Below are 72,089 nucleotides of genomic sequence, written 5' to 3'. Positions count from 1 at the left end.
CCCTGCTAAACCGTTCCCAAGAACAAACTGCATTCCTGGATGTGACAGTCTGTCAAACTTTCCCGCTATAACTTCCCCAGTCTTGATTAGGCACTCCAACCTGATCTTACATTGGGAAATGCTAAATTTCTGTCCATCCTTCCCATAACTTAATGCATTCCCGGGTAACAGATCAGAAAGACTGCAAATTCATTCATCTCTTCCTATTATCGTCTGGTTAGATCATGTATCTCTCAAAATGGTAACTTCTTGCTCTTCTACCCCCGTTAGTTCTGAGTAAACTTTACTCACAGACGCAAATTCTTTATAGAGATCAGGTACCAACTCCATACCCAGCCCCTGCCTTGGCTGTGCACTTTCCTGCAGCTCTTCGGTCTTGTTGGGGTTTCCTTTAAATCTTTCACTAATGCCACTGGCTTAGCTTCTTTTACCACATCTTTTCCCACAGTCCTTTTCTTAACAATCAGCACTGTGACCATACATTAACCTCCTTATGTTGGTGAAAACACCTTTTCCCAATGCCCTTCGGAAACCACCGGCACTGTAATTTTCTGTGTTCCACTCCATTACAGTGAAAACACCTGAGGCCTTTCACCTCCTTTTCACTCTCTTGGGCAGCTTCTTTAACCTGTGGTAAACTCATATGTTCTACTCTTTCTTTTATAGTGTAGCATCTCCCCTTCTCCCAAACTCTATCCCTCACAGGACAAAATTCTGGCTGGAAGCTTGTCTTATGCAGCAGCATGTATTCATCTATTAATTCTCCTGCCCTTCTCAATTTCTGAACTTTCTTTTCCTCCACATGAATTATTATCATCTCTGGAAGTGAGGTTTTAAACTCCTCCAGCAGAATAATCTCCCTTAGAGCTTCATAGGTCTTATTTTTAGATTAGATTAGATTACTTACAGTGTGGAAACAGGCCCTTCGGCCCAACAAGTCCACACCGCCCCGCCGAAGCGCAACCCACCCATACCCCTACATTTACCCCTTATCTAACACTACGGGCAATTTAGCATGGCCAATTCACCTGACCTGCACATTTTTGGACTGTGGGAGGAAACCGGAGCACCCGGAGAAAACCCACGCAGACACGGGGAGAACGTGCAAACTCCACACAGTTAGTCGCCTGAGGCGGGAATTGAACCCGGATCTCAACATAAGGCTGATCTTGTTCCTTCTTTATGTTTCTGAATTGCTATCTGTATGCTTCCAGTACCAATTCGTAAGCACATAAAATACCTTGTTTCACGTCTTCATAATCTCTTGACCCCTCAACTGGCAGGGCAGCAAATACCTCACTAACTGTGCCGACCAGCTTAGCCTGAACTACCATTACCCATACATCCTCTCACCACTCTACCTGCCTAGCCATTTTTAAAAAAGAAATAAAGAAGGCTTCAACATCTTTCTCATCAAAATGTGGCAGAATTTTGACATAGTTGTATACATCACTAATGTCCCTTTTACTCTCCAGCCTGTTCACTTGACTTTGCTTACTAAATCACAACTTATCAAGTTTAAATTCACTCTCCCTTTGTTCAGCTGAGAACCTTCTCCTCTCTTTTTAATCCCCTATCTCAAAAGCTTCTGACCTCCATGCAGAAGACTAGACTGTCTTCTCAGAGATGGAAGATGCCTCCTTGAGACATGGCACAAATCATCCGCTGTGCCTCCTTACCATCAGCAAACCACGTTAATGCAACACGCATGAAACATTAGCAATGCAGCCAGAAGGCACAGCATGGAACAGTCTGTTTGTGCATTCTCTGCTTCATTGGTTTGTAAGGTTACAGCATCGATGATAACCTCCTATTTCCGTGTAACAGTTTGGAGGGGCTGAATGGCCTCTTCTGTTCGTGTGTCAGTGTCTCGGGTGGCTGAATGTCCTCTTCCTCGTTCCAGGGAAGAGGCTTATTATTGGGTGACCCGTGGTAGCTGCTTACCTGCGTGCTGTGCTGACTAGATTCCTTATATTCCGGTGTAACATTAGACAAACAGGAGGTTGGAAGAAACAGCAAGTCAGGTAGCATCAGGAGGTGAAGAAGTCAACAGTTCAAGTATACCCATTCTTCAGGATTGCAGGTGGGGGTAGGGGGAACTGCAGATAAAGAGGGAAAGGAGTGGTTGGGGTGTGGAGAGCAGAAGGATGGTGAGGTAGGGGATAGGTGGACACAAGTGGTGGGTGCAACGTGGTTGGTCGATGGGAGGGATGAATATAGTTGGGAACTAGAAGGTGGGGTCATTTGGTGGAATGGAAGGGAGGAGGCGGGGCTGGAATGGTTATTTAAAATAGGAGAACTCAATGTGGAGTCCTCCAGGCTGTAGGCTAACCATGCAGAAGGTAAGATGTTGTTCGTCCAATTTGCGGTCTGACTCACTGTGGCAACAGAGGAAGCCAAGGAGGTCATGTTGGAAAGGAATTGGGAAGGGGAATTGAAATGGGTGGTGACTGGGAGCTCAGGTCAGCCCCTTTGGACCGGGCTGTGATGCTCGGTGAAATATGCACTTAGTTTACGTTGCTCTCCCCGATGTAGACAAGATCACATCAGGAGAACCTACTGCAGTAAACTAGGTTGAAGGAGAGGCAGGTGAACCTCTGTTTCACCTGGAAGGACTGTTTGGGGCGCTGGATAGAGGTGAGGGAGGTGTGTGCCAGCAGGTGATGTATTTTATTTTTCATCTGCAAGTGTCAGTTGCCCATGGGGATCGACAGGTTTGGTGGGGAGTATGGCACGAAACAAAATTTGTGAAGGGATCAGTCCTTGTTGAGGATGTGCCAGGTAATGGGATCCAACCTAGTTTACTGTGTCTGCCATTCCTGATGTGGTCTTCTCTATATCGGGGAGACCAAATGCAAACTAAGGGGAATGGTTTGCTGAGCATCTCAGCTGGTCCTGTAAGGGCTGACCTGACCTTCCAGTCACTGCCTATTTCAATTACACCTACCAATCCCATTCCGGCATGACATCATTGACCTCATCCATTGCCACAAAGAACAAAAGCACAAATTGGAGGAACAACGCTTCATATTCCACCTGTGTAGCTTACAGCCCGGGGTCTCAACACTGAGTTCTCCAATTTCTAGTAACCTCCCTTCCAATCCCCAGATCTCCTGCTTAGCCCCTCCCCTTTCCATTCCTCTGATCAACCCATCTTCCAACTGTCAACTGGATTCATTCTTCCCATTGGCCAACCCGGTGGTACCCTTTACCTGTGTTCGCCACCACAACACGCCGTCTCCTCCTATTTCCCCACCTCGCCTCATTATCAGTACACACCCTTGCCCCCACCCCCAGACATGAAGGAAGGTTACACCCAAGATGTGGACTTTTTCTCCTGATGCTGCCTGGCTTGTTGTGGTCTTCCAGTTTCCTGAATTCCAACATTTGTAGTTTTTTTTAAAAAAATCTCTTCTTGTGTAATAGGTAAGAGAGAGTGAATGCGCTGTGCCTCTACTTATCCAATAGCTTCTATGGGCTGAATGTCATTCTCATATTTCTGTGAAACCAGCTTGAGATGCTGAATGAGCTCCTCATTTTTAGTCCTGTGGAAATGTTCAGGGTCCAGCAGTGCTGTTACATGAATGTTGCCTACACAGTAACAGCATGAGCTTGAATGTTGTCCATGTTTTGCTGTTTTATGCGATCTTTTCTGAGCATCCTCACTTCTGATTGAATGACGGAGGGTAAGACGTTGCTGAAGCAGCTGAAGATGTTTGTGCCGAGGAAGCTACCCTGAGGACCGCCAACAGAGATATCCAGGGACTGAGAGGATTGATCTCCATCAGCCACATGGTGCTCCAAATGGCCCAACCGCTTGGGAATTTACAACTGATTCCAATTAGGTGCAATTTTATTCAGCCTCCTTGACATCTTGTTCAGTCATGTCCATTCAGGGCCAGTCATTCTGACGCTGTGTTCATATCTTTTGATTTGGAGATGCGTGTTGGACTGGGGTGTACAAAATTAAATATCATGGTATTCAAACAGATGAAAGACTCAACAGACTATCAATTTTTCAGTGTTATAATTTCATTTACATCACACTAAAGTTTTGCTATAAATTCTGTGTGTTACGATTGAGCCCTCCACCATCAACTAATGAAGGAGCGATGCTCCGAAAGCTAGTGTGCTTCCAATTAAACCTGTTGGACTATAACCTGGTGTTGTGAGATTTTTAACTTCATAGCTTTTGTTCATGTCAAAGGCCAAGGTAAATGTGTGGGGACTGTTTCCTTCTCTCAGAGGGTAGTGACTGTTGGGACCTCTCTATCCCAGACAACTACAGCTCTGAATGTTTGAGGGAGCAGGGTGGTGTTAATGAATGTTGACACATCAGGGAGTTAAGGCTACAAAGACTTGGGCATGAAAGAGAAATTGCGGCCAAGAGAGATCAGCCCTGACCTTACTGAAGGAAGGACAGGCTTGACGGGCTATATAGCCTGGTATTATTACAATAAACCCTATAGCCCAGTCACTTTATTGCCTCTTCCATATCCTGTGGTACTTCAAGTAGCTGAATAGGTTGATATTGTTGCTGCATGATCTAAACTGGGTCTAGTTCTATAGATTGGAGGGGCTGATTGGTCTCTTCCTGTAAATGTATATCATGGTCCAGGGGCTGAGAAGCCACATCCTGTTCTGGTGGAACTGAAATCCATATACACCAGATCGACCACCCTTGGAGAATGTCATCACTGCAGATGCCGGTGATCAGAATTGAGAAGTGTGGCGCTGGAAAAGCTCAGCTGGTCAGCCAGCATCCAAGAAGCAGGAATATCGATGTCTTGGACATTCCTGATGATAGAGTTGTGCCCAAAACGTCGATTCTCTGGCCCCTCGAATGCTACCTGACCTGCTGTGCTTTTCCACCACCACACATTTAGATGTCTACTGGCCCGCCCTACTCAACCTTCCTGGTCACATCATCAAAGAACAGGCATGAACTTCCACTGACAAAGCCATTCTTACTATTACTAATGAAACCCTGTTTTCCCAATGCATATACATTTTATCCCTCAGAATCTTCTCAAGTAATTTACCTACCACAGATATAAAAGTTACTGGTCTGTATTTCCCAGACTTTATTTTTCAGTCCTTCTTGAATAAGGGCACGACACCTGCTTTCCTCCAGTCTTCTGGGATCTCACTTGTGGTAACTGATGATCAAAATTATCAGCAAGGCCCCCCGTAAGTTCTTCTCTAGCCCCTGCTCTGTTTTTGGATATATCTGGAAAGGACCGTGAGATTTATCCAACTTCAAACATTCTAGTAGATCCAATACCTCCTCTACTGTGATATGGACTGTCCCTAAGTAATCACCAATAATTTCCCCAATTTCCCAAGTACTCATGTCTTTCTCCACGGTAAACATAGAGGAGAAATATTTGTTGAGGACATCGCTCATCTCTTATGGTTCCCAACAAACATATCCATTGAGGGGTCCTATTCTCTCTCTCTAGCTACTGCTTTTCCTTTAATATACTTAAAGCATCTCTTTGGATTCACCCTGATCTTCTCAGGCAAAGTTATCTCATACGCCCTTTTCTCCCTTCTGATTTCCTTCTTCAGTAACCTCCTGTATCCCCTGTACACCTTCAGGGATTCGCTTGATCCCAGCTGCCTCTACCTGAGCCACGCCTCCACATATCTTTTGGTAAAAGCCTAAACATCTCTTGTAATTCAGGGTACCTCATTCCTGTAAACTTTCCATTCACACTCACAGGAACATATAGATCGTAAGCTCCCACTTGCTGGAGGTCCCTTTGCTTGCAAACAGACTACTCCAATCAACCCTGCAAACTCCTGCCTGAGTCCATCAAAATTAACCTTGCCCCGATTTAGAACTAGAATCTGTGGACCAATTTCTTCCCTCTCCATAACTATTTTAAAATTAATAGATATATGGTCACTGGTCCCAAAGTGCACATCCACTGTCACCTCACTCACCTGTCCTGACCTATTTCTTAAGAGTAGGAAAAATATTGCTCCTTCCCGATTAGGACCCTCTACATTCTACTTGGGGAAACTTTCCTGATGCACTTAATTGATTCCATCCCATCAAATCCCTTAATGCTCTGGCAGTGCAATTCTGTGTTATAAAAAATTTAAAGCCCCTATTATGACAACCAAAATGTTCCTGAAAGTCTCCGCAATCTCTCTACATATGTTTGTTCCTGCAATTTCTGTTTACAATTTGGGGGCCTACCGTACAACCCCAATAATGTCACCATCCCCTTCTTATTTCTTAGTTCCACCCACAAAGCCTCATTGGATGATCCATCAGTTATTTTATCTCTGATCACTGCTGCGATACACCCTTTATTCAGAAATGCAACTCCCCTCCTCTCGTTCCACAATCTCTGTTCCTTCTAAAGCATTTAACCCTGGTACATTAAGCTGTCAGTCCTATCCATCCCTCAGCCATGTTTCTGTAATAGCTAGACTATCGAGCGCTGATAACCTATCCACAGCCTGAATTCATCGGCCTTAACTGTCAGCCCTTTTGCTCTGAAATAGACACAATTTAATCAATCGGCATTTCTTGTTCCCTATCGTGGTCCAGCCTGATATGGCTCCTCAACGTACTATGTTTGATTACTGTATCTCCATCCAGCCTCTCACTTGCCTCCCTGCTGCTGAGGATTCCACCTCCTGCCAATCTCGTTTAAACACTCCCCTGTTGTACTAGCAAAACTGACTGCGAAGATATTGATTCCCCCTCAAGTGGATCTGTCACCAGTCCCTCCTGAACAGGTCAACTCTGTCACAGAAAAGCTCCCAATGGTCTAAAAATATGAATCCCTCCCACCAATTCTTTAGTCATATATTTATCTTGATATGCTCCTATTCTTACCTTCACTAGCTCATGACACTGGAAGTAATCTGGAAATTATCACTACCGAGGTCCTGGTTTTTAACTTTTCTCCTAGTTCTCAGTTAATCATTCGAAAGAAACACATTCCTATATCTAACCGTGTCATTTGTACCATCGTGCACAATGACTTCTGGCTGCTCACCCGCCCTCTTGAGAACATTCAGCAGCCACTCAGAAACATCCTGGATCCTGAAACCTGAGAGGCAACACACCATCCTAGTTTCTTGTTTGTGATCACAGAATCTCCGATCTGTGCCCCCCAACAATCAAATCTCCTATCTCTAAGACCCTGTTTACCTTTATCCTTTCCTGCTGCCCCCCAGATCCAGTGCATCCATCTTGGCTACTGCTGCTTTCCCCTGAACAGTCATTCCCTGACACTTATCGCCCATCTCCCAACATACACAAAACCAGTATCCAGAATGGTATACTTGGTTTCGAGAGGAATAGCCACAGGGGGTTCCTGCACTTTCTGCCTACTCCCTTAGCCATTCCTGGTGGTCGCCCAGATACTCTATGCTTGGAACACGACAGGAAGCAATGAAAGCCTGTTGGATTAAAAAGCTTTTAATTAAATGGAACTGGGCTGACAGGTAACGCAGATGAACCCAGGGCGTGGATCTTTACATGAGACTGGAATATTATAGTCCTTACAGAAACATGGCTAAGGGAGGGACTTGGGTGTGATCACCTCACTAAAGCTTTTATCTATGAAGTGTTCCATATCTCGGATGATCCAGAATGCTCCTGAACACGGTCTCCCAGGAGCTGCAGCAGGGTGCACTGCCCACACGTGTAGTCATCAGGGATAATGGAAATCTCCCTGAGCTCCCACAAACCGCAGGAGGAACAGACAACTGCCCTAACTGCCATCTCCACTGCTGTCGGACTAGCGTTAAAAAATAGTTTTTCTGAACTTACCTTAACTTTTGCTGAACTGCTGCTCACCGATTTCTCTGGAACCAAAGCATTACTACCTATTCTGCCACTCACAGTACGTTAATAGACCACTCCACATTTAGGTTTGGTTAGGGTAGGATGGAGACACTACAGTGATGTATTGTTTGGGCCTTAAGCACTCCTAAACACCAGGCCCATGCTTGGACATGGGGGGTGGGGGTGGGGTTGTCTTGCTGAGGTCTTCCTCCTAGTAGTGGTGACTGCGCTGATGCAAATATTCACCCTGACAGCCCATCCGCGTTGGCGCAGTCCTCTGGTTTTTTTGGTCTACTCGTACTGCATTTATGAATTCCTTGTAACTACGGATGCATTCGAAACTGTGTCTCACTCCGGAGTGAGAGATGTTGATATTCCAGTAAGTACAGTCTATTAAAAAAGGTTTGCCAATGGACATAAGAGCGACAGTATGTCCATCCGCTCTCTAACTCTGCGTTTACTTTCAATTAGGGTACATTTATTCTGATAACATTCCATTTCATTTTCCTGCGTTTTCCCTGTAACCCTTTTTAAAAAATCTGTGGATCTCAGCCTTGAAGATATTCAGTGATCATTTCTTAACAGCCTTCACAATTTTCTGCAATTGTTTCCCTCCCACTGATGTGAGACTTGGTGGTCTTTCATCCCATGGCTTTTTTTTCTAGCACTCTGTGTGAAAGTTGAACCTACATTAGATATTGTTCTGTTTGATCACATCACCTCTGTGGCCAGAGGCAAAACAAAATAAAGCGCAAAATGAAAGAGCCTGTAATCTCCTCCCTCATCTTTCACATCAGTCTAAGAGACAGTTCATCCGGATCTAGAGATTTGCCCACTTTTTATCCTGCATCAACTTCGAATTATTCCTCAGCTTCTGTCCAGGAACTGCTTCTCCAAAGTGAAGACCAATATGCAGTACGTGTTTGACATTCTCAGGTTCTATGCACAGTTTGCCTCCTCGGTCCCTAATACTCCCTATTCTTTCTCTTGTTACCCTCTTACCCTTAATAAACCGATAGAATGTCTTTAAATTCTTGATAATATTGCCCATTAATGTTTTTATCACCCCGCTTTTTGCTCTTCTACTTACTTTCTTGAATTTAGCCCAACACGTTCTCTACTCTTCTGGGACCTCCATTGACCTGCTCACTTTATGCGTGCTTTAAGCTTCTCTTTCATTTTTAATTCTGTTCTGAATATTTGTAGACATTCCATACTCTCTGGGCTTGTTTTCCTCATTTTTATCTTTATTGTAACATGTTGTGGTGACACCTTCATCAATTCCATTTTGAACATGTGATCCCCACCACACCCACGCTGTTCTGCTAAAGTTTCACCCAGAAGTAATTATACGGTGGCCAGATCCTGTCTTTCTTTTGATAAGATCTGCCTCTATCATCCAAATTATTTTTATTTTTCAAGCCTTTTATCTTTTGGTCTTTTCCTTAATAAGCTAAAAATGCTTGAGTCATGGTCACTGATCCTGAAATGCTCAGCCAATCCTGCCTGCAACACCTGACTGGCTTCATTCCACAGTGAGGCTCGGCATAGCCCCACCCATTGTTGTATCTGCTACATGTTTATATGAGGAGCTCTCTGGAATAAAAATCAAGACATTTTTGCCCTCTTAAAATAATTATCGCTGCCCTAATCAATGTTTGTAATTGAAATGCTTGAATATAATGATCCTATTATTGCATTGACACACCTCAGTGAATTGGTTATGTACCTGCCCCTGTATTTTATTTTATCTGGGGGCCTATAATATGTCCCCAGTAGTGTGTCTGTCATTGATTTGAACCTAATTCCAACCCACAAACTGTCATTTGAATGCCCTTCCAAGATATCATCCGTCCTTACTTCAGTCTTTGACTCCATAATTAATAAGGCAACACTACCTTATCTTTTGCCCCTCTCCTACGCTGCCCATAGTTCTTGTACCACAGAATATTGAGTTGTCAGCTCTGACCTCCCTCAAACGCATCTATGTGATGGCAAAAATATCCACTTCCCCATGTCACCTCGTTCCCTTATCAAATCTGAAGATCTGATAATATTCCCAGCATTATGGTAAAGGACATCCAGCCTGGAATATAGCACCTGGAATACTCCGTACCTCGGAGTTCTTCAGCCAATTACTTTTTGTTATCAAGCTGCCTTTCCATGAACTAAAACTGTAACTCTGGGACTGTATGAGTAATCGTTGAATTGTAATTTATTTTTAATTAATGTGTTAATCAAATGCAACGTTCCAGAACTGAACAGTCAGCTTCAAATACAATGAATTCCTGCTGATTAATTCCCTGCTCAGTGTGCAGCGGGATCAGCCCTCAGTAATGGAGAAAGTGAGGACTGCAGATGCTGGAGATCAGTGTCGAAAAGTGTGGTGCTGGTAAAGCTCAGCGAGTCAGGCAGCATCCGAGGAGCAGGAGAGTGAAAGCTTTGGGCATAAGCCCTTCATCAGGATGGTATTGATATGTTCAATTTTTTTCCATTCCATGATTCATAGAATATTTGGAATTTAACTTGCTCAGGAGGGGAGCACTGTATATAGCCCTGAAATGGAAAGCAGTCAATCAGTTGGTTGGACAGGGAGTAGACAAAGTGAGGTGAAGTACAGAATGAGTGAAGTCCAAACAGAAGGATAGATAAGTCCCCTGGACCATACAGGAAGCATTAGAGGTTGTCAGTGGAACTGAGGGAAGAGATTGCTGCGCCTTTGGCGATGATCTTTGTGTCCTCACTGTCTAGTGAAATACTGCGTGATGATTGGAGGTTGGCAAAAGTTATTCTCTTATTCAGGAAAGGCAATAGGGATAATCCTGCGAAATACAGGCCAGTCAGTCGTACTTCTGTATTTGGCAAAGTATTGGAAAGGATTCTGAGAGACAGAATTTATGATTACTTGGAAAATCATAGTTTGATTAGAGGTCGTCAGCATGGCTTTTTGAGGGACAAGTCATGCCTCACACAACTTATTGAATTCTTTCAGAATGGGATCAAGCACATTGAAGGTAGAGCAGTGGATGTGATGTACATGGATTTTAGCCAGGTGGTTGATAAGTTACCATAAGGTCGGCTCATTCAGAAAGTAAGGAGGCATGGGATGCTGGGAAACCGGGAAATCTGCCTGTACGGATACAAAATTGTCTGGCCTGTCGAAGACTGATGTGGTAGAACATGGAAAGTATTCAGCCTGGAGCTTGGTGACCAGTGGCGTTCTTCAGGAATCAGTTCTGGGACTGCTGTTCTTTGTGATTTTTACAAATGACTTGGATGATAAAGTGAAGTGTAATTTAGTAAGTTTTATGATGTAACAAAGATGTTGGAGTTATGAATAGTGCGGAGGGCTGTTGTAGGTTGCAATTGGACATTGACAGGATGCAGAACTGGGCTGGTAAATGACAGATGGAGTTCACCCCTGATAAGTGTGAAGTGATTCATTTTGGAAGGTTGAATGTGAATGCAGAATACAGGGTTAAAGGCAGGATTATTGGCAGTGTGGAGGACCATAGGGATCGTGTGTTCCTTATCATAGGACGCTCAAAGGTGTCACCAAGTTGATAAGATTATTAAGATATAATATGTTTTCATTAGTCTGGGATTAAGTTTAAGAGCCACAAGGTTATGTTACAGCGCCAAAAGGCTCTGGTGAGACTACACTTAGAATATTGTGTTCAGTTCTAGCTGCCTCATTACTGGAAAGACATTGAGGCTTAGGAGAGGGTGCTGGGGAGATTTACCTGGATGCTGCCTGGACTGGAGGGCATGTCTTACATAGAAAAGTTGAGGGAGCTAGCTTTTCACCTTGGAGCAATGAAGGATGGGAGGTGACTTGATAGAGGTGTATAAGATGATGAGAGGCATAGGTAGAATGGGTAGCCAGAGTCGTTCTCGCAGAGTGGAAATGGCTATCGCGAGCGGGCATAATTTTAAGGTGACTACAAGAAGGTTTCAGGAGATGTCAGAGGTAGGTTCTTTACACAGAGAGTGGTGGGTGCTTGGAATGCACTGCCAGCAGCGTTGGTAGAGTCAGCTGCATTATGGATATATAAGTGACTATTGGATAGGCACATGAAGGATATGTCAGTTAGTCTGACCTTCGAGTAGGATAAAGGTTCGGCAGGACGTCAAGGGTCTAAGGGTCTATATTGTGGTGTACTGTTCTCTGTTTTATGTTTCACGCAGCCTGTCGTCTCTTATCAATTGTTGAATGTGTGCGGGAGAGATGTGTATGAAATTAGGAAGTTGGGGAGGGGCGTTAGCCCAAAACATCCAGTTATGTTGTTCATTGTTACATTCACCTGAATGCCATTAGAGTATGTGCGGTGTTCTACATCACGCACGCTCCGCCAATTTCACTTATTAACGCGATTCTTGACTTGTCGTTTGCTGCTGCTTTCTTCAGATACAATCAGTTGGGTGACCCATGTATTAATCCGATGTTTACTATGTTTCGTGAATTAGGCAAAAATAAGATGCCAACTATGATTATTCGACTGAACTATAATCTCTGAAAAGCATTATGTTGATTCTATATTTATGGAACAAAAATATAAACTCCTGTCAAGATTTTCTAACACAGAAATAAAGAATGTACATTTGATTTTCTATCGAACAAACAACATGGATGTAACTCTTTTGGCGATCAGAATTACACACACAATGTCAGGATTCAAAACAATGCATTATCACTCCACCATTTTGAAAGTGGTTGGCTTCTGAATGATTGCATGTTCAGGGCGAGCGAACGATTGAACAATCAAATAGAATTAGCGTTCTTATATATGGATATATAAACAATCAGTTTAATTTCTCACCGACATGTACAAGCTTCAGTTATTTGCCAGCGAATTAGAAACAGCTATACTTCAACGTGGACTGCGAATATTCAACTAAAAAAATGATTTGTGCTATCAAATTTTAGTGAACAATAATTTGAAAACTTTGAATTTTTAGAAAGGATCTTGTTTAATATGAAATGTGGACAGTGAACAAAAACGATGCACATATTATGAACATATTATCGTGTGAGTGAAAAGTCAGACCTTTTCAAAGAGATTTGAGCCAAAGCAATGACAAATTTGTTTGAGTAATTGGAAAACAACATTTAAAATATTCATTTTCTGAGCAATAATTAGATTATATAATGAAGCTGGCCTTGCAATAGTTGCATTTTAAATGCTTATGCTGCACTAAATAATCAGATATTCGTGAGCATTTAGAATGGGAAATAATCGGATCCTGAATTTTATTCACATCAGACACATGATAGAGTACAAAACCTTAAAGAACAGGAGGAGGCCATGGGCCACTGTGTGTACATCAGCTCCAGGAATATCTCCCAAGTCCCTCCCATTTGCCAGCCCTACCTCTGCAGCCTGTTAAATTCATATTTGCAAATACATATCCCGTTCTATTTTTTAATGTTCATCCACAACTCTCCCAGGCAGTTCCATTCCAAATCCTAACAACTCACTCAATAAAGAAGTTTTTCCTTATCTCATTCCTGGCTCTTTTGCTGACCAGCTTGAAATTAGAACTCCTTGATGCTGCAATTCCAACTCACGGAAACAGATTATTCCTGTATTGCTCTCCAACTTTTTTTCAAAGGTTTGAGCACTGCAATTAGTTCACATATTTGTTTGTTATGCTCAAGTAAGAATAAGCCTTGCAAGAACTGTTACAAGCACTACATCGGAAAAACAGTCAGAAAACTAGCCACCTGGATACATGAACAACAACTGGCCAGAAAAAAAGACATGACCCACTATCACTAGTATCCTTACATACAGATGAGGAAGTACACGATTTAGACTGTGTCTGAATATCCATCTAGGACAAGCCAAACAGAGACACTCACGATAATTAATAGAAAAATAGCATTCCAACCTGAACTCTATCAACAAACACATCGATTTTGATCCCATCGAACACTCTCTGACAAAAAGAACTGGACATAAAATCACCAATACTGGAAATTACATCACTGACTCAAGGAAACCTAAACACATAAATAGCAAGTGGGACATAACACCAGCACTTCACCAGAGGCTCACTGATAATGTTCCCTAGTACAGTGATGAACCATCTGAAAATGAACTCTCCAGCTCAGCGAGCAAACTGACATCCAGAAGAAGCACAATTTCTCTCATCCTCCCTTTAACTAAATACTTCATTCCACTTATCATTCCGGTTATTTTAAGGTTATTTGTATTCTTCTGAAAAGTAATATAGTTTCTTTCTGCGTGTGTTTGAATGTGTGTGTGTGTGAGAGAGAGAGTGAGAGAGAATCTCTGGATTACTCCCCGTGCCATGTGGAAAAGAGGGAAGGATGAGGAAGACAGTAGAGCTTAACATGTTGTTAAAAATCTAGTTCAGGAATGAGAGTTCCAGATTGTTGTATCATTGGGATCTCTTCCAGGACAGGTTGGGACCTGTACAAAAAAGACAGATTGTATCTTAACTGGACGAGCACCAACATGCTCCTGGGGAGGTTTGCTAGTGCAAGTCAGATGGATTTGAATAAACCAGTATTGCAGTATTGAATAAACTGAATTGCAGACCACTCCCTTACAAACATCTAAGAACAAAACTGTGCACAACCTCGATACCGCTTTTTGCCCTGAACTGATTTATATCTCTTGTTCTCTATGTCACCAACCCTGTCCACTACCAGCTCACAATATCCCCAGTCTCCATCTCTGCGTCAGTGCTGTGGCTGAACAACCCATTGTCTGCACGTTGGTAAAATTCAGACCTTATATTTCAAACTCTCTTCTGGCCACTTTTCCAGTTACATGTATTTCAATCACAAAATTGTTCTTGTCCCTGACATTACTTCATGATTAGGACAATGTATTAGAGTAGGAATGTCGCTGGATGTAATTCAGGAGCAAAGCTTATTAAACGAAACACATGGTTTCAAGCGATTTGTTTCAAGTCCTACTACAGCTGATGGTAGAACTTAAATAAAAATGATAAGAATTGGAATAAAAGTGAATTTCACGAAAAACAACCATAAAACCCACATTTTGTCTGAAAACCTTGCTGTTTCACTGATGATCTTCGGTAAAGAAGTCCAATACTACTACCCAGTCTGGGTTAAGTGTGACTTCAGACCCATATCATTGAGCTTCACTTTATATTGGTTTGTGGAATGGCCTCACAGTCAGGACAATTAGTGATGATTAACAAATGCTGCCCTGGGCAGAGATGCCGACTTCCCATGGAATAACACATTTGAAAGTTAAACCAAATAAAGATAGATGCTGGAGATCTGAAATTGCATAAAAAATGCAAAGAAAAGATCAGAAAGTGCTGGGGAGTTTTTCTGAACTGAAAGCAGCTGGAAAATAGTGGGAATAGTGCTGGTAACAGGGAAGTCAGCTTTGAAGGGCAGGAGGAGTGAGTTGAATCGATAGAGAAAGAGAGAGACAGAAGACAAAGAGCAAACAAAGGGAATGATGATCAGCTGGGGTGGAAATAAAATGTGAGATCCACCTCATTTATTTTAACTTTTCCCATCTTCCTGAATATCTTGCCCATGTCGGTACATGTATACCCCGCTTTTCAAATATTCGCTTTTTGCCACTTCCCTTTCCGAAAATCCTCCATTAGGTCCTGTTTTCACTAATCAAAACAAATCCGAAGAGGATTTTCACTTTTAACAAGGAAGGTAAATTTTTCACCCGTAAATTAATGCTTCTTCGCTTTATGCTGTATCAGTTTATGAAAGGCTTTGTAGGAACACTCTACTTTCAGATACCGAGGGAAATCGCTGTCTATCTAAGATCATGTTTAAAGCGATTTGATCCCATATGTGTTCCCTGAGTGTCGTCATGTTCTTATATTTATTAATGGGATATAGGTATCGCTGGGTGGGCCAGCATTAGTTCACTTTGTTGATTGCCCTTGAGAAGACCTTGAGCCTCACAGGGCACTGAGACAGGGGGAGTGAGGCACACAAGGTGACAGCTGCACAGGAGGTGTGCAAAGCAAGATCGTCTTTCACAAGATTAATATTATTTGAAAAGTTAGAGACTTCAATTCGTCAGTCTAATTACAGTAGGGAAGAAGCTGTTCCTGAGCATGTAGGCCTATGTTCTCATGCCTCTGTATCTCCTCCCTTTTGGAAAAGGATGTAGGAGATAATTACAGGTTTTGGAGTGATATTTGATGTTGCCAGCCTTTCGCTGACAACGAGAAGTATAAATGGATGGAAGGTTGTCTTCCATGATAGTCTGGTCTGTGCACACAACCGTCTGTAATTTCTTATGGTCCTGGGAAGAGCAGTTACCGTCACACTATTATGCACATGAACAGAATGCTTTCAGTTGTCAGAATGCAGAGCACTGGGAGAAGACAGTTCCAAAATATTTAGATGCAACCATTGGTTGTTAAATGGATATCGATGTTCTGCTTGCTGTTTTGACAACAATTGAAATTTAACCAATAAATTTAAATTATGTCCAAGATACCAAAACACAATTGAGTTTATTGAATTGCCAACATCTAACCAAAGAGCCATCACATGCTTCAAAAGAATAGAGAAGCCATCACCATCACAACGAGGGAAAAAGAGACAGACACGTATAAGGAGAGAGAGAACACAGCGAGGGAAACAGAAGGACAGAGAGTTAAAGTGAGAAAGGAAACAAAACAAGAATCAAACAGTCATATGGACAGGGAGAAGGGGAGATAGTAAGTTCAGGGAAAGAAACAGAAGACAGAGAAAAAGAAAACACAGGGAAACAGACAGTGTGAGAGAAACAGTGAGAGACAAAGCACACAGGGAGCTGGGGATGGGGTCACAATGAGCTAGGGATGGGGAATGGGAGAAGCTGGGGGTGAGGACTGGAGAGACCTTGGAGCGAGCACTGGAGGGAGCTGGGGGAAGGGAGGTGAGAATTTACATTGGCATGTACCAACTTGTACAGGCAACTCATATTATGCAAGGATGTACAGAACAATGGCTGTAAAACATGTCTGAGAGGCATGCAGGTTACGCTGCACAGGGCGTGCGCGAGGCGAGATTAACACGAACAAGATCAGCGTTATCTGAGATTAGAGAGTACATTCATCAGTCTCATAACAGCCGGGAATAAGCTGTTGCTGAACCAGCTGCTCTGTGTTTTCAAGCTGCTGTATCTGTTAGCCTGATCGAAGAGGTGTGGGAGACCATTACAGGGGTGTGATGGTTCTTTGATAATGTTAGAACAAAACATTCCAGCACAGAAACAGGCCATTCGGTGGTCCAAGCCTGTGCCGATCTCCAGCCCTCCGGGACCTCAGCAGTGTTCAAGGATGCTACAAAGCTTTCTGTTAATGCCCCAGCTCTTTCCTCTCTCCCTTCCCTCAGTAATCTGGGGTAGATGCTGGCTGCCTTTCTGCGGCAACGAACCATGTAAATGGAATCGATGGTTTGGATGTTAGAGTCCGTGTTGGTCAGAGCTGTGCACCCAACCTTCTGTAGTTTCTCACGGTCCTGAGTCGAGCAATTGCCGTACCTGGCTGTTATGCACCGGGACAGTACGCCCTCAATGGTGCATCTGTAGAAGTAGCGCATGCTGAATTTCCTGAACCAACTGAGGAAGGAGAGGCATTGTTGAACCTTCCCGACTGTCGGACCTATGTGAGAAGTTCAGGACAGGTTGTCAGTTATCATCACTCCGAGGGACTTGATGCTCTGCACTCCCTCAAACGGTTGATGTAGATGGAGTGTGTTCCCTTCCTTTCTTCCTAAAGTCAATGATCACTCCTTTACGTTTACAGGATTAGAGAGAGGTCATTATCAATATACCATGCTACCAAGCCCTATATCTCCTTTCTACATTCTGACGCGTTGTTGTTTGATATCCGTACTGCTATAGTGATGTCGTCAGCGAACTTGTAGTTTGCGTTGTTTGGAATTTGGAAATTCAGCCGTGGGTGTACAGGGAGGACATTAGTGGGCTGAGGACACAACCTTGCGAGTACAGGGAAAACTGTAGGGGGCTGCAGAAACAACCGTGTGTGTGCATGGAGGACAGTGGGGGCTGAGGACACAACTGTGGGTGTTCAGGGAGTTCAGTAGTTGGCCTGGGCACAGCCTTGAGTGTATAGCGAGTACACTAAGGGGCTGAGGGCACAGCCGTGGGTGTACAGGGAGGACATTAGGGGGCTGAGGAAACAACCGTGGGTGTACAGGGAGTACAGTATGGGGCTGAGGACACAGCTGTGGGTGTACAGGGAGTACAGTATGGGGCTGAGGACACAGCTGTGGGTGTACAGGGAGTACAGTATGGGGCTGAGGACACAGCTGTGGGTGTACATGGAGGACATTGATGGGCTGAGGGCACAGCCGTGGATGTACAGGGAGTACAATAATGGGCTGAGGGCACATCTGTGGGTGTACAGGGAGGGAGTACGTTAAGTGGCTGAGGGCACTGCCATGGGTGTATAGGGAGTACAGTAGGGAGCTGAGGGTACTGCCGTGGGTTTACTGGGAGTATTGTCGGGTGTTGCGAACATATCCTTCAGCAGCTTTAGTGTTGAATGTTATTGTGGAGGAAGTGATTTTACCGATCTTCACGACTGTGGTCTGTGGGTCAGAAACCTGAGGATCCAGTTGCAGAGAGTCGAACCGAGACCAAAGTCGCGGAGTTTTGTGATTAGTCTGTCAGGGAAAATGATTTTGACGGTGGAGCTTTTGTCAATGAGCAGGAGCCTGGTGTAGGTGTCCTTGATGTCCAAATATTCCAGGGATGCGTGCAGGGCTCGGATGTAGTGTCCGTTGTGAACCCGTTACATCAGTCGGGCAGCAGGTCAGGCTGGGACACTGGAGTGGGTGGAGGCAAGAACCAGCCTCTCAAAGCACTTTATGATTATTGAGGTCAGAGCCACTGGGTGGCAGTCTTTCAGGGCACGGTCCATGTGTTTTCTCACTTACAAGGATAATGTTGACCTTCTTGAATCAGGTTGGGACTTCGACTTCAGAAGGAAGAGTTTTACTAGGTTTGCAGATGATACAATGATGATTGGATGGGCAGGTGATATTGTGGAAGTGGGGAGGCTGCAGAAAGGCTTGGACAGGTTAGGACACTGGGAAAACACATGGCTGATGGAACACAATATGGGAACATGTGAGATTATGCACTTCAGTAGGCGGAATACAGGCAGACACTATGTTCTAAAAGGCTTCATGAAATCGGAAGCACAAACAAAGTTTGGAGTCCTCGTCCTCTCTTACGGTTAATGTGCAGGTTCAGTTGGCAGTTCAGAAAACAAATATAATGTTAACATTCATTTCAAGAGAGTGAGAATACAAGAGTGGAGACATACTGCTGAGAATGTAATGGGCTATTATCAGACGGCTTTTGGATTATTGTGAGCTGTTCTGGGGAAGGATCTACGGGTGTTGGACATGATCTATCCTGGGAATGATGGCTTGTCATATGAGCGGCAGTTGAGGGCTCTGTGTCTGTACTCAATGGAAATTAGAAGAATGGGGGGGGGGGGGCACATCTGATTGAAACTGATCGATTACCGCAAAAATTGATACAGTTAAGAGTACAGAAGATTTTTCCACTAATCTTAGAGACTATGACAAAATGGCACAGTTTCAGAGTGAAAAGATAGGCATAATGGCCCAACAAATTGATATATCTCATGCCCTTATGGTCATACAGTATAGTATTCAGTGCAGAATTGTAAGTCTCTGACGTGCTCTTGTAACCCTTGTATCTGTACGTTGATTTGACTTCTGGTCAGTGGTAATCCCTGTAATATGGACGGTGGTAGGATACTGTGTTAACCAGTAGCGCAGTAATATGTTGAATATAAGCGGCTATCTGTGAGTCTCATCTACCGGGAGTACATTGTCTCTACGATTATTGTTATTTTCAGTCTGGCACTTTTGAAGGATCGATCCTGTTACGCTAATATTGTTGCATTTAACAGAACAGGTGCAATTTATCACAGCACTCAGCAACAATATGTCATTGAAGACTGAACACCTATCTAATAACAGAAAGGTCTAAAATGTTAGTATCAGAAACACTGCTTTCCTGTTCGTGTTCAAATCAGACAACCTGTCCCATCGAGTTGCCCCACTTGGAACTTTTTAAACTTATTTTTTGGTTATGAGAATCACTGGATGGGCCCATAATTTCTTGTCCGTCCCTAGTTGCCCCCTTGAGAAGGTGGTGTTGAGTTGCCTTCTTGTCCCGCTGCAGTCCATCTGCTGTGCGTTGAACCACAATGCTATGAGGTATGGAATTCCAGCGTTTTGACCCAGCAACAGTGAAAAAAATGGTGATATATTTTAAACTCAGGATGTTGACTGGTTTGGAGCGGAGCTTGAAGGTGGTGGCGTTCACAAAAGCCTGCTGCATTATCATTCTACATGGAAGTGCTCGTAGGAGTGGAAGGTGCTTTCTGAGAATCTTTGGAGAATTTGTGCAGCGCATCTTGTCGACAGTATACACTGCTCCGACTGACCGTTGCTGGTGAGTGGAGTGAAAGCTTGTGGAAGTGGTGCCAAGCAATTGGGCTGTTTTGTCCTTGATGGTGTCAAGCTTCTTCAGTGTCGTTGTGGCTTCACTAATTCAGGCAATTGGGGAGTATTCCTTCTCACTCCTGACTTGTGCCTTGCAAATGGTGAACATGCTTTGGGAAGACAGGAGGTGAGGTATGTGCGCAGTATTCCTAGCCTCTGATATGCTCTTATGTTTATGTGGCGATTCCAGCTAATTTTCTGGTCAATGGTAACCCCAAGTGTATTGATGGGGGGTGGGGGGGGCAGGAGTTTAATGACAAATATGCTGCTGAATACCAAGTGGTTATATTGCTTCTTACCGGTGATGGTAATTGTTAGGCATCTGTGTGGTGCGAGTGTTGCTTGTCACTTGTCAGCCCAAGCCTGGATATTGTCCAAGTCTTGTTGCATTTTGGCAAGGACTGCTTCCATACCTGAGCATTTGCGAATGGTGATGAACATTGTGCAGTCATTGTCGGATATTCCCACTTCTGACCTTATGATGGAGAGATGGCGATTCATGAAGAAGCAGAATATGTTTGGACCATCCGGAGGGCCACTGAAGATTTTAAATAATATGGTGAGGAAACGTCTGAAAATGAACATTCCAGTTCATGGAGCAAACCTACATTCGCATTATCCTGAGGGACTACTGCAGAGATATTCTGAAACTGAGATGACTGACCTCCAACAACAATGACCTTTTTCTTATCTGTCAGGTATGACTCCAATAATGAAGTACTTGCTCGCAATATCCTTTTTGCTTGGTTTCCTTGATGCGAAATTTAAAAGTATGCAGCCTTGATTTCAAGTGCTGGAATTCACTTCATTTTTCTATGTTTGAACAAAAGCTGTGCTGAGGTCAGGAGCTGAGTGGCCCCGGTGGAACCCAAAAGGGGCGTCACTGAGCAGGGTATTGCTGAGCAGGTGCTGCTAGATAGCACTGTTGATGAGTCCTTCCATCACTTTATTGATGATGGAGATTAGAATGATGAGGCGGTATTTCTGGGTTGAATTTGCCCTGTGTTTTATGTACAGAACATATTTGAGCAGTTTTTCTTCCCATTGGTGCACTCTCTTTTGCACTAGGGTTAATCCTCTGGCTTGATGGGATTTTTGAGTGGTTTATATGCTGGGCCATGACAATACAGATTTTGCTGGGGTATAGTTCTTCTGCTATTGATGATCACAGCATCTTATGGATGCTCAGTCTTGAGTTGCTAGATCTGTTGGAAGTCTGTGCCATTTAGCATGGGAATAGTGCCACACAACACAATAGAGTTTATTCTCAATGTGACCGTGAGACTTTGCCTGCTCAATAACAGTGCGGTGGTCAGTTTTACCAATGTTGTCATGGACAGATGCACCTGCAGTTGGTAGGTCAGGTATGTTTTTTCCCTCTCGTTCATTCCCTCACGAACTTCTGCAGGCCCAATCTAGTAGGACCCGACCAGCGTGATCAGTAGTACTGCTGCCAAACCATTCTTGGTGGTTGACTTTGAAATTCCTCAGCCAGAATACACTTTGTGCCCGTTTTCACAGTGAGTGCTTTCTCCAAGTTTTGTTCAACGTGGAAGAGTACTGATTCAACTGAGGAATGATAATCAGTAAGGCTGCTTTGCCCACGTTTAATTTAAAGTCATGGGGCTTCATTGGGTCCGGAGTTAATTTTGGGGACTCGCAGAGCAACTACCTCCAGAATGTATCGCACTGAGCTGCTCTTTCTGATGGATCAGTCTTGACCTTGGGCCAGAACATATCCAGTGATGGTGATGGTGGTGTCTGGGGTATTTCTGAAAGGTATAATTTCGTGAGCATGACTATGTCAGGCTGTTGCTTGACTAATCTGTAAGCCGGTTATCGCAATATTGGCACTAAGCCCTCAGATGTAAGGACATAGAACATAGAACTGTACAACACAGAACTGGCCCTTCAGCCCACGATGTTGTGCCGACCATTGATCCTCATGTGAGGTAAACCTAATGTACGAACCCTCAAATGTCTGTGACCATATGCATGTCCAGCAGTCTCTTAAATATCCCCAATGACCTCGCTTCCACAACTGCTGCTGGCAATGCATTCCATGCTCTCAAAACTCTCTGCGTAAAGAACCCGCCTCTGACATCCACTCTATAATTTCCGCCAAGCGGCTTTAAACTGTGACCCCTTGTCTTAGCCATTTCTGCCCTGGGAAAAAAGTCTCTGGCTATTGACTCTATCTATGCCTCTCATTATCTTGTTCACATCAATTAGGCCCCCTCTCTTCCTTCTTTTTTTCCAAAGAAAAATGTCCGAGCTCAGTCGACATCTCTTCATTAGATAAGCCATCCATTCCAGGCAGCATCCTAGTAAACCTCCACTGAACCCTCTCCAAAGCATCCACATTTTCCTATAATAGGGCGACCGGAACTGGATACAGTATTCAAAGTGTGGTCTCACCAAAGTTTTATAGAGCTGCAACAAGCTCTCACGGCTTTTAAACTCAATCCCCCTGTTAATGAAAGCTAAAACACCATATGCTTTCTTAACAACTCTGTCCACTTGGGCGGCAATTTTAAGGTATCTATGTACCTGCACACCAAGATCTCGCTGTTCATCCACACTACCAAGAATCCTGTCTTTAATCCTGTACTCAACTTTCATGTCCGACCTTCCAAAATGCATCACTTCGCATTCATCCAGGTTGAACTCCACCTGCCACCTCTCAGCCCATCTCTGCATCCTGTCAATGTCATGCTGCAGCCTACAACAGCCCCCTATACTGTCAACGACACCTCCAACCTTTGTGTCGTCTGCAAACTTGCTAAGCCATCCTTCAAGCCCCTCATACAAGTTATTATTAAAAATTACAAATGGTAGAGTCCCAAGAACAGAGCCCTGTGGAACACCACTCAACACTGACTTTCAGGAAGAATACTTTCTTGCCGCTACCATTCGCTGTCTTCTGTCGACCAGCTAATTCTGTATCCAGACAGCTAAATTCCCCTTTATCCCATTCCTCCTGACTTTCTGAACGAGCCTACCATGTGGAATCTTATCAAATGCCTTGCTGAAGTCCATATACACCAAATCCACCGCTCGAACCTCATCAACTTGTCTAGTAACATCCTCAAAGAACTCAAAAAGAATTGTGAGGCATGACCTGACCCTCACAAAGCCGTGCTGACTGCATTTAATCAAGCCATGCTCTTCCAGATGGTCATAAATCCTATCCCTCAGAATCCTTTCTAACACCTTGCAGACGACAGATGTGAGACTTACTGGACTGTAATTGCCGGGGATTTCCCTATTTCCTTTCTTGAAGAGAGGAATTACATTTGCCTCCCTCTAGTCCTCAGGTATGGATCCAGTGGAGAGCGAGGATGCAAAGATCTTTGCAAGCGGCGAAGCAATCACATTTCTCGCTTCCCAAAGCAGCCGGGGCCAAATCTTGTCTGGCCTTGGCGAATTGTCAATCTTAATGGTTGTCAAACTTTTCAGCACATCAGCTTCCTCAATCTCTATCCGTTCCAGCATGTTTACCTGCTCCTCAATGGTTTCATTCACTACAAGGTCCTTTTCTTTAGTTAAACAGAAGCAAACAACTCATTTATGGCTTCCCCTACCTCCTCAGACTCTATACACAAGTTCCCTATGATATCCCTGATCGGCCCTACTGTTTGTTTGATTATTCTCTAATTCCTCACATACGTGTAAAACGCTTTTAGATTCTCCCTAATCCTTCCTGCCAAGCCTTTTTCCTTCCCCCTCCTGGGTCTCCTCAGGCCATTCTTGAGCTCCTTCCTCGCCTGCCTGTAATCCCGTCGAGCTGAACAAGACCCTTGCTTCCTCCACTTTACGTGTTGAAGATGCACTGATGGTTATTCAAGCTGGTTACTATCCTATCCTTGCTATAGTTGGTGTTCCTCGTATGTCACTCAATCTGTCTAGTGAAACGGTCTGAACTGAATTGATGGTTATGATATGGAAATTTTGGAAAGATGCAAGTCAATGTTTTCAGTTCCAATCAAAGAGTCCATTCTTTACAAATTATAACTAGCAAATGTTTTTTTAAATATTATGCACCAATATGCGGGGATGAAACAGACTGTTCTCCATGATTCATTTTCTCCTGCACAAGTTTACATTTCCATATCCACCCACTCACCAATCCAGTTCAGTACCGCCACCATGACATCCCAGTCTCCTCCTCAGCCGGAGTACAACTCCTGAATAAACCATTGTTTGTGCCTTTGTTAATCTCCGTATGTAGCTGTTTCAAGTCCCTTCTTACCACGTGTCCATTGCAAAATAATTGCACTTGAGATGTTTACGTTGTTCCCTGCACAGAATTAGAAAGATGGAAAGACAGCGTATGGTGGTTACGTCACTGGCTCATAATCTAGAGCCACAAAATTATAATCTGTTGATATCGGTTTGCCTCATGCCCATTACAGAAGGCAATGGGTCATTCTTCTCTGGTCAGGTCTCTGTGTGACTGCAAACCCACAGCACTGTGTTTTACTTTTTACTGTCCTGTGGAACAGCTGAACCAGCCACTGAGTTCAAGGCTGGCATAACATGCTGGCCTGACCAGGGCTGCACACATCCCGTGAGGGAAGACCAAAATGAAAGATAACTCCCTTCCTCTGCCTGTATCCCACATTCCTGCAGGTGAATTCCATTCAGGTAGGTGGCCATTCACTATTTTATATGTATTCTTTGTGATTGGGTCTCTCCCCAAGAGTGATGTCCATCTCTATAGACATCTCTGGTGCTGGCTTTATTGATGTTGACCTACAGATGTAAGGATGTTTTAAATTCCAACTCAGTGACAGTGCATCTTAAATGAATGGCTTCCTGTGTCACATGAAGGAAATGGAGCCAGCTAAGTGAGGGACAGGAATTATTGTGTTCAACTCTGAGAGCGTTGTTGAGGCAGTGTTTGGGGTATTGTGGACAGATTTAATCTTCTTTATAAGGAGTGATCTCCTTATCACAGAAAGAATAAACAGGAGTTCCACCGGATTAATCCCTGGGATGATGGCACCATGAGGAGTGAGTGAAGGTTGATCTGTCACGCTGTGAGATAATAAGAGGTGATTGCAGTGAACCTTGAGCGGGATGGACAATCACTCCTTCTATTCTAAACAGACAATGGGAAGGTGATAAATTCCATCACTTTTGTTTCACTCAGGATGCATAAATCTGGATAGTTTAAGTGCCTCTGAGGACGTTACGCCTACCCAACCTAACCCCCAATCCCCACGGTGATTGAGAGATACAGAGAGGTCCATGTTTTGAATAAACTCTCCCCACATTAATACAGTACTGGTGGTGTGTGATCCTGCACTGAATGTCATATTATCCACCACCCCGACAGCAGCCACAATACTGTCATTCTAAAACAGTTCACTCTTCCCACCAGCTACTGACATTCATGAAGGACATGAATCCATATTCTCAGAGATGCAAGGTGCCTCCTTAACGTTTAGACCATAAGACTATAAGATATAGGAGCAGAAATTAGGCCAGTTTGCTAATCAAGTCTACGCCACCATTCAATCATCACTGCTAAGTTTCTCAAGCCCATTCTCCGACGTTCTCCCCATAATCCTTGATGCCCTGGATAATGAAAAATCTATCACCATCTCAAATATACTCAATGACATGGCCCCACAGCCTTCTCTGGCAATAAATTGCAACGATTCTCCATTCCCTGGTTAAAGAAGTCTCCTTATCAACGTTCTAGAAGGTATTCGTTTTAAACTAAGGCTGTGTCCTTGGTTCCTAGTCTCTCCTACCAATGGAAACATCGTATGAACATCCACACTGTTCAGGTCATTCAGTATTCTTTATGTTTCAATTACATTTCCCCTCTTCCTTCTAAACTATATCAAGTATAGACTCAAACATTCCTCACACAATAAACTTTTCACTCCTACGACTGTTCCCCTGAAAATCTTCTGAACACTCTCCAGGGACAATACATCCTTCCTGAGATATGGGGCTCAACAGTGCGCGCAACACTCCAAATGTAGTCTGACCAAAGATGTATACTGCCTGTTCTTATATTCAATTTCTCTCGTAATAAATGCCATCAATAATAACTGAAACTGCCCCCCAACTACTACCTCAACCTACAAGCTTACCTTAAGAGAACCCTGCACTAGAACTCCCAAGTCCCTTTGCACTTCAGATTTCTGAATCTTCTCCCCATTGAGGAAATAGACCATTTCCAACGTCACACTTTCCGACATTGGAATGCATCTGCCAACCCCTTTACCTGGCCAACTCCTTCTTCAGCCCCTCCGCCTCCACTCTCCGACCTGACTCTCGACTTATCTTTGTTTCGTCTGCAAACTTAGCCAGAGTGCCCTCAGTCCATCATCGAGACTGTTAATGAATAAGGTAAAACGTTATGGTCCCAACACTGTGCCTGGCAGACCACCACTTGTCACCTGCTGCCACCCTGAGAAGGACCATTTTATCCCCACTCTCTGCTTTCTGTCGGACAGACAAGCTTCTGTTCATGCCTCTACCTTGCCTCTAACACCACGGACCCTTATCATATTCAATCATCTCCTTTGTGACACCTTGTCAAAGGCCTTCTTGACGTCCAGGTGGATAACATCCATTGGCTGTACTTGATCGAGCCTGTTCATTTCTTCTTCAACGATTTCGAACAAATTTGATGGAAATCATGCTGACTTTCCCTTGATGCAATCATGCTGACTTTGCCCTATTTTACCAAACTCTTCCATGTATTCAGAAATCTCATTCTTCACAATGGATTCCAGGATCTTACCCATGACAAAAGTTAAGCGTTTTATTTTCTCTTTTCTTCCTTACTCCCTGGGTAAAAACAGATGTCACGTTAGTGGGTTTCCAATGCTCTGGGATCGTTCCTTTCTCGAGTGATTCCTGAAAAATCACCATCATCACGTCAACTAACTCTTCAGCTATCTCCCTTATAACACAGGGATTTAATCCCTCTGGTTCAGGTTATTTAACCAACTTTAGCCATTCAGCTTTTTTCTAGCATGTTCTCCATGGTGGTGGCTACCATACTAAGCTCTAGCCCCTCACTCTCCTGAATGTTTGAGATATTATTCGTGTCTTCCACCATGAAACTGATGCAAAGTAATTATTCAATTCCTCGGCCATTTTCTTGGCCCCCACTACTATCTCTCAAGTGTCATTTTCCATCAATCCAATGCCCTCTTTTGCCTTTCTTTTATATTTTATATATCCAAAGAATCTCTTACAGACTTCTTTTATCTTACTGACTAGCTTACCCCCATATTTAATAATCTCTCTCCATATTTTATTTTATTTGCCCTCTGTTTTGTCTTTGTAAGTTTCCCAACTTTCTGGTTTCCCACTGCACTTTGCCACATTATATCCTTTCTCTTTTGCTTTTATGCTATACATGACTTCCTTCGTCAGACATACTTACCTCATTCTCCATGTACCATGCCACTTTTTACTCAGGGTAAATCTCTGCTGCATCCTGAAAAAAACCAAAAATCTCCTGCCATTGCTGCTTCACTGTCTTTCCTGCTGGGCCCTTCTATCAGTCAATTCTACCCAGCTCCTCGTTCATGCCTCTATCATTGCCTTTATTCAGCTTTAATACCGTTACCTCTGATTCTAAATTCTCCATCTGAAACTGCAGAGTAAATTCAATCATATTATGATCACTGCCTCCTATGATTTCCTTCACCTTAAGCTCCCTCATCTAGTCTGCCTGCACAAGCTGCTCCAAAAAGCCATCTCATAGACATTCTACAAATTCCTTTTCTTCCAAACCACCATCAAGCTGAATTCCCAGCCCACCTCCGTAATGAAAACCCACATGATTACTGTAACTTTGTATTTCCTACACATCTTTCTAGCTCCTGTGTATCTTGCACCCCAGCTCCTGACTACTGTTTGGAGGCCTGAACAGAACTCTAACTACTTTTTTTTTAACCATTGTGATTTCTCAATTCTACCGACACAAACTCTATACCATTTGACCTTACTTCATTTCTTATTATTGATTTAATTTCATTTCTTAATAATAAGACAAACCCATCCCCTCTGTCCAATTCCCATCTTTTTAATAGGATGCATATCCTTGAATATTCAGCTCCCAGTCCTGATCTTCTTGCAGCGACGTCTCCGTAATGGCGACCTGCCAATTTGTGTATGAGTCACAAGTTTATTTACCTTATTCGTTATACTGTATGCTTTCTGATATAACAGTTCAACCCTGTATTAGCCTTTCCTCTTCTCATTGTTATTTGTTTTTCCTGTGGGTTTGAAGTTTGATTACTAACACTTTTCATGCTCTCTGCGTCTCTGTCGGAGATTTGAATAACTTAGAGTCATACAGTAATAGAGATTTACAGCATGGAAACAGACTCTTCGGTCCAACCCGTCCACGCCGACCATATATCTCAACTCAATCTATCCCACCTGCCAGCACCCGGCCCATATCCCTCCAAACCCTTCCTATTCATATACCCATCCTTATGTCTCTGAACTGTTGCAATTGTACCAGCCTCCACCGCTTCTTCTGGCAGCTCATTCCATACCCGTACCACCCCCTGTGTGAAAATGTTGCCCCTTAGGTCTCTTTTATTTCTTTCCCCTCTCACCCTAAAACTATGCCTTCTAGTTCTGGACTCCCCGACCCCAGGGAAAAGACTTTGTCTATTTCTCCTATCCATGCCCTCATAATTTTGTAAACCTCTATATGGTCACCCCTCAGCCTCTGATGCTCCAGGGAAAGCAGCCCCAGCCTGTTCAGCCTCTCCCTGTAGCTTAAATCCTCCAACCCTGGCAACATCCTTGTAAATCTTTTCTGAACCCTTTCATGTTTCACAACATCTTTCCGATAGGAAGTAGATCAGATTTGCATGCAATATTCCAACAGTGGTCTAACCAATGTCCTGTACAGCCGCAACATGACCTCCCAACTCCTGTACTCAATGCTCTGACCAATAAAGGAAAACATAAAAATCGCCTTCTTTTTGAGTTCTGCAGTCTTACCCCTCCTTTAATTCGGGTTTTCTAATTTTCCCTAAACTGACACCACCCCACCCCCATTTAGCTTAAAGTCCAGGCTGCAGCCCTAGTTATGCGATTTGCTAGGACTCTGGTCACAACACGGTTCAGATGAAGACCGTCGGATCGGAACAGTTTCCTCCTTCCCCAGTACCGGTGTCAATGTCCCATGATACAAATTCATTTCTCTCACATCAAACTTTGAGCCACGCAATTTCCTGCTGACCCTGTGCTAATTCACTGATGGCTCAGGCCGTAATCCAGAGATTATTTCCTTTGTGATTCAGTTTTCTAATTTAGCTCTGAACTCTTGTATTCCTTAGCAGAACGTCTGCCCTAGTTTTATCTCTTTCGTTGCTACCTACATAGACCACGACCAAAAGGATCTTTACCCTCCCACTCCAAGCTCCTCTGCAGCCCAGATGAGGTATCCCTTACCCAAACACCAGTAAGTAATGCAACTTTCAGGACTCTCAATCCCGATCACAGAGAAAAGTCACTATGCCGCTAACTATACTATCCCCAATTACAATTACATTTCTCTTCGCTTGCCCCACTTGAAAGCTTCCCTCAACTCGGTGTGTGGCCAAGATGCTCATCCTCCCTGGAGTCCCCATTTCTATCCACACAGGGAAGAAAACTCTTGATCCTATTAGACACGGACAGGGGCTGAGGTTTCCTGCAACTCTACCTCCTGGATCCCTCTATCTGCCTCACTCACAGCCAAACCCTCCTTTTTCTAACCACTGGTTGAATTTGAGTCAGTTGATCTAAGGAGTGTAACTGTCTGCTGAATCACAGCATCCCGGGAACTCTTCCCCTCCTTGATACCTCACATTGTTTGAAGCTTAAACTCCAGCTCATCGACTCAGAGCCAGAGTTCTTCTAGCTTGCAACGTTTACTCCAGACATGGTCACTGGGATCCACAGTGGGGTCGACCACTCCGACATCATAGAGAAACAACACATCACCCGACCCTGCATACTTATTTTAATTAACTATTATTGAATTGTTCCTTTACAATTTTTAATTGTTTTTGGACAGCTGCTTATGCAAGTTGTAACCAATAAATTAACATGATTCAATTTAACACAGATTCAAATTTAACCCACTCCCTATTAGCAAATCGGATCACATTCTCCCTTTGTCAAACCTGCTCATTATCTTCTGAAAGATTTCTGACAGACTTGTCAGCGGGAGCAATCCTTAATGAAGCCATGCTGACTCAGCCCTATTTTACCATGCACCTCCAGGTACTCTGCAATCTCATTACTAGCAATGCATTCTAAATCCGATTAACGACCGATGCCAGGCTAAACTGCCCTATGAATTCCTGTATTTTGCCTTTCTTCCTTCTTACACAGAGATTTTAAATTATCCATTTTCCAGTTCTCTGGGACTCTGTCTGATGATAGTTATTCCTGAACAGTCACGACCAATGGTTTCACAATCTCCTCCGCTAATTCCTTCAGAACTTTGGTTGTTATCTGTCCAGTCTGTGTGATTTATCCATTTTCAAACATTGCAGCTTCCCAGTACCTTCTACTCAGCGCCGATCATTACATCCATCTCTCACCCTTGACTCGCTTGAAGTTCTGGAATGTTCCTAGTGTCTACCATTGTGATGATTGATGGAAAGTACCTTTTCATTTCATTCTCCAATTCTTTGTTCTCCATTTCTCTGCAGTCAGCCTCAATTTCTGGTTGTCCAATGTTCACTCTCCCCTTTCATACATCTTAACAAAACTCATGCAATCTCCTTTTCTAAAGCGAACTAGTTTACATGTTTCATGTTCACCGCTTTCTTGCTTCTTAAACTGTACTCTGCTGCTGTATAAAGGCTTCCCAATCTTAGACAGGCTGAGTGAGAGCATTCCTGTTAACTGACTGTCGAAAATATATTAATGTAACTATACAAATCCTTTTGCCCATCATTGTGTAGCGTGGTGGCACAACACTGCTGCCTCACAGGGTCAGGGACTCGGGTTCAATTCCAATCTCTGGACCCTTTCTTTGTGGAGCTTTTTACAATCTCCCCGTGTCTGCATTGGGAGGATTAACTACTTTCTCTCTTCACAATATGTTTCTGTGTTTGTTTCAGATTTCTGCTATCTACAGTATATTTGTTTGTGTTTGATTGAGAATTGCTGCAAGTATGACGACTTTATTGTAAAAGTGGCATTGGTGCTCGGGCTCCCCGTGTGCTTGGGATTCTTGCCCAGCTACTTATGTGAGTGCATGTCCCTGATTACCTACTCTGTCTCTCTCAATCCCTGAGTCCATCTGTCACTGCATGCAGCCTTTCATCGAGCCACCCCTGGATTCCCACACCCCATCGCCTGGCACTGGATGCTCCCTATGAAGGGAGCGCACAAAGACACTGGGCACGTTCTGAACTGCTTGGGATGCGGGGTAAAGACCCTGACATTTAAAAGAACAGAATAGCTGAAATCCAATTGAACAGCAAAGTAGAGTAAACAGGCTGAATGGCAGCCATTTGTTCTGACATTTTCTGGTCTTTTGGACTAAGTTCTGTTTATCCTCGTCCATCTATAAATAGATGCTCCATATGTATACCTTGTCACACAGGTTTGGTGAAGGTGATAGATATCAGATCCTATGGTCATTGCGACTGATTCGTTGGGCTCCACTTTCCTGGTTAATGAGATCACACTAAGTCTTTATTGTCAAGTCTATCCATTTTAAAGTAAAGGCCTTGCCAGAGTTGTGCTTTAAGGATATCTGAATGTTGGGGAAACTAGATTATGCGACGTACCAGTGAGGTTAGGAATAGGAAGGTAGTACAGTTCAAAACACGGCCAAAGAGCTGGTAGGGATGCAGCACTTGCAATATGTGCATCATTGGGATTCCTGGGTCGACAAGATATACACAAGAAGGACGGGATGCATCTAAACTGGCAGCAATCTCCGATATGTGGGTCATTGGGATTCCTGGGTCAGTATGAAATACACAAGAAGGATGGGATGGACGTGAACCAGCAGCAAGTTCCTGGCAGGCAGGTTTGTTATTGTCACTCAGGAGGGTTTAAACTCGTGTGGTGGTGGGGGGGGGGGGGGGGGTGTAGGGGGGGAGCCAGAGCAGTACGTCCACAAGCACAGTGACTGAAGAGCAGTTCGAGACTAATCCCAGTACAGCTAAGAACAACAACAAAATGGCAGTGGGGAGTGAACACAATGGGACTGGCAGTCTGAAGTGTGCTGATTTTAATGTGAGCAGTATGACAGGTAAGACAGATGAGCTTGGAGCTTGGAGTTTGAATGAGTATATATAACAATGATATAAATATTACAGAGATTTGGTTGAGAGAGAAATCAGAAAACTGTCAATGAAATGGATCCAGAGAGAGTTGAATAATGTGCAGTGAGAGGCTGGAGGCTGTTGTTTGAAGCATAATAATCATCCAGCAGTTTGTTAGAATTGGACAGAATGTGATGCAATGTACAGATTGAAGGGACAAGGAAGGAAGCATAAATTGTCTGTGTTACTGTTTTACTGCTTTACTGACAGTCTTTCTGCTTTACTGACAGTCTTTTGTAATCACCTGTTACCAGAGAATTGTCGAGGAGAATTTACATCAGAGAAACTCAGGTCAGGATCTGATGGAGTTGGGCTGAATTGTATTTATTTCAATGCAAGAATAATTATGGGTAAGTCCGATGAACTGACAGCCTGAAACCTAACTTGGGACTATAATGTTGCGGGTTTACAGAGACTTGGTTGAGAGAGGGAAAGGGCTGGCCATTCAACATTCCAGGGTTTCATTGTTTTATGTGAGATGGAGAGGAAGGTAAAAGAGGTGGACGAGGTGTATTACACGTGCACTTGAATAGGACATACAGGAGGGACCGTCCACTGCAGCAATATGGGTAAAGCTCAAAAATTAGATGGCTGCAAGCACTGCGTTATTATAATCCCTCCAACAGCCACGGAGGGATGGAGAAACGAATATGTAAGTCGATTAAGGAAAGGTGTCTTCGAAACAGAGTGGTCATAGTGAGTGACTTTAGCATCCCCAATAATGACCGGGAGTCCCTTGGAGCAAGAGGCTTAGACGGAGCAGAATTTGTTAACTGCAACAGTATGTGGATAGTCCATCGAGAGGAAGAGCCATACTGGACATCGAATTGGTTAATGAGCCTGGCCAGGTAACTGACCTTTCAGTGGGACATAATATTAGAAAGAGTGATCACAGCTCCTTCAGATTTAAGATAGCTACGAACACGGATAAGTCAGGACCTTGTGTGAAGCTACTGAATTGGCGGAAGGCAAATTATCTCAGAATCAGGCAGAGCGAGGACGTGTCAATTGGGAGGAACTGCTATCAGGCAAATCCACATTGTGTATGTAAGAACTGCTTGTTCAATCCTGACAGTATAATCATCTGGTGAACGTCCTCCCGACAGCACGAATTTCACTCTATTTTGTTTGAACTGATATTTCAAGGCCGCTGCATATCAGACAACAGGAAGAGATAAAGGATGATTCTGCTCTGTGTCCTTCGTAGGGCCAGCTTGTCTCCCAAGGCACCTGATGTCTTTATTGTGGCTTAGAGAGCTTCAGAATTAATAAGAGCACTGAAGGAGGCCATTTAACACATTGTACAATGACGAGCTCTCCAACATCACAATTTGAAAACAGAAAGAACAGTGTGTGTGTGTGTGAGAGAGAAAAATTAACAGAGAAAAAGGAAGTCAAGAGAGATAAAAGGAATGGATAGAAAACGGAGCGACAGAGTAAGTGAGATCAAGGGGTGTCAAATGAGTGTGAAGTTAGATCAGAAAACAGCATGAGGACAAATACGCAGAAATTTTATGTAGAACTACCACAGATTGCAAGCCCTTTGTCTGGTGCTGTACCCTGTGAGCACTATGCTGTCATCCCAAATCATTAATCGCCAATAATGTCACAGAGCTGGGTCGCTGACGGCTGAACAAGGTCCAAAATAGCATTAGATTGGTTCCAGGGAGAAGGTGAATTAATTTAAATATTCTGGGCTAACAGGAACTGTAGTCCCTCTAGACAATGTGTGAGAGACAGGGCGAGAGAATCTCAGTGAGGGGATCACTGACTGGGGGGAAATCAGCATCTCAGCTGTGGGTCAAATGATGACTGATAAAGCTTGAACACCTCGTCCGTGGTTTTGTAATTCACATTTCAATTCATATAGCTCCACATTGTAAGTGTATTTTAACAGACTTGTCTCTTTGTAGTTTTCATGTTTTGGTATGTGCAGAAATGCTTTATTCTTGTCCCTGTATTTTGTGGTAAATAAACACATTTTGTTACTGAGGAAGAAAGAACCTGTTCTGATAGGACAGTCTTTGTCTGAACTGCGCTGGGACCATGGTCCGAGTGAATCCTAACTAAGGCTGTAGACAGAGCTCAAAACTGATTAGGAGTGTGTGTGCGTTGGCAGGGTTGGGGGTTCCGTTATAGGGTTTAATTAGAAAAGAGGAGGTAAGAGTACAGAGCTCAGGAGAGGTTATTAAAATCTCCAGCACAGATGAAAATCGGACACAGTGTATGAAAAGTGTAAGCAATCAAACTTCAATCACACTGGAAAAACAAATGACAATGAGAGGAGAGACCATTAATACAAGATTGAAGGGGTTAGATCTGAATGCATGCAGTATAAGGAATAGGATAAATGAGCTTAAGGCACAGATTCAAATTGGTAGGTATGACGTGATGGACATCACAGAGAGGTGGCTGCAAGGGGATCAGGATATTCAAAGATAGGTGGCAGAGGGAGTGGGTTTACATTATTATTAAGAAATTAAATTAAATCAATAGTAAGAAAGAAAGTAAGTCAGATGGTGTAGAATCTGCGTGGGTCGAATTGAGGAACCACAAAGGTAAGACAACCACAGTTGGAGACTTGCTCAGGCCTCCAAAGAGTAGTCAGAAGCTGGGGCACAAGATACACCAGGAGATAGAAAAGATCTGTAGAAAAGGCAAAGTTACAGTTATCATGGGGTATTTCGATATACAAGTGGAATGAGAAACCAAGTTGGTCATGGATCGCAAGAAAAGGAATTTGAGGAATGTATACAGGCTGGCTTTTTGGAGCATCATGTGGTGGAGCCCACTCGGGAACAGATGACACTGGATTTAATGATGCAGGCTAGATAAGGCAGCACAAGGTGAAGGAAAACTTCAGAAGCAGTGATCAGAACATTGTTGAATTTATTTTGCAATTTGAGAGAGAATTTAGAATCAGAGTTAACAATAATTCAGCTGAATAAAGGCAACTGGAGAGGCATAAGGGAGAAGCTGGGTAGAGTTGACCGGGACAGGGGTCTAGCAGGAAAGACAGGGGAGTGGCAATGGCAGGTGATTCCGAGATTAATGCAGGAGAAACTGCAGAGATTCATGCTGAGTAATAGAGGCATGGTACATGGAAGATGAGGCAACCAGGGCTGACAAGGGAAGTTAGAGATCGCATATAAGCAAAACAGCAAGCATATAATGCTGTGAAGGGCAGAGGGAAACTGGAGAATTGGGGCCAACAGAAAGCAAGAAAAAATAAATAAAGAGGGAGAAGATTAAATGTGGGGGTAAGCTAACCAGAAATATAAAGGAAACTATAAGAGATTCTTTAGATATATAAAGTGCAAAAGAGAGGCAAAAGTGAATATGGACCACTGGGAAATGATGCTGGACAGATGGTAGTGGGAAACAAAGAAATGGCTGAGGAACTTTGCATCAGCCTTCACGGTTGAAGACACGAGTTATTTCCCAAGAATTCAAGATAGTGAGAGGGTAGTCCTGAATACGGTGGCCATCACCACGAAGAACTTGCTAGAAAACGGAATGGCCTGAATGTGGATAACTCACCTGGACCAGATGGACTACACCCCAGCCTTGAATGGGAGATAGCTGAAGAGTTAGTGCAAGCGTCAGTGGTAATCTTTCAGGAATGACTAAAATCAGGAAAGGGCCAAATGGCTGTATAATTGCGAGCATGACACCCCGTTTATTAAGGGAGTTAAGCACAAGATGGAAAAATGCAGACTGATTAGCTTGGTCGTGGGTAAAATCATGGATTCCATCGTGAAGGATGGGATTTCTGGATATTTGGTAAAATAGAACAGAGTCAGCGTGGTTTCATCAAAGGGAGGACATGGCAGACAAACCGTCTAGAATAGCTAGAGGGAGTAATGAGCAGATTAGATCAAGGAGAACCAATAGATGTTATCCATCTGCATCTCAAGAATTCTTTGACAAGGTGCTATGCATGAGGCTATTGAGAAAGGTATGCGCCCATGGTATTAGAGGCAAGGAGCTAGCATGGATAGAAGTTTGGCATGTCTGACAGAAAGAAGGGAATGTGGATTAAAGTGTCCTTCTCAGGATGGCAGCCAGTGACAAGTGGTGTTCCACAAGACTCAGTGTTGGGACCACAACTTTTCACTTTGTGCATTCATTACCAATATGAAGGAACTGAGGGCATTCTGGCTAAGCTTTCAAACAGTGCAAGGATAGATAGAGGAACAGGTAGCATTGAAGAGGTGGTTCGGCTGCAGGAGGGTGCTCGAGCGCATCTCCTTAACTTCCCACAGCTCCCCCCTTGAACTCCACCCTTCCAACTGCAACAAGTTAGAACCTTGTTGATGCTTGCCTTCCATCCCACCAACTTCAGGCTACAACGTATCATGCTCCGCCTTTTCTGCCACCAACAGTCAGACCTCACCAACAGAGATCTACTTCCCTCCCTACCCCTATCATCATACTGCTGAGACCATTCCCTCACAAACTCCCTCGTTAGGTCCACGCAACCCCACCAAGCCATCTTCCACTCCCGACACCTTCCCTTGCCACTACAACAGGTATGAAACCTGTGCCAAAACCTCCCTTCTCACCTCCACCCAAGGCCCCAAAGCATCCTTCCACATCAGGCAGAGAACATCCTGTGCATCCAAATATCTCATCTCGTTTGTCCATTGCTCCTGGTCTCCTCTACATTTGCGAGATATGACGTCAATTTGCAGAACGGTTCAGAGAACACTCTCGGACACACACACCCAACAACCCCACTGCCCTGTGGCTGAATCCTTCAACTCCCCCTCCCACTCCGCCAAGGTCTTGCAAGTTTTTGGCCTCCTCCACTGCCAAATTCTAGCCACCTGATGTCTGAAGGGAGAACGCATCATCTTCTGCCTTGGGACCCTCACAACACACGATATCAAGGATAATTTCACCAGTTTCCTCATCTCCACTCCCTCCACCTTATCCCAGATCAAGCCCTCCAACTCAGCACCGCCCTCTTGAACTGTCTTAGCTGTCCATCTTCCTTCCCATCTATCCACTCCACCTTCCACTCTGACCGATCACTATCACCACCCACCTTCTTCTAGCAATCACCTTCCTCCCAGCCCCAGACCCTCCCATTTATCTCTCTGCCCCTCCCTGCCCACCCCACATTCCTGATGAAGACTTTATGCCTGAAACGTCGAATCCCCTGCTCCTCGGATGCTGCCTGACAGGCTGTGCTTTTCTATGCCCACACTTTTTGACTCTGATCTCCGGCATCTGCGGTCCTCACTTTCACCTGCTGAAGGATTTTCACAGGTTTGGAGAGTGAGCAAAGAAGTGGCAGATGGAGTACAATGTGGAAAAGTGTGGGAATGCATTTTGCCAGAATGAATAGAGGCATGGACTTTTTTTTTAAAGCGAGCAAATTCAGAAGTCTGAAGTGCAAAAAGACTGAAGAGTTCTAGTCCAGGACTCCTGAAAGGTAAACTTGCAGGTTGTCAGTAGTTGGGAAGGCAAAGACAATGATGGCATTTATTTCAAAAGGGCTTAAATATAAAAGCAGGGATGTACTTCTAAGGCTCTACAAGGCTTTAGTCACGTCACATTTGGATTATTGTGCGCAGTTTTGGGTCCCATATTTCAGGAAGGATGTACTGGTCCTGGAGTGTTTTCAGACGAGATCCACGAGAATGGTGCCAAAAATGCAAAACTGGCATGTATATGAAGAATATTTGAGGGCTCTGGGTCTGTATTTGACAGAGTTCAGAAGAATGTTAGGAGGCCTAATTGAAACTTAGAGAATACTAAATGACCTGGGACAGATGGCTGTTGGGAAGATATATGCAATGGTAGGAGAGACTAGTACCCGAGGGGACAGAGTAAAGTGAAGACCTTTTCGAACAGAGATAAGGAGAAACCTCTTCAGCCAGAGAGTGGTGAATCCATGGAAGTCACTGCCACAGAAGTCTGTCGAGTCCAGATCATTGAGTAGATGTAAGAGTGAGACAGTTAGGTTGTTGACTGTAAAGGGGATCAAGGGTTACAGATAGAAAGCGGGAGAATGGGGTTGAGAAGCTTAACAGCCATCATTGAATGGCGGAGCAGGCTCAATGGGCCTTATAACCAAATTTCTGCTTCAATATCTTCTGGTTATATGGTTAATATTGGCTCTCCTCATTCCTCATTGGAGTTGTATTCTTTAATTTGATCTTCAAATGATTTATAAAAAGTAACATTTCAGTACTGATGATTGGGAATTATCATGTTCCCTCCCTCCAGTCTCAGCAGCTATGCCCCCAATATCATAATCACACTGCAACTGAAATCCAGTGAATGGTACGTAATCACAGTTGATTGACATCGATAACATTAACAGCATGACCCTCACCTGCCCTCATATTTTCTGTTAACACATCCATGCCATGTGTGTTATCACTCATGCTGTCGTAGGTACATTTTCCTGTCAGATTGCGTACAAGAAAAGTTCTCTCCATATTTTACTGACATTATAATTACTGATCAGTAGTTACAGACTGTATGTTTCCATTTATAAACGGAGAAACTTGTTTATGTTCTGACAAACCTTTGACATTACTCATATATCTAATGCAGATTGAATGATTACACGCATTCAATCTGCCATCTCCAATATTCCTTCCCTCAGTCATCCCCACATATTCCATGCCAAATATGTAAATTTTAAACGTTCTTTTTAATTTTAATAAAACCAATATTGAATTGAAAGGGGTTAACTGGAGATATTTGTTCAGTGGCTGTGATTAATGTCAATCTCCGTGGATCCTAATTACCCCAGTAGAGAGTTCCCATCGTTGAATGATAAATGGGCTCTGTCAATGTGTTATCACATAGTATGAGTAGGAGCATCGCTGACAGCACTAACAGGGATCAACTGCTCGAGAGAAAGGGGGGAAGTGATCAGAATCTGAGAACATTAGACTGGAACGTTACAATAATGGTTCAGAATGTGAGGACCTTGGATTGGAATGTTCCAACAATGGATCAGAATCTAAGGTCAGTAAACTGGAATGGTACAACAGTGTATCAGAATCTGAGAACTTTAGACTGGAATGTTCCAAGAATGTATCAGAATCTGAGATCATTAGGCTGGAATGGTTCAACAATGTATCAGAATCTGAGATCATTAGACTGGAACATTGCAATAACAGACAGGAGTTTATCCTCGGGTCTTTACTATCTTTCGTTGCCTTGGATATCATTAGCATCACGGATCCAGGATATCCTTTGGATTATTCAAGGTGGTTACTATCCCATCCTCGCTATAGTTGGTGTTCCTGGTAAGTCATTATATTTGTCTACTAAACCGGGTTGGATGAATTTCTGCTCATGATATATACATTTTGGAAAGTACAAGACAATGTCTTCAGTTCCAAACAAAAACTCCTTTCCTTCTAAATTATAAGTATCAAACTACTATTCATAAATTACTCACTGATATGCGACAAGGAACCAGAATGTTCTCAAACTCCATAATCCATTTTGTCCTTCACAGATTTACATCTCCAGCTCCTCCCCACTCACCAACCCTTTCCAATTCCACCGTAATGATATCCCAGTCTCGTTCTCAGTTTCAGTGCAACTTCTGAATAAACCATGATTTGTTCCTTTTTAAAATTCTGATGCAACAGTTTCAAGTTCATTCTACACACATATCAGTCACTAAATAATTGTTGTTGAGGATGTTTAACTTGTTCTCTGCACAAACGGGACAACAGTTTATGGTGTTCAAGCCATTGACTCATACTCTAGAGCCAGAGAATAATACTCTGTTGATATCCCATGAGGGAAATTGATTTGAATTTAAAAGTAACTATTTTCATTTGCTCTAAAAGCCCTTCTGCTTGCCCCAAGTCCTTAAGGGAAGTCAATGTGCCATTCTTCCCTAGTCAGATTTCAGTGTGACTTCTGTGATGAAAAGCCAGCAATAACTACCTGACAGCACCAACTCTTCCGAAAAATAGATTTAGTGTAACATTTGGTTGAACAACTCGATTAGCTCATTGTCTCAAGGCAAAATTAAATTCAGCCAAATAGTTTGATTTACACCGCAAAATACCCACCTCCAATCAAGTTTGAATTTAGTATATTGAGAATCTTAAAAGCCAATGACACCATCCAATGGTTTGGGGGGGTACAATACCGTGGGAAATTGAGCAGTTGAGAGGAGAACTGCTAAGTTACCAGCATACAAAGATTGCCTGAAACATAGCTCTCCTCTCGGTACCTGTATTGATTCGTAACTGGTAAAGCTGGATCCCAAAGAAGAAATCAAGACAGGAATATAGAGAAGAACCGAAAGCTTCTTGGTTTTGAGATTAGAAGTTTTGTTTTGTAGGTCTTAATTATGAGTATAACCGGACAAGTATCGTGGGGGTGGGGGAGGTAAAAGATAGGTTAGAGGAAGAAGTTGTAAATAGACGTTTGTCTGTTATTCCCTGTTTTCCTTAAGAAATAAAGTTGTTAATTTTTACTTTAATTGGTTTTGGACTCTAGAATTGTCACAGAATATGCAGAGGATAAAACTTTTCCCTGTTGCTGGTTTTAAATTAAGCAGGAGAATTTATCCTATGTTGTAACACTACAACCCCACAGGAATGTGTTTCACTCTTTGCTGTCCAGTGGAACAGCTGAACCAAACATTCAATTCAAGGTCGGCATAACATGCTGCCCTGACTAGGGCTGCATACATCCTGTGAGAGAAGAACAGAAGTAAAGATAGCTCCCTTCCTATGTCTGTTTCCCGTATTCCTACAGCTCAGTTCTATTCAGGTCGGTGATCATTCCCTATTTTCGGTGAATTCAATCTCATTGAAATTCTCCCCGAGAGTGATGCACGTCTCCATACGCAAATCTGGTGTTGGATTTATTGATGCTAACGTACAGTTGTAAGGGAGTTATAAATTCCATGTCAGTCGTAGTGCAAAGAGAAGGAATGGCTTTTTTGTGGCACAGGGAAGAAACTGCGATGTCTAAGTGAGAGAACATGTTTATTGCGATCATCCCTGAGAGTGTTGTTGAGGCAGTATTTGGGGTACAGTGGATAGACTTCCTCTCAAGTTTCAACAGGCTCATCCCTGGGATAATGGCACCACGAGCAGTGAGTGAAGCTCAGTGAGAGAATAAGAGGTGGTTGCATTGAACCTGAAGGGGGATGGACAGTCACTCATGATGTTCTAACCCGGCACTGATACGGTGATAACTTCCATGGCTTTGTTTTTTTAACTCGGGTTTCATGGTTCTCAATTGGTAAAGAGTCTCTGAGGACGTCCCCCTCATCCCACCCCCACTCCACATGTTGATTGAGAGCGACAGAGGGTCAGTCATTAATAAACTCTCCCCATATTAATATAGTGTTTTTAGTGTGTGATCCTGCACTGAACGTCATGTTATCCACAATCCAGACAATATCCACAATACCTTCATTCTAAAACAGATAACTATTCCCACCAGCTTCTGACGACTTGGAGAACATGGGCCTGCCTTCTCAGAGATGGAAGATGCCTCTCTGAGACTTGACACAAAACATCTGGCTTTCTTCCTCACTGCCAGCGTTAAACCACGTTAAAGTGTCATGTGTCCCACATGTAATGGAGCCACGAGGAACATCATGGAGCCGTGTCTGAATGCATTCTCTGCTTCATTGATTTCTCAGTTTGGAGCATCAATGACACCCTCCTGTGTCTCGAGGTGCTGAATGGCCTCCTCCAGGTCCCACGGAACAGGTTCATGGGTCTGACTTGACCCTGCCTGTTCCTGTTTAACAGATCGATGTGGTAACCAGACTCCTCTTCTTCCTGTGGAACAGGCAGGAGGATTGAATGGGCTATCCCTCTCTTTGTTCAGTAGTTTCTATGGGCTGAATGGCTTCCACATATCCGTTTCTAACGCGCTTGAGATGCTGAATGAGCTTTTCATTTAACTGTGGAAATGTAAATTGTCTGGCCTTGCTGTTACATGAATGTTACCGACACTTTAACGGCACAAGCCTGAATGTTGTCCGGGTCTTACTGCACATAGACTGGTTCAGGAGCTGAGGTGTGACACATTGTTCTGAACATTGGGTGATCTTCAGTGACCATCACCATTTCAGATCTTATGATGAGGAAAGACAGTGAAAAAGCAGCTGAAGATGTTTGTTTTGAGGCAGCTACCCCGAGGATCTCCCGCTGAGATGTCCCCGGACTGAGAGGATTGTCAGTCACCGACCACAAACATCTTCCTTTGTGCTCTGAAAGAGCCCAAACCAGTGGGGAGGGTACACCTGATTCCCATTAAGCTTAAATAAGTAGGTGGTCCTGATGCTATCCTCATTCAAATACTGCCTTGTTTTTGAATTCATTCTTTCCTGAGCCCCTGTGTTCACCTCTTGTTCATATCAATGGATGATAGTGTATGTGTAGGGAGTATTTTCCTCTCATAGAGGGTAATCAATGCCAGGAATTATTTGGGCTAGAGATTGAGGTGAGTTACATCACGGATATTATCGAAAGAGGTGGTACATGAATTTTTGACCTGTCAGAGAGCTAAGGGGTGTGAAGAATTGGATATTAAAGACGAGTTAATGCCAACAGTAGATCAGCCATGATGGTATACAATGGCTTGATCGCCCGAGTTACCTAATCTTGCGCCTTATGTTCTCATGTTCTGTAATTACAAAGTTAATGATTGTAATTTTCCTGAACATTCTTTTTTTGAATGTTGCAGTAAGAGAGAGTAAAGTATTTTGTGAGTCATTTCTGGGTGAAGTATGGGGACTGTATTCACAGTGAATCTGGGTTTCCAACATGACCAACAAATGAAGCACAAGTTGCAGAGAGGAGACACTCTGTAAAGAGACCAGAGGTGTCTTTCAAAACCAACATGGTTTTCCAAATATCGTTTTCCAAACCACGACAAACCGTGTGTGACAGTCTTGAGTGATTGAATGATATCCTGTGTTTCTGTGGAAACGGCATTTGGAGCAGGTGGCCTCCATCTGGTACTTTAAGGAGCTGTGAGGAGCTGAATGGAACATAGGAATGAGCAGCAGGAGTGGGATATTAGACAATTTGTCACTGCTCCACCACTCAATAAGTGATGTCAGTGTGGTCTCAGCACCACTTTTCTCCCTGTACACCATTTTCCTACATTCACGTGTTTGTCAAATGTTTGAATGCAACACAACTTTGAATAAATGTAATCATCCAGGCACCACAAACTTCTGGGGAAGGGAATTTCCACTTGAACAATCCTTTGAGAATTTCTCATTTGTGCTCCAACCAATGTTGGAGGCTCATTGTTTCCTGATCCAGTCCCACTCCCCCACTGGTTACAACAAATTTTAAATGCAACCAGTTTAGTTAGGTGGCCAATGACATAGACATCAGGGTAGCTCATTTTCTAGAAAATATGTGAGACACAGAAATTTGAACTCATAGCAAATGGTAAATTGACAGACTGTCCAAACATTATTCTGCCTTTGAAGTCTATTTTGCTCACACAAGATGCTGGTAATGGGATTTCTTTCTGCAACAGTTGGATTTGGCTGAATTCCGTTTGTTTCAGGCAGTGGGGAGATTCCCATGAATCCTCACCAGGAATCCTTCACGAATGGTAAAGATAACTCAGGGATTTTATGGTCTCACGCTTTGCTATTGGGCGGAACAAAGTAAGAGAGAGGGATCAATCGGCTGCTGTTTCTCAGGCAGGGAGCATTTTTCTCCATCTCTGTGTTGGAACATACAATAACATCAACGGAACACCAAACTGGACCATGTGCGATCTCCTGGAACATTCTCTTGAAAACCTGATTATGGACTATACGCAGGTGCATCATTGCTTTTGTTGTACACAGCGCCTTCCGATCGCAAACAAATGTTCCCACTTTATGAATTATTGACATGCTTTCATGTATCTGTGCAATTTGTAAATATTGGTAGGTGTCTTCATAGTACATATGTTCATATCAATACACCTTTTTCATAAAATGTATTCCCTAGCTTTAGTCTCCCTATCAAGAGAAAATATGCGTCAAGCTGATGCACTTTTCAGAAAGTCATGGATGGTTCAATAATATTTCCCAGGTAAGTTCAAAACTGATAACTCCCCCATAATAACAGGCCCTCATTCCAGGACTGAGTAAAGGGAAACCTCTTTGAAAATCTTCGAAAAGAATTATATCCTGTTTTTAGTTTCTGGGATCAAAAACGCACGCAGTGTATCAGATATGGTTTCAGCAATGCCCTGTACAGATGCAGTAAAGCATTCCTGATATTAAACCTGATACCCTTTGTTAATAACTGTATCATTGCACTTACACCCAAATCACTTGCAACATCTGCAGATTGACTTCATGTGATTCATGTTCCAGGAACATAGACACCGCCTGAATCACAGAATTCTGCAATTTCTCTCCATTTAAATTGTTTCCCATTGTTTTATTCTTCATGCCAAAATAGACAACTCACCTAATGTTCTTGGCGCTGCAGGTTTGCTCACTAACCAGTTACAGCTTTGTAACCTGAAAATGAACACTTATTTCTATTCTCTATTTCCTGTTAACAACAGCTTCCCTGTTCCTGTGTAGCAGTTCAGGCAGGTTGAATGGCCTCCTCCTGGGCTGTGTAATGTACTCAACGAGCTGAATTACTTCATTCCATATTCCTGTGTGGATCCTTAGAGGGGCAGAATGGTCTCCTTCTGTTTCACTGTAACGATTCTGTTTGACAGAATGGGGTGATCCCCTACCCTGTAACAGCATTGAGGATTGGATTGAGAGAACAGCACATGGAGCAGGGGCAGAAGTATATCACTGTAACAACCTCAAGGGGTGGATTGAGAAAGCAAAACATGGGGTGGGGAGTAGTATATCTCTGTATCAGCCTCGAGAGGTGGATTGAGGGAGCAACACATGGGCTAGGGGCAGCAGTATATCACTGCAATAGCCTTTCTGTCCTATTCCAGGCTGCTTCTCCTGCATTGGGAGAAAGGGAGGGGGGGGGGGGTGGGGAAGGGAGAGTGGCAATGGGTGACCCTGCTCTTCGTGCCCGTGTCCATGGGGGGAATTGTGAGGTGTCTGGAAGGAGTCAGTCGACAGTTTGAACCAATATAGTATTATTAGTGTGGGGCTACTGAGTAGGCGACAGAGAAAGAGAGGAAGAAAGTTGCTGAATTCAGTAGTGAGAGTGGTCGTGCCTGAGCCTTATTTGGAGATAGGGTGTGAACCTTGTTCGGGGGTAGGTTCTATAACAGACATGCAGTGAGTGTGAGGGAGCAAATAGAATGTGGTTTCATTTATCCAGACAGAGCGGGGAGCATATTGTTGCTTGTCCTGAATTGATGGACGTTTCTTCAGATCATCTCAGAGTCGAGGTGAGCCTCCCCGAATGTCTGGTTTAAGTCTATCGCTAATAACGCCACAGACCCTGTTCCTCAGATTCCACAGAATCAGTTCAAGTGGAGCTTACAAATAGCAAGGAGAAGCAAATATTGGTGCGTTATATATCTAAACCAAAACAGTTGTGAAAAATCTGATTATCATATGCTCTGGAAATTAGATATGCAAGTATTGTGTATACTGCAGTCTTATTGGATGGGCTCAAGTTGCATCGAAACTGCATTAACTAAGTGACTGCTCATGTTGTGAAAAATAAGTGTATATGAGGTGGGTTGAAGAGTATGTTGTGAAGCAAACTAGAGAGCAGGTTATTTTGGATTTGGTGTCATGTGGTGAGGCGGGCTAATTTATAACCTTGCTCTGAAGCAGCTTTTAAGGAATAGTGGCATTAATAAGGTGCACTTTACACGGTGCCTGGATACAACATACATTCTGGTTAAACATCATGGAAGACTGGAGGTTAGAGGGTCAAGTTAGCTTCAGTGAATTGGGAAAATACAACATAACATTCAGTGGGAGACAAGCAATGATTGTTACAGTCATAGAGTCCTACAGCACGGAGACAGGCTCTTCGGCTCAAACTAGTCTATTCTGACCAAAAGGTCCATCCACACTAACCCCATTTCCCTGTCATTGCTCCATATCCTTCTAATCCTTCCCTATCCGTGTTTTGTCCAAATGCCTATTAAATGTTGTTAATGTACCCGCCTCTAACACTTCCGCTGGCAGCTCATTCCATATGTGTACCAGCCTGTGTGTAAAACAGTTGTTCCTCAGGCTCTCTTATAGTCTTTCCCCTCTTTCCCCTCTGTCCTTAAACTGATGCCCTCTAGTCTGTGATTGCCAAACCCTGAGAAAAAAGACTGAGTACATTCATTCGGTCCATGCCTGTCATAATCTCATACACTTCTGTCAGATCCCCTCAACGTCATTCAGGCACAAGTAAAATATCCCAGCTTGTCCAAACTCTCCCTATAACTCAGACCATTGAGACGGTAACATCCTTGTAAATTTCTTCAGCAGTCTTTCCAATTTAATAACACACTTACTATAGCAAATTGAAAAAGAAAACTGAACATTGCGCTACCAGTATAGCCTCACCGGCATCCTATTAACTGCAACGTAATTCCCTGATTTCGATACTCAGTGATATACACTGATGAAGACCAGTGTGTCAAAAGCTTTCGTCATTGTCCTGTCTACCTGTGAATCAACTTTCAGAGAACCATGTACCTGAATTCCATGATTCCTCTGTTCGACGACACTCCTTAGGACCCAACCATTCACCATGAAACTCCAACCGTGATTTGACTTTCTAAAATGGAAGAACTTACACTGATCTATATTAAAATCCATTTGCCATTTCTCAGCCACTTCTCCAGATGATCAAGTACTGCTGTAATTTCTGAAATTTCTGATAACCTCCCTCACTCTCCATGATGCCGCCTTTTTTAGTGCCGTCTTCAAACTTACAAATCATGCCTGTACATTCTCATGTAAATCATAGATATATGCAATATGTAGTGGTCCCAGCACCAACCTCTGAGGCATTCCACTAGTCACAGACCTCCAGTCTGACCAGCATTTTTCCAGTATTACCCTCTGCTACCTACCATCAAGGCAATTTTGTACCTAATTTGCCAGTTCCCCTTCAATTCCATGCGATCTAACCTTCCAGAGCAGGGTACCATGTGGAACCTTATTGAAGGCCTTACTGGAATCCATCTAGACTACGTATACCAGGAGAACCTCCTCAATGTTGCTGGTCACTTCATCAAAGAACTCCAACAAAATTGTGAACCATGATCTCCCTAGAACAAACTCCCGTGCTGAATTTGATGAAGGGCTTTTGCCTGTAACATCAATTTTCCTGCTCCTCGGATGCTGCCTGACCTGCTCTGCTTTTCCAGCACCATTCTAATCTTACTCCGAACAACACCCTGTCTTTCCAAATGCATATATATCCCATCTTTCTGAATCTTCTCAAGTAACCTACCCACTAGATTTTTGGTTCACTGATCTTTAGTTCCCAGGTTTATCTTTGTCGCCTTTCTTGAATACGGCTCAGCATTCGCTCCCCTCCAGTCGTCCAGGCCCTTACTCTTTGGTCAGCGATGATAGAAAAGAGCCAAGCAGTGCTCCCGCAAGTTCCTCTCTATCCTCCTATCCTCCTGCGGTGTTCCTGAATATATCTGCTCAGGACCGGGACTTTTTAGAAATACTGCAAATTCTGAAAAATACATCTATTTATTTCAGGTACAAACACCAAAGAGTGAGAAAGTGACTCAATGAAGGTTAACATAAAAAATTAGAAAATACGTTAATCATAGGAAGTGACTTCAGAAGAATTCCAGATATTGTGGAAACCTGAGAATTCTCAGAAATTAACGATCCAAAAAAGGAAGGCCATAAAACTGATAACGAAATCAAAAAGCGAACATACATGCTAGCAAACAGGTCCACAAAGTCTGCATCAATCTGCGATTTATATTTTTAAGGAAACAAAATAAAAACAAGGTCAAATGTGGAAATTTGTAATCGGGAGATGAGAGGTCATTGTGGAGAACAGGGAAATGGCCAAGAAATAACCAGTTACATTGCATCTGTCTTCATGGAGGAAGAGCCAGAAAATCCCCCAGTAATACCAAGTGATCATATCGGACTCCTGGAGCTAAAGACATAAAGTCAATTCAAATCAGAAACAAGTTAGTGCAGCTGGAGGAGCATTGCTAAGTCAGATGTACTTCCTATCAAAATGTCAGAAATAAATCACCAATAGAAGTATTAATTGCACTGTCGATGACTGTGTTTTGTTTTCCTGTACATTCTGCAGAGGGCAGAAACTATTGTAGATAAATGGAAGTTAGTAAACGTGATCCAAGCACTATAGATGAATAGAAGGGATCCAAACAGCTACAATGGGAAACAGACATAGTGTGGAGAACTGCAGACCAATTAATTTGACATCTGTAGGGAAATTTTTGAAATCTATTACACAGGATGAGATTTTTGAGATTTAGAAATTAACAGCAACAAAGGAGAGAATCAGGATGCATTTCTGATAGAGATATCATACTTGATAAACTTCGGAATTGTTTGAAATTGTTTCTTACAGCATAGATAATGGGGAACCACAAGAAGAGGCATATGTTGGATTTTCGGAAGGATTTCTATAAGAACTCAAATAATGAGTTCTTAAATGCAATGAATGTGAAGGGGATTTGGAGGAATATATGAAAGTGGAAAGTTAAAGTTTGGTTCGCCTTCATTTAAGAGAGTCAGAAGATTGATGTAAAGACACGTTGAAGCAGTTTCACAGCGTGTTGATGGGACTGTACCTGAAGTATAGTTCACAGTTTTGGTGACCGAATCTCAGAAAGAATATACTGACAACAGAGGATGTGCAATGGGCATTTTCCAGATTAATCGCTCAGATAGCGAGATCGCCTGATGAGGAATCTCGGCCTTTTTTCTCCAGCGCTTCAAAGAATGAGAGCTGGGTCACCGTGAAATTTAGAACATTCACAAAACATATGACAAGTTGGAAATTAACAGAATACTTCCCTGGCTCTCTAATCCACATTCAAGGCAAATAATGTTATGATCTGGGACAGACCAGTTAAGCCTGCAATAAGGAGGAAATTCTTCACTTGGAGGGGACTAACAAACACAGGGGCATGGAAACCTGCTGCTGGCAGGGCAAGATTAGGGAGTATCCCCAGATAATCCGCAAGTGTGTCAAACGGAACAGAATATCCAGGGAACAGTTAGGTACTCATTCGTGACTTGCCAAGTTGCATCCAAATCAACTTCAGTGGGAGTAGACAGGAGTTAGAGGTAGAAGGCTGTTTGTGTGACTGACGGCCAGTGTCCAATGGTGTACCCTGGGGATCAGTGTTGTGCCCCTTATTATTGGTGATTCGGATGTGTTGGTGTTGGATTGGAGTGGACAATGCTAAACATCTCATAACACATCTTACAGTCTAACAGGTTTATTCAGATGCACGAGCATTCGAGGCGCTGCTTCTTCATCAAAATGCACAAACATCTGATGAAGAAACAACGCTTTGAATGCTCGATCCTCTGAATAAACATGTTGGACTATAAGCCAATGTTGTGTGATTTTTAACTGTATTACTTGTGATAATCATAAATGATACAGCTGTGAATATTGACGAGGAGTGGGGCGGGGTGATAAGTAAGTTTGTGTTTGATACAATGATTGTCCGGGTGGTTGGCAGTGTGGAGGCAAGTCTTATGTTTCAGGAAGATACAGATGGAATGGTCATATGGGTGGATCAACGGCAGATGGAATGTAATCCTGATAAATATGAGGTGATGCACTTTGGAAGAAGGAACCAGACCGGGGAGGACTCAATGAATGGCAGCACACTAGGGAGCTCAGAGTGTGCTTCTCCACACATCGCTGAATGTGACCGGACAAGTTAATACACAATTTGAGAAAGCATAGTGGACCGTTAACACAGCCTTTATTCATCGAAGCATAGATTATTAGAGCTATGCGGAAATTTGGTTTGGCCAAGATGGAATACTGTGTGTAGTTCTGGTAACCACATTACAGGAAGGATGTGATTGCACTCGAGGGGGTGCAGAGGGGATTCAACAGGATGTTCCCTGGAATAGACCGTATCAGCCATGGAGAGAGGCTGGATAAGCTCGGGTTGTTTAGTTTGGAGGAAAGAAGGCTGAGGGGGCCGTGTTTCAGAAGGATAAGATTACGAGGGACATGGACAGGGTGGATAGACAGCAGCTGTTCCTTTTAGTCAAAGGCCCACAATTTTAAAGTGAAGTGTTTGAGGTTTCGTGCGGATTTGAGGACTGTTCTTCACCCAGAGTTGTTGGGGTCTGGAATGCGCTTCTTGAGATGGGAGTTGTTATGATAACCTCACAACCCATTGGAAAATACACGGTTGTGCACTTGAAATGCCATAAGATTCACGGCTACACGCCTTGAGTCGGAAAGTAGGGCTAATGTAGACCGTGCTGTATTTCTGATGGTACAGAGTCTGTGCTTCTGTGATTGTATGGTTGTGGAAGGTCAATCATTGAGTAGTTTAAGATAGGAATTGATGGGTTTTTGAAGAATATCTTACCAAACTTATATGAGTGAACTTCTAATATCTTCTGAAAATATATCATTGGCAAAATTAAAAGAAAAAGGTGCAGCTTTCTTACAGTCTGTTACCGGATAATTGAGGACAGGGAAATAGCAGAACAATGGAACAAATACTTCAGTTAAGGCTTCACAGAAGAAAGCAAAACAAAAAAAAACTTCCAAGCAATACTATGGAACTTTAGTCTGATGAGAAAAAGGGAATACAATGAAATTAGCAACTAACAGTTTTAGAGAAAGTATTGGATTGAAAGTAATGGACATAGACAAAGTGAACAGACATTTATGAAATGGGAATCATATTTGAGATAGTGGCTTTTAGCAAAATTATGGAGAAGGTATCAATGCAATACGACTGAAATCTCTGAAAGGTTTTTGATAAAGCCCCAAGCCTTTCGTGCAAATTCGAATCCAGTGGGACTGGGGCTAATATGTGGTCATGGTTTTAGAATGGGAGAGCTGGCAGGAAACACTGATAAGGAATAAAACCATGATTTTTGAATGGAATGCTTGGATGATATAACAAGGATCGGGATTTGGAATCCAGCTATTTCCAGTACACATTTGGTTGAGGGGCTCAAGTGCAATATTCCCAAGTTCACTGACAGCACTAAACGATGTCAGCTTGTGAGTGGGTGAGCAGGATGTAAAAAAGCTCCAAGTGATTGAGACAAGTGGAGTGACTGGCAAATACCTGGCAGATGGAGATCATTGGGAGAGATATGATGTTGTGTACATTGATGGGAACAATAGAATGGCAGCCTATCATTTGAAAAGAGATTGGTTGAACAAATGTTGCTCTATAAAGGAAGTTAAGCTGCATTGTTATTGATTTCTGTGCAGCCTTCTGAGACCATGTAGGGCAGTGAGTTCTGAACACGGAAGTCAATACTGGGAATGGCTTTGGCACGGTGACCAGTGTATATAGACCCAGCAAGTGGGGAGCTGTAACATTGAAAATAATCTTGATCTCCCTGTAGACCAGTCAATGAAAGCAATGTTGCAGGAGCAGTAAGCAGTTAGGAAAATAAATAGTGTATTGACATTCATTTCATGGAGATTTGGATGCAGGAGTAAGGGTCATTTACTGCAGCTGTACAGGGCTTTGGTGAGACCTCACCTCGAACATTGTGCAGTATTGTGTGCAGCTTTGGTCTTCGTACCTCATAAAGGACAAACCTGACATTGAGCAAGAGCAGTGAAGGATGACAGACTGTTCTCTAGGATGACAGGCTTGTTGTGGGAGCAGAGTTTGGGGTGACTGGGCCTGTATTCCATGGGCTTTAGGAAAATGAGTGGAGATCTCATTGAGATATATAAAACTCTGACAGGGCGAGACAGATTGGAAGCATGGATGATAGTTCCCCGGGCTGGCATGCCTAAAGCAAGGGGCCACAGCCATATTGTATTTAATAAATGTGTGTTATCGGAGAACTGCCTGTATATTGAATGGTGCTACAAAATTGATGGAGCGAAGGGTTTACAGCTGTTCTTATTTTATATTTCACAATGTTTAAACATATTCAGTGAAATGAACACTGTTTGGGGAAAACTCCATTGAGGAGACTTTTGGCCATGAATGAGCATGGGGAAAGCTCAATATGTTGAATGACCTCCTCCTTTCCCAATGTTTCTGTGCAGACTGTGGGAAAGCTCTGTAAATGTTGTCACAGGCTCTCAGATGTTAGGAAGGGGGTCTCTGCAGGGTTAACAGGACTGTGTTTCCCATTCCCTTTTCCGATACTGAGGCTGGGGCCGGGTGTTCTGTCCGGTTATATCCTTTACGATCTAGGAGCAGTTTGATACAATAGTGTGTCTTGCTTGGCCAATTTAGAGACTATTGAAAAAGTGATCACATGTCTGTGTGGCTGGAGTCACTTTTAGGCCAGACCAAGAAAGCACGGAAGATTCACTTCCTGAAAGCATATTGGTAATACGATCAATGTTTACAATCAACATTGGACACAAGATCACTATTACTGACACCAAATGTTAGGTCTCGATATTTTATTAATTTCTTTTAACTTCCACCAGCTGCCAGACCGTTAGCCTGGTCTGGATTAGTAATCTATTGACATTTCCACAACACACCATCTGCACATGGGGACCTATCGGAAACCACACTGGCCTGGTTAGTTTTCTGCTGCTTGAAAGCTCTGTCAAAAATAATTCCAACTAATTTGACTGTCGTGATGGGACTGAAGGGGTGGTAAATGGTCAGATTGTAGTAATTCCCCTCTTATGGGATTGGACATAGTTGAGTAATTTTCCACATTACCAGGGAGATGTCAGAGTTGGAGCTGGAATGATACAGTTTCCCCAGGGACACGGCTTGTTGTGCAGCACAGGTCTTCAGTCCTATTACAGGAATGGGGTCAGGGACCATTGCCTTTGTCATATCTACTGTGTTCAGCTGTTGCTTCATGTCACGTGCTGCGAATCGAATTGATTGAAAACTGGCATCTGTGATTCTGTGGGCATCATGAGGGGGTGAGGTGTTTCATCCACTCAACAACGTTTCATCTGCGATGCCATCTTCTGTGTTCGAAGTGAATATGATTCCCTCTGTTTTTCTCCCTGACTATGATTAAGATGTCCGTAGTGTCAATGATGCCAGTCTTATGCAGTTTCAGAATCAAGGAACTTGTCACCATGCATTATCGTTCAGTCCCCAGTGTACGGTGCTCCAGGTTGGATGGGATGTTTGAGCATCTTTGACATACTTCTTTGGAAATTGTTCAAAAACAGAAATTGCTGAAAAAACTGCAGACGATGTTGCAGCATCTTCTGAAGTGAATGCAGAGTGAAACTTTCAGGTCCAGTGACCCTCTACAAAGCTCTCAGTTTCTCCAGCATTTTTTGTACTTTTATTTGCAGTATCCATAGTTATTTGTTTAATTGAAAATTTGTTCTGTAACTATTCATTTCTGGAGAAACTCAGCATGTCTGTTTGCATCTGCAGAGACAGAAACAGAGTTAGCGTTTCAAGCCCAGTGTGACACTTCTTCAGAACTGAAAAGGATTGGAAACTGGAATTTTTAATCTCTTGCCAGAGGTGGGGGATGGGTGACAGGGAAAAGAGGGTGTGGCAAAGATAAGCAGGCTTTTAACAATGGTGAACAAGAAGATGATAACGAACGGGTTTAAATTAAGACGTGGCTGGGGAAAGGGATTCTCTCTACTGAGTGCAAGATAAATAAGACACAATCACACAGGGAGGCCAGGACGGAGAATGTTGACTATGTGACATTATGTAGATCTGGCCATAATTACGTTTTCACTGTCGAGATCATCACCCCTTTTAATTTGACACGATATTAAACGTGGCAGTAAAACAATACTCAGCCCAAACTTCATATTGTTATTTGTTTTTCTCCTTATTTCAAAATTCTAAGACAGCAAGAAACGTTTACTAGTGTCAATAAGAAGGCAAACACCTGAAAACTCCAGTGATTACCTTTAAATGTTTGTTCTTGAAGTTAGTACTGTAGTGTAGAAGGTTGAGGGGTGACATTGTAGAAGTTTATAAAATCATGAGAGGCATGGATAGGGTGAATAGACACGGTCTTTTCGATGGGATGGGGCAGTTCAAACATACAAGGCATAGTTTTAAGGTGAAAGACGGAAGATTTAAAAGGAACTAAGGAGCAACAGTTTTACACAGTGGGTGGTGTGGGTATGGAATGAGCTGCCAGAGAAAGTGTGGTAGATGCATGTACAGCGGCAACATTTAAAAGTCATTTGGACAAACATATGAATGGGAAACAGTTAGAGGCATATGGGCCAAATGAAAGCAGATGAGATGAGCTTAAAATGGCCAGCATGGACATTTAGAAAAGCTTCACACAGGGTCAGTGTAGTTTTGTGAAAGGGAAATTATACTTTGCCCTTTAAAATCATGCAAAGAACTTCTGGAGATGCCAGAGAATGTAACAAGCGGACTTGATTAAGTGGATCTGGTAGAAACCATGCTTTCCAGAGCTTTTCCACAAAGTAGTACAGAATAAAAGTTCTTAAACAAGACTGAAGTTCGTAGGATGACGGCTAATGTTATAACATGGGATAACACATACAAATCGGAGAGTCAGGATTAATGGATCTTCATGATCAAGGTCTATCTGCTGGAATACCACAAATATCAGTCAAATGGTATCAGTTATTTACAATGTAAAAACATTGACGACAGATGCTGGAAACCAGATTCTGGATTAGTGGTGCTGGAAGAGCATAGCAGTTGCGGCAGCATCCAAGGATCAGCAGCTGTTTCTCTTCCTCTATGGGTCAAAAACAAAGGCTCACACTTTTTTTTAGGTTTGACAAAGGGTCAGTTAGACTCGAAACGTCAGCTCTTTTCTCTCCTTACAGATCCTTCCAGACCTGCTCAGATTTTCCAGCATTTTCCCTTTTGGTTTCAGATTCCAGAATCCACAGTAATTTGCTTTTTTTCCACCACTAAATAAGGTCATGGCTCATCTCATTGTGGTCCCAGCTACACTTTTATCTCCATGTACTATTATCCCTGATCCACCGTCTATGGACAACCAGACGAAACCAGCCTCAATATAAAATAAAGTTTCATGTATCACAAAGAGAATTCCTACTTGAATGAATTTTCCTAATTTCTATTCTAAGTTTCGATGGTGTTACTGTTTCCTTTTCTAGTCCATCTCCTCCACTGCTCACAACAAATTTTAAATGTAAACAGGTTCGTGATATGGCCAATGATAAAGGTCTCAGACTGGATCAGGTTCAGTGATAGGAACAAGTCAGGCAGATTTCTTTAGTCAGCCACAAGTAACTAATAGGATTAACGGATGTGCATGGTGGATCTGTGGTTAGCACTGCTGCCTCCCGTCACCAAGAAGCTGGGTTAACTACCAACCTTGGGCTATGCTCTGCGTGGAGCTTGAGTATTGTCTATGCAGGTATCTGTGTGGGTTTCCTCACGATACTCCAATTTCTGCCCACAGTCCAAAGATATGCAGCTTAGAGTGGATTGGTCAAGCTAAATTGCCTATAGTGCCCAGGGATGTGTAGGTTAGATAGGTTAGTGATGGAAAATGCAAGGTTACATGGACAGGGAAGGGTGTGGGGGGGAAGCTCCGGGGGATTGCTGTTCAGAGGGTCAGTGTGTACTTGATGGATGGGATATCCTGCTTCCACGCTGTAGAGATTCTACAAAAATGACAAGAAATTTGGGCAATACCCAGTGGGTATCTATCTGATCCACTCTCCTCTAGGTCTTGTATGTTTCAATAAGATCACCTCTCATTCCACGTGTAACCTGTTAAAGCCTTCATAATAAGGCCCTCATCCCTGGAATCCATGAAGTGAAACATCTCTGAACTGCTTCCAATGTAATTATATCCTTTCTCAGATAAGGAGACAAAGAAAAACTAATCTCAAACTCAGGTCTTGAGGTTTATGTTTTGTTCTTTCAGCATTGTAGGTCTTTCGAACTCTCTTCCCCGCAGACCAATGGAGGCAGAGATATTGAATGTTTTTGAGGCACAGACAGAAGTTTCATAAACAACAACAGAGTTGAGGATTATCGGGGATTGGCAGGAACGTGCAGTGTGGGGGGAAATGTAGACAAATGACACGGCTCCAGAAAATTCATTAATAAAATGCAAAACGAAATTAAAATGTTGATGAAATTTTATGGGGGAATCCAAGATGGCCACGATCTGAAAGGTCTGCTTTGCTGGGCTTTGCATCACAGAACAGGCAAAGTGGTACTCTAACCCACTCCATCCAGCCATTTTCTTAAAATTCAACACTAAAAGAACTATAGAATCTTTATTAATCCCGGTTTATCAAGTGGAAATGACAAAACACGGGAAAGGATCGAGTAAGTCCCAACACACGGTGCACCCATCAGAAGCATCGAGTATGCCTGAGGCTGTAGCTCTAACCCACTCTGCTCGTTCCATGGACCCAGTTACTCACCAGGCCTTGGTCACTGAGTTCACCAAGTTTTGTGAAATGATTGAAGACATGATTAACGAGAAGTTCAGCAGTATGCTCGAGCCATTCTCAGCCGTGCTCCAAAAACATGACTTGAAAGCCTTGGAAACAGAATGGATGGGTTTGAGCACCGAACTGCAGTGGCAGAGACTACAACTGATTTCTCTAAGGAGCGGATGCTCGCCCTTGAAAAACAGGTCTGCACCTTAACGAAACAAGATCACGACCTTGTGAACAGGGGCAGGATGAAAAATGTTCACATCGTCGGTCTGCTGGACCAGACGGCAGGTGGTCAGCCAGTGAGGATTTTCGAGAACTGCCTGCAGTGATTCCTTCACTTCGAAGCTGAAGAGAGACGGGTGAAGAGTGAGACAGTTCATCGGGTTATGACGCGGAGGTCAGGCTCAGACCAGCACCCTCGCCCTGTCCTTGAGTGATTACAGTGTTATGGGGACAAACAAAGACTGATGGAAACTTCCAGAACACAGGGGAATGATCCAATGGCTTTAATTTACGAGAGCTCTAGGATTATGATCTTTCAGGACGTTTCAGCAGCGTTGATTCAAGAAAGAAAATCTTTTGATGATATCAAGAGAAGAGTAAGGGAACTCGGGATTCAGTATTCCTTATGGTACCCAGCGGTGCCATGTATTGCTTTGAATGGATCCGTGAACCCGTCTGACTCTCCAGAGTAAGCGAAAACTTTGTGGATATTTTAAAGTAAGCTGGATGTTTAGACAATCATGTTTCTCTCTTAAAGAAATTTTCTTGGATTTTTCTGGTAGTAACCAGTGTTTAATTCTAGTCGGGGATGGGTAGAGTAGTCACTTCTAACTTCTTCATGAGTATTACTACTCATGTTCTCTTTATTTGCTTAGTGCCCACTGACAGTTCAAGCTGGATTTTTGTTGTTAATTGCCCTGGATGCCATATCGGTAATGGGCAGAAGATAAAGTTTTGTGATATGTCAACGTCCCCGGTGGGCAGGGATGGTGTGGCAGTAAATTACTCTATCAAGTGTCATTGGCACTTTGGTCTTTGTTTCGTTCTTTGTTTTTTTATTATGTGTTTAGCTTTGGAAAGTTTTGAGAGTTGGTTATGTGTAGTAGTTTTAGTTTGTACAGTTTTTAGGCTCTATGAGTCTTTTTTCATTAATGATCAGTGATGTGTAATTCGATGTGAAAGTCGAGAGTTGAAATGTTGCTACAGTGTGTTATAGATAATGATGTGCTTACCTGAAACATTAAGGGGAGCCATCTGTCAGTCAAGAGGAAAAATATACTTTCTCGTCTTAAAAAGGAGAGGGTGAATGTTGTCCTATTGCAGGAGATGCACCTTGATGACAAGAAACATTTGACGTTACAGCAGGGCGGGTTTTATCGGGTTTATTTCTCATATTTTAATACTAGGAGCATGGGAGAAGCCATACTGGACAGGAAGAATCTTCCATTTAAATTATTAGATTGTTTTAGACACTCACAGGAGGATCATAATCCATAAAGCCTTGAACTATGGGAAATAATACAGTATTTTGAATGTTTATTGCCAACCAGCTCACCCTCTTAAAATCCTGGTAATTGCATTTGCCAAATTAAGTTATCTTGCAACGTGGCACATTATTGTAGAAGGAGATTTCAACTGTGTTATGGACTTCATGATGGGCAGAATCTTCAAACGGCCCCCAAAATCCCCGTTATAATGTAAGCAATTAGTGGATGTGTGTGCAGAACGAGATGTCTGGAGGCAGATCTACCTCACAAGTAGGGATTTTATTTTCTTCTTTAACCCACAGAAATACTATACGAGGGTTGATCTCTTCCCCATCACTGCAACAATCTTAAATTCGGTGGCGTCCTGCACAATTGGGAATGTTACCCCAATATACCTGGTCCAGAAGTGAGATAGATGCCACATAATATTATGTTGGATACAAGTGAGGGTCTTATATTTTTGTCAAATCCCACAATTTCAGCAGCTCACGTGATGTAATGCATTAATTCGCTTGTTGCCTTTTCAGGCTATAAGATTAATTTCACAACATTGGAGGCCATGCCTATGGGAGGCCTTAGGGCAATACCTGATGAGGGAAAATCCTGGTTTCCTTTTAAATAATCATGATGGGGGGGGGGAGGGGTTCTCTATTTCGGTATATTCATTACATCTGTCTTTGATAATGTATTTAACGTGAACTATGTCCATGTGTTTAACAAAATTAAACAAGACCTTCAAAGATGGGAGGCACTTCTAATATCCTGGCTAGGTCGAAAGATCTTATTAAAATGAATGTCCTTCCTCATTTACTGTACCCCATGTGAATGCTTCCTTTGGTGTTTCCCAGACAGATAATTAGGAGACATAATGGCTGGTTTAGCTCTTTTATTTGGCACCATAAGCAACTCTTTATCAACCTGACCAAATTGTAACTACCCTCAGATTGGGGGATTAGATCTCCCAGATTAAAAGCTATCAATTAAGCTCTTTTTATCATACATTAGTGCACGGCGTCAATACGGTTAGATATTGAACCCTCTCAGACAAAGTGAACTCTTATTGCTAGATTATTACTGTGTGGAAACAGGCCCTTCAGCCCAACAAGCCCACACCAACCCGCCACCTACCCAGGCTCATTCCTCTACATTTACCCCTTCACCTAACACTACGGGCAATTTAGCATGGCCAATTCACCTGACCTGCATATTTTTTGGACTGTGGGAGGAAACCGAAGCAACCGGAGAAGACCCATTGCAGACACGGGGAGAATGTGCAATCTCCACACAGTCAATCGACTGAGGTGGGAATTGAACCCGGGTCTGGCGCTGTGAGGCAGTAGTGCTAACCACTGTGCCACTGTGCGGCCCACGGTTGTTCTTAGGCAAAATGATAACATTTATGGAGTATTGTCATAACCCAATAATTATCAATACTGTTGAAGCGTGAGTGACAATGCGTTAGATTGAGGGCAATACAACCAAAATCATGTTTCTTACCCCTGTAATTGGTACACTGGGCTACCATCCGGGGATAATGGATTCCAGGTTTAAACTGTGGCAGCAAGTGGTGTACCTTGCTTGAGTGATTTAGATTTCGTAGAATCCCTACAGTGTGGAAACAAGCCGTTGGGCCCAGCAAGTCCACTTCGACCTTTTGAAGAGAAACCCACCCAGACCCAATCCCCTACCATCCTATATTTACCCTGACTAATGCCCAGACCTACACATCCCTGAACACTATGGGTGATTTATCAATGACCAATTCATCTAACATGTGCATTTTTGTACTGTGGGAGGAAACACACACAGACACGGCGAGAATATGTTAACTCCACACAGCCAGTCATCCAAGGCCGGAACCAAAGCCGAGACCCTGGTGCTGTGAGGCAGCAATGCTCACCACTGAGCCACCACGTGTTATTTGATGGAGAAACAATGATGTCATTTGGTCAAATAACTCGTACGTCTGGACTACCTAGTGGAGACCTCTTCTGTATTTTTTCTAGATCAGAGATTCGATTGAAAAATAACACACTTTTACCACACTCTTACAGATCCGATAAAGGGAAGAGGGCGCTTATTGCTTAGAATACACTCTCTGTCATTAGCCTTTATCATTAGTTAGAGAGTGTCCCCTCAGACGAGACTGTGCAGCTTTGTGTTGTCTGCTAGAGAGTTGGGGGTTCAGAACACTTAGGAGACATGGGAGGATATTTGTGAAAATGCTTGAAGGATTTTGCTCTGTAAGAGGACCCATTCAATGCAGTTGATAATTCTTCGTAGGGTCTATCTGACCCAATATTGTCTCTCAAAATTCAAAGTGGGATTATCGTCAGCATGTCCTAAATGCAGAATGACTACAGGCACTCTTACTCATTGCTTGTGGTTCTGCTGCAGACTTCATCTATATTGGAGCACTGTGTCAGATGTGATAGAGTGGGGACTGAATTGGAGATGGACTTGGTTTCTGTTTTCCTGGGCCTGCCCAAGGTACTTTCCACAGATGAATATGGGAAAAAAATATATATCCTTACAATCCGTACTTTCTGTGCTAGGAAAAATATTCTGTTGTTTTGGATGTCTGAACTCCCCCAACCCCAGATAGGAAGAACTATGAACATAAAAATGTGTATCAGTTAATGCTCTTGATGAACAAGAGCTGTCCTTTTGTTACGCTGAGCTGTATTATTTATTCATTATTTATTGTTTAGTTTTGTTTTTTCTTCTGTCTGTGTAGTGTTTTAACTTGTTTTGTATGTACATGCAATTGGATGTAATTTTTTTTCAGATATTTGAGTTGTGTTGTTATTGGTTTACTATAATATTAAAAATCTCTTTTTAAATATTTTTTTAATTAAAATGCTAACATTGATAGAATACAGTCCCAAAAAACTCTCATTAGAGAGCCCACTCATGGTGGTTTATCCTGAGGATCACCACATCTCGGGTGATGGGATGAGGCTGAGAGAGTGTCCTCTTCATGGTAATCTCTGTCAGTGTGAGGAAATGAACCTGCGCTGTTGCCCTGCCTCTACATCACAAACCAGCTGTCCTGCCAACTGAGTGGAAGACTGTGTAACTATTACAGACAGAAACAGTCACAGACAAAGGGCAAGAGAAACATTCATAATAAGGAAAGTGGTACAGTTCAGATAATGGTGAAGATAACGCCTGAGAGTTAAAATGTTCTCTGCTCGAATTTGTATTTGTAACAAGACGTGTTTAGAAGTTGTTTTTGGTTTAATATCATTAAGGTGAGTCAAGTGACTCTTAATTGTTGCACACTGGGACACTAACATTTTCCTGAAATTGGGAAATATTTGCAACATTATCTGGAGCATTCTGGAGCATTCACCAGAATATTCTATGACTGTGTGGGAGGTATTGCAAAGGAGAGAGAGAGAGAGAGAGAGAAGGTGTTGCATGCAGGAATGAGAGTGGGGGATCATGAGCCTTGTTCGGGAGTAGTTGCAATCACAGATATACAGTGAGGGTGAGGGAGCAGACAGAATATGGTGACCGTTATCCTGACAGAGCGGGGAAGGTTATTGATGCTTGTCCTGTATTGCTGGACATTTCTTCAGACCTCAAATACTGCACTGAATTTGGTCGTGAGCACAGACCATGCTCGGTGGATCTGTTGGTGTGGCACCCTCTAGGATGGGAATGTTCCCCCTCTGTACTCGCCCATCCAATATGCCCACCGTGCTCCGTCAACAAACCATGGTGTAATTGCCCCTTATCTACCAATCTGCCATTTCCCTGCCTTTGCTCTGCATCCATCTAATCCTTTCCTATCTGTGTATTTGTCCAAATGCCTTTTCAATGTTGTTAGTGTGCCCACTTCAACCACTTCCACTGGCAGCTCAGTCTAATTTGCCAGTTCACCTTGGATTCCATGCGATCTAACCTTCTAGAGCGGCCTACTATGTGGAACCTTATCAAAGGCCTTACTGAATCCATACGGAATATGCATTCATCCCTGCTCTCATCGGCCTTTCTGGTCACTTGCTCAAAAATCTCTAACAAAATTGGTAAGGTATGATACGTCAGGCACAAAGCCATGCTGACTGCTCCAAGTCAAACTCTGTCTTTCCACAAGCATGCACATCTTATCTCTCAGAACCTTCTCAAGTGGTTTACCGAAAACAGGTATGAAGCTTACTGGTCTATATTTCCTAGGCTTTTTTTTTGCAGCCCTTCTTGAATAAGGGCACAACATTTGCTACCGCCCAGTCTTCCGGTACCTTGGTCCCTAAGCTTTTTCTTTCGCCTCTTCCAGTGCTCTCAGATGCATCTGGTCAGGACCAAGAGATGTGTCTGACTTTGTGTGTTCTAATATGTCCAACAGCAACTCTACTGTGATATGGACAGTACCAAGATATGACAACTAACGTCCCAAAGGCCACAGGTCTTCATGTCTTTCTTCATGATAAACACAGAGGAGAAATTGAGGACTTCACCCATCTCTTGAGGTTTTACACATGCATGCCGGTTTTGGATTTTAAAGCATCCTATTCTCTCTCTATTTGCTCTTTATCTTTACTATACTGAATTTGGACTCACTCTAATCTTCTCAGCCAAGACTACCTCATACTCCCTTATGGCCTTGCTGATTTCCTTCTTCAGTAAACTCCTCTATTCCCTGTATACCTCCAGGGATTACCTTGATATGAACTGCCTGAACATGAGCCACGCCTCCTTTTTTCTGGTCAAAGCCTCAATATCTCTTGACGTCCAGAGTTCTCTCTTCCAGTCTCATATAACCTTCACCCTCACAGGAAAATGGAAACCTTGAACTGGAGCTATCTCACTTTTAAAGCCCTCCCACTTGCCCGGGATCCTTTTACCTGGAATCAAACAACTCCAATCATCCCCTGCAATCCCCTGTCTAACTCCAACAACATATGCCTTGCCCCAATTTAGAACTTGAATCTGTGGAGCAATTTTGGTCCTACCATAACTATTTTAAAATTAATACAACTCTAAACACTCATACCAAAATGCTCCCCCACTTTATCTCCTTCACCTATCCTGCCCTATTTCCCAACAGTAGGTCGAGTTTGTCCCTTCCCGAGTACGATACTCTATATATTGATTGTGGAAACTTCGCTGAACACACTTAACAAATTACGTTCCATCGAAGTTCTTACCATCTGGAAAACCGAGTCTATGTTAGGAAAATTGAAATCACCTATTATAACAACCCTACTGTTCCTGCAAGTCTCCTCAGTCCCCCTGCATTTTTGTTCCTCTAATTCACATTGTTGATTATAGTGCAACCACTATAACATTACCATCCCCCTCTAACTACTTTGCACCATTCACGGAACCTCTTTGGATATTATTGCAAGTATTTCAACTTTAAATACTGGTGTGATACTCGCCTTAATCAGAACTATTGGTATTTAAACTGTTTCCATTTACATCTCTATATCGCAGTGATTTTCACATCCATGGCACGCCTTGTCAAGGTACAGTGGAGTTATGGAGATGGAAATGGATGGGAGCTGCATATCCTGTCACTTCCAACATTGGCTGCAAGTTTCCCAACACTGGGCAGTGATCTAACACAGTCTTACCGAACAATGCAACAGCCTGGGTTTACATATGAATGAACCAGTGCAGTCTGCACAGCTCCCCACGCTGTACATTTAGCCCAGGATTATAGATCAAGCATTGGTGAGGGCTGCACAGAGTTCCATTCTGGACATTGCTGGGTTGTATTCTGCAGTACGCTCGCCATATCTACACAGTGCTCCATCCTGAAAGTATAATGGACTGGCTCGTTATGTGAGTTGGATTGCGAATGTGAGAGAACTAAACATCTGGCTATACCTTTATTTTGTGTTTTCATTCTTGTTATTGGACCCTTCAAATATTGACTCATCCGGTTAGATCCGAACATCTGGATGAGTAATGGTGACTGTTGTTGCAGCATCTGAGTCTGCAACATGACCAACAAAGGGAGCAGAGGCTGCAGAGAGTGGAGTCTCCGTGAAATGTAATGAGGGAATCACAATCAGATCAGCCGTGGTCTTAGTGAATGTTGGGGCAGGATTGTGTGGACCACGAATGCAACTTATTCATATATTTGCGTTTGTTCCAAGCAAACTCCCCTTCTTTCCCAGGGTCCCATACAGGTAGGGACTTAGTCCCCTCCTCCTGTTCCTGTGTAACAGGATCTTCGGGCCTCACTAGCCTCCAGATTTCCCTGTGTCCCAGTTTCGAGCAGTTGAATGACTCCCTCCTGATCTTGTGTCCCAGTCTCGAGCAGTTGAGTGACTGTCTCCTGTTTCTGTGTCCAAGTCTTCAGCAGCGGAGTAACTCCCTCCTGTTCCTGTGTCCCAGTCTTCAGCAGTTGAGTGACTCCCTCCTGTCCCTGTGTCCAAGTCTCGAGCAGTTGAGTAACTCCCTCCTGTTCCTGTGTCCCAGTCTTCAGCAGTTGAGTGACTCCCTCCTGTCCCTGTGTCCAAGTCTCGAGCAGTTGAGTGACTCCCTCCTGTTCCTGTGTCCCTTCTCGAGCAGTTGAATGACTCCCTCCTGTTCCTGTGTCCCAGTCTTGAGCAGTTGAATGACTGCCTCCTGTCCCTGTGTCCCAGTCTCGAACAGTTGAGTGACTCCCTCCTGATCCTGTGTCCCAGTTTCGAGCAGTTGAATGACTCCCTCCTGTCCCTGTGTCCAAGTCTCGAGCAGTTGAGTGACTCCCTCCTGTCCCTGTGTCCCAGTCTCGAGCAGTTGAATGACTCCCTCCTGTTCCTGTGTCCCAGTCAAGAGCAGTTGAGTGACTGCCTCCTGTCCCTGTGTCCCAGTCTCGAGCAGTTGAATGACTCCCTCCTGTTCCTGTGTCCCAGTCACGAGCAGTTGAGTGACTCCCTCATGTTCCTTGTGTCCCAGTCTTGAGCAGTTGAGTGACTCCCTCCTGTTCCTCTGTCCCAGTCTCGAGCAGTTGAGTGACTCCCTCCTGTTCCTGTGTCCCAGTCTCGAGCAGTTGAATGACTCCCTCCTGTTCCTGTGTCCCAGTCACGAGCAGTTGAGTGACTCCCTTCTGTTCCTGTGTCCCAGTCAAGAGCAGTTGAGTGACTCCCTCCTGTCCCTGTGTCCCAGTCTTGAGCAGTTGAGTGACTCCCTCCTGTTCCTGTGTCCCAGTCTCGAGCAGTTGAATGACTCCCTCATGTTCCTTATGTCCCAGTCTCGAGCAGTTGAGTGACTCCCTCCTGTTCCTTATGTCCCAGTCTCGAGCAGTTGAATGACTCCCTCATGTTCCTTATGTCCCAGTCTCGAGCAGTTGAGTGACTCCCTCCTGTCCCTGTGTCCCAGTCTCGAGCAGTTGAGTAACTCCCTCCTGTTCCTGTGTCCCAGTCTCGAGCAGTTGAGTGACTCCCTCCTGTTCCTCTGTCCCAGTCTCGAGCAGTTGAGTGACTCCCTCCTGTTCCTGTGTCCCAGTCTCGAGCAGTTGAATGACTCCCTCTTGTTCCTGTGTCCCAGTCACGAGCGGTTGAATGACTCCCTCCTGTTCCTATGTCCCAGTCAAGAGCAGTTGAGTGACTCCCTCCTGTCCCTGTGTCCCAGTCTTGAGCAGTTGAGTGACTCCCTCCTGTTCCTGTGTCCCAGTCTCGAGCAGTTGAATGACTCCCTCATGTTCCTTATGTCCCAGTCTTGAGCAGTTGAGTGACTCCCTCCTGTTCCTCTGTCCCAGTCTCGAGCAGTTGAGTGACTCCCTCCTATTCCTGTGTCCCAGTCTCGAGTAGTTAAGTGACTCCCTCCTATTCCTGTGTCCCAGTCTCGAGCAATTGAGTGACTCCCTCCTGTCCCTGTGTCCCAGTCTCGAGCAAGTGAGTGACTCCCTCCTGTTCCTGTGTCCCAGTTTCGAGCAGTTGAGTGACTCCCTTCAGTTTCTGTGTCCCAGTCACGAGCAGTTGAGTGACTCCCTCCTGTCCCTGTGTCCCAGTCTCGAGCAGTTGAGTGACTCCCTCCTATTCCTGTGTCCCAGTCTCGAGCAGGTGAGTGACTCCCTCCTGTCCCTGTGTCCCAGTCTCGAGCAATTGAGTGACTCCCTCCTGTTCCAGTGTCCCAGTCTCGAGCAGTTGAGTGACTCCCTCCTGTTCCTGTGTCCCAGTCTCGAGCAGTTGAGTGACTCCCTCCTGTTCCTCTGTCCCAGTCTTGAGCAGTTGAGTGACTCCCTCCTGTTCCTCTGTCCCAGTCTCGAGCAGTTGAGTGACTCCCTCCTGTTCCTGTGTCCCAGTCTCGAGCAGTTGAATGACTCCCTCCTGTTCCTGTGTCCCAGTCACGAGCAGTTGAGTGACTCCCTCCTGTTCCTGTGTCCCAGTCTTGAGCAGTTGAGTGACTCCCTCCTGTCCCTGTGTCCCAGTCTTGAGCAGTTGAGTGACTCCCTCCTGTTCCTGTGTCCCAGTCTCGAGCAGTTGAATGACTCCCTCATGTTCCTTATGTCCCAGTCTCGAGCAGTTGAGTGACTCCCTCCTGTTCCTTATGTCCCAGTCTCGAGCAGTTGAATGACTCCCTCATGTTCCTTATGTCCCAGTCTCGAGCAGTTGAGTGACTCCCTCCTGTCCCTGTGTCCCAGTCTCGAGCAGTTGAGTAACTCCCTCCTGTTCCTGTGTCCCAGTCTCGAGCAGTTGAGTGACTCCCTCCTGTTCCTGTGTCCCAGTCTCGAGCAGTTGAGTGACTCCCTCCTGTTCCTGTGTCCCAGTCTCGAGCAGTTGAATGACTCCCTCTTGTTCCTGTGTCCCAGTCACGAGCAGTTGAGTGACTCCCTCCTGTTCCTATGTCCCAGTCAAGAGCAGTTGAGTGACTCCCTCCTGTCCCTGTGTCCCAGTCTTGAGCAGTTGAGTGACTCCCTCCTGTTCCTGTGTCCCAGTCTCGAGCAGTTGAATGACTCCCTCATGTTCCTTATGTCCCAGTCTTGAGCAGTTGAGTGACTCCCTCCTGTTCCTCTGTCCCAGTCTCGAGCAGTTGAGTGACTCCCTCCTATTCCTGTGTCCCAGTCTCGAGTAGTTGAGTGACTCCCTCCTATTCCTGTGTCCCAGTCTCGAGCAATTGAGTGACTCCCTCCTGTCCCTGTGTCCCAGTCTCGAGCAAGTGAGTGACTCCCTCCTGTTCCTGTGTCCCAGTTTCGAGCAGTTGAGTGACTCCCTTCTGTTTCTGTGACCCAGTCACGAGCAGTTGAGTGACTCCCTCCTGTCCCTGTGTCCCAGTCTCGAGCAGTTGAGTGACTCCCTCCTATTCCTGTGTCCCAGTCTCGAGCAGGTGAGTGACTCCCTCCTGTCCCTGTGTCCCAGTCTCGAGCAATTGAGTGACTCCCTCCTGTTCCAGTGTCCCAGTCTCGAGCAGTTGAGTGACTCCCTCCTGTTCCTGTGTCCCAGTCTCGAGCAGTTGAGTGACTCCCTCCTGTTCCTGTGTCCCAGTCTCGAGCAGTTGAGTGACTCCCTCCTGTTCCTGTGTCCCAGTCTCGAGCAGTTGAGTGACTCCCTCCTGTCCCTGTGTCCCAGTCTCGAGCAGTTGAGTGACTGCCTCCTGTCCCTGTGTCCCAATCTCGAGCAGTTGAGTGACTCCCTCCTGTTCCTGTGTCCCAGTCTCGAGCAGTTGAGTGACTCCCTCCTGTTCCTGTGTCCCAGTCTCGAGCAGTTGAGTGACTCCCTCCTGTTCCTGTGTCCCAGTCTTGAGCAGTTGAGTGACTCCCTCCTGTTCCTGTGTCCCAGTCTCGAGCAGTTGAGTGACTCCTTCCTGTCCCTGTGTCCCAGTCTCGAGCAGTTGAGTAACTCCCTCCTGTTCCTGTGTCCCAGTCTTCAGCAGTTGAGTGAATCCCTCCTGTTCCTGTGTCCCAGTCTCGAGCAGTTGAGTGACTCCCTCCTGTCCCTGTGTCCCAGTCACGAGCAATTGAGTGACTCCCTCCTGTTCCTGTGTCCCAGTCTCGAGCAGTTGAGTGACTCCCTCCTGATCCTGTGTCCCAGTCTTCAGCAGTTGAGTGAATCCCTCCTGTCCCTGTGTCCCAGTCTCGAGCAGTTGAGTGACTCCCTCCTGTCCCTGTGTCCCAGTCACAAGCAGTTGAGTAACACCCTCCTGTTCCTGTGTCCCAGTCACGAGCAGTTGAGTGACTGCCTCCTGTTCCTGTGTCCCAGTCTCGAGCAGTTGAGTAACTCCCTCCTGTTCCTGTGTCCCAGTCACGAGCAGTTGAGTGACTCCCGCCTGTTCCTGTGTCCCAGTCTCGAGCAGTTGAGTGACTCCTTCCTGTCCCTGTGTCCCAGTCTCGAGCAGTTGAGTAACTCCCTCCTGTTCCTGTGTCCCAGTCTTCAGCAGTTGAGTGAATTCCTCCTGTCCCTGTGTCCCAGTCTTCAGCAGTTGAGTGACTCCTTCCTGTCCCTGTGTCCCAGTCACGAGCCGTTGAGTGACTCCCTCCTGTCCCTGTGTCCCAGTCTCGAGCAGTTGAGTGACTCCCTCCGGATCCTGTGTCCAAGTTTCGAGCAGTTGAGTGACTCCCTCCTGTTCCTGTCTCCCAGTCTCGAGCAGTTGAGTGATTCCCTCCTGTTCCTGTGTCCAAGTTTCGAGCAGTTGAGTGACTCCCTGCTGTCCCTGTGTCCCAGTCTCGAGCAGTTGAATAACTCCCTCCTGTTCCTGTGTCCCAGTCTTCAGCAGTTGAGTGACTCCTTCCTGTCCCTGTGTCCCAGTCACGAGCAGTTGAGTGACTCCATCCTGTCCCTGTGTCCCAGTCTCGAGCAGTTGAGTGACTCCCTCCTGTCCCTGTGTCCCAGTCTCGAGCAAGTGAGTGACTCCCTCCTGTTCCTGTGTCCCAGTTTCGAGCAGTTGAGTGACTCCCTTCTGTTTCTGTGTCCCAGTCACGAGCAGTTGAGTGACTCCCTCCTGTCCCTGTGTCCCAGTCTCGAGCAGTTGAGTGACTCCCTCCTATTCCTGTGTCCCAGTCTCGAGCAGGTGAGTGACTCCCTCCTGTCCCTGTGTCCCAGTCTCGAGCAATTGAGTGACTCCCTCCTGTTCCAGTGTCCCAGTCTCGAGCAGTTGAGTGACTCCCTCCTGTTCCTGTGTCCCAGTCTCGAGCAGTTGAGTGACTCCCTCCTGTTCCTGTGTCCCAGTCTCGAGCAGTTGAGTGACACCCTCCTGTTCCTGTGTCCCAGTCTCGAGCAGTTGAGTGACTCCCTCCTGTCCCTGTGTCCCAGTCTCGAGCAGTTGAGTGACTGCCTCCTGTCCCTGTGTCCCAATCTCGAGCAGTTGAGTGACTCCCTCCTGTTCCTGTGTCCCAGTCTCGAGCAGTTGAGTGACTCCCTCCTGTTCCTGTGTCCCATGTCTCGAGCAGTTGAGTGACTCCCTCCTGTTCCTGTGTCCCAGTCTTGAGCAGTTGAGTGACTCCCTCCTGTTCCTGTGTCCCAGTCTCGAGCAGTTGAGTGACTCCTTCCTGTCCCTGTGTCCCAGTCTCGAGCAGTTGAGTAACTCCCTCCTGTTCCTGTGTCCCAGTCTTCAGCAGTTGAGTGAATCCCTCCTGTTCCTGTGTCCCAGTCTCGAGCAGTTGAGTGACTCCCTCCTGTCCCTGTGTCCCAGTCACGAGCAATTGAGTGACTCCCTCCTGTTCCTGTGTCCCAGTCTCGAGCAGTTGAGTGACTCCCTCCTGATCCTGTGTCCCAGTTTCGAGCAGTTGAGTGACTCCCTCCTGTTCCTGTGTCCCAGTTTTGAGCAGTTGAGTGACTCCCTCCTGTCCCTGTGTCCCAGTCAAAAGCAGTTGAGTAACTCCCTCCTGTTCCTGTGTCCAAGTCACGAGCAGTTGAGTGACTCCCTCCTGTTCCTGTGTCCCAGTCTCGAGCAGTTGAGTAACTCCCTCCTGTTCCTGTGTCCCAGTCACGAGCAGTTGAGTGACTCCCTCCAGTTCCTGTGTCCCAGTCTCGAGCAGTTGAGTGACTCCTTCCTGTCCCTGTGTCCCAGGCTCGAGCAGTTGAGTAACTCCCTCCTGTTCCTGTGTCCCAGTCTTCAGCAGTTGAGTGAATCCCTCCTGTCCCTGTGTCCCAGTCTTCAGCAGTTGAGTGACTCCTTCCTGTCCCTGTGTCCCAGTCACGAGCCGTTGAGTGACTCCCTCCTGTCCCTGTGTCCCAGTCTCGAGCAGTTGAGTGACTCCCTCCTGATCCTGTGTCCAAGTTTCGAGCATTTGAGTGACTCCCTCCTGTTCCTGTCTCCCAGTCTCGAGCAGTTGAGTGATTCCCTCCTGTTCCTGTGTCCAAGTTTCGAGCAGTTGAGTGACTCCCTCCTGTCCCTGTGTCCCAGTCTCGAGCAGTTGAATAACTCCCTCCTGTTCCTGTGTCCCAGTCTTCAGCAGTTGAGTGACTCCTTCCTGTCCCTGTGTCCCAGTCACGAGCAGTTGAGTGACTCCCTCCTGTCCCTGTGTCCCAGTCTCGAGCAGTTGAGTGATTCCCTGCTGTCCCTGTGTCCCAGTCTCGAGCAGTTGAGTGACTCCCTCCTGATCCTGTGTCCCAGTTTCGAGCAGTTGAGTGACTCCCTCCTGTTCCCGTGTCCCAGTTTCGAGCAGTTGAGTGACTCCCTCCTGTTCCTGTGTCCCAGTCACGAGCAGTTGAGTGACTCCCTCCTGTTCCTGTGTCCCAGTCTCGAGCAGTTGAGTGACTCTCTCCTGTTCCTGTGTCCCAGTCACGAGCAGTTGAGTGACTCCCTCCTGTTCCTGTGTCCCAGTCTCGAGCAGTTGAGTGACTCCCTCCTGTTCCTGTGTCCCAGTCTCGAGCAGTTGAGTGACTCCTTCCTGTCACTGTGTCCCAGTCTCGAGCAATTGAGTGAATCCCTCCTGTCCCTGTGTCCCAGTCTCGAGCAGTTGAGTAACTCCCTCCTGTTCCTGTGTCCCAGTCTTCAGCAGTTGAGTGAATCCCTCCTGTCCCTGTGTCCCAGTCTCGAGCAGTTGAGTGACTCCCTCCTGTCCCTGTGTCCCAATCTCGAGCAGTTGAATAACTCCCTCCTTTTCCTGTGTCCCAGTCTTCAGCAGTTGAGTGACTCCTTCCTGTCCCTGTGTCCCAGTCACGAGCAGTTGAGTGACTCCCTCCTGTCCCTGTGTCCCAGTCTTCAGCAGTTGAGTGACTCCCTCCTGATCCTGTGTCCCAGTTTCGAGCAGTTGAGTGACTCCCTCCTGTTCCTGTGTCCCAGTTTCGAGCAGTTGAGTGACTCCCTCCTGTTCCTGTGTCCCAGTCACGAGCAGTTGAGTAACTCCCTCCTGTTCCTGTGTCCCAGTCACGAGCAGTTGAGTGACTCCCTCCTGTCCCTGTGTCCCAGTCACGTGCATTTGATTAACTCCCTGTTCCTGTGTCCCAGTCTCGAGCAGTTGAGTGACTTCCTCCTGTCCCTGTGTCCCAGTCTCGAGCAGTTGAGTGACTCCCTCCTGTTTCTATGTCCCAGTCTCGAGCAGTTGAGTGACTCCCTCCTGTC

Source organism: Chiloscyllium punctatum, chromosome 50 (genome assembly GCF_047496795.1).
Source record: "Chiloscyllium punctatum isolate Juve2018m chromosome 50, sChiPun1.3, whole genome shotgun sequence".
NCBI classification, from domain to species: domain Eukaryota; kingdom Metazoa; phylum Chordata; class Chondrichthyes; order Orectolobiformes; family Hemiscylliidae; genus Chiloscyllium; species Chiloscyllium punctatum.
The sequence above is the reverse complement of the archived record's forward strand: the minus strand, read 5'-3'. Positions refer to the sequence as shown.